The sequence below is a fragment of the Bubalus bubalis genome, chromosome 1, assembly GCF_019923935.1.
Source record: "Bubalus bubalis isolate 160015118507 breed Murrah chromosome 1, NDDB_SH_1, whole genome shotgun sequence".
In the NCBI taxonomy this organism is placed as follows: Eukaryota; Metazoa; Chordata; class Mammalia; order Artiodactyla; family Bovidae; genus Bubalus; species Bubalus bubalis.
This window is the reverse complement of record NC_059157.1, coordinates 130,158,447-130,230,535: the sequence shown is the minus strand read 5'-3', so window position 1 is coordinate 130,230,535 and position 72,089 is coordinate 130,158,447. Positions and strand designations below refer to the sequence as shown.

Sequence of the window (72,089 nt, the reverse complement as noted above, 5' to 3'; positions counted from 1 at the left end):
TATTTTTTAACAACACAAGTATCTTCTATGTCCCTACTGCCTGGTTTTCCACCATTCATCTTCCGGATGTATGTCTTCTTTCTTTTGTCCAGAGTGAGAAACTGTTTCTAGTCTCTGTACCCAGAGGTACTTCACATTGTCAGATATGCACAATCAATCTTGCACTTAAACCTTTGTGAAGAAACGCAACAGATGGATAATGGGAACATGGTTGCCATTCGGGCTCTGGTCCATTCATGAGTGGCCTCCACAGCCATGACTCTAGTAGTAAAGGAGGAAAATTATAAAGCTAATTTCGAAGGCTCTCTGACAGTTCCACGCCTGCTGTTTCTGTTTTCCTCCCCATTTGATCGAAACAGTTGGCATGAAGGGGTCGGCGTGGAGGAATGGTATTTCTTCCTTATAATAAAATTAAACAAGACACTCAGCAGGTTTTCAACTGCTCAGGGATTTATCCAAATTAAGTGACTAGTTCCAGTTGAACAACTAGGGCTTCCATGTCACAAAACAGCTCTTGGCTATACCTAGAGTTCACTTTGTCTAGGCTACATGCTCGCACATTAGTGGAATACCACTTACTCCTCATTGAAACTTTGGGTTCCTTCTGTATTAGAACCTTCCCTGACCTTTGCTGAACATCACAAAGAAACCAAATGCTAACCTCTGTTTGTCTCAAATTTTCTCCTATTAATGCTTGGTCCAAGTCTACATTTCCAGCCAGTCTTTCATTTAAAAACACAATCTCATTCAAAACCTGCCTGGTAACTTTATCACTGGGGTAACTGTTACCCATGAGGCAGGGCTGACCTGGGTCCTTGTAGCACTTGACATCATCTTTTGGACGGGTTACAGAGCCTTTTGAGGGAGTTGTTAGAAGCAGGCTCACCCTGCAATGCAGAACCGGTCACAGAAGAAAATTAGTGCATTTATCTGTCAGCATTAGACTAGATTTTCAATCCAGTTCACTAGTCACAGGGTCTGGTTTTCTCTTCCTCTGGGAGATGAAACCGATATGCTGGTAGGTAGTAAAGGTGTCAGTTATAAATTGAACCGTTGGAGCACGCACACACAAAAAATAGACGAGAAGACTTTAAGGCCATAAATTTAGTTCAAGGCAAAGAATTTCCCTAAAAATAGTCCAGCTTGTTAAAACACTGTAGGAAGAATGTATGTCAGGTAGCCGTTGGTGTTATCAGAATCAGTTCACATATTCTTTTATAAGGAACCAGTGTTTGCAATTCTTGCTCTACTGTGCTATTCATTTTAATTGCTTAAGGGGGAAAAAAATCTTGCTGATTCTAGTGATAAACAAGTAAATAACTTGACTGTTCCCTCTTCACTGTCTCATGCATGTGTGAGGCTGCAGCAAATCTAAGTTGCGAAAAGAAGGGACAGGTTTGGCAGACACCATCAAGCTTTGCCTCGTGCCCCACTTACTGTTTACCTACCATTTAACTAAGTGAGGCTCCACCTCCGACTCGGAAGATGCGTGTGGCCCTTTTCTGAACTCAGTGAGTGATTTTGTCCTAAACTGGTTGTTTCCTAACCTCAATTCTACAGTAAAAGAATCCAGGTGGAAACCCCAAAGTCCAACCTACTAATGACCCATCACTGAGATACAGCATAAACTAGAACTTAAAGCAAAAACAGTTAGTGTCGCATGACTCCCATACTGTCTACCAACAGGGCCCAGGCGCCCACTCAGTTCAATAAATACTGAGTGTCTCTTGACCCTGAAGTACTGCACTGAGTTGTGTGGATTACAGATCCAACCCCTTGACTCAGAGAGCTCATAATTTAGGCTGAGAGGTCATATCCAACAACTCACCACAGAATAAACCAGAGTCAAATAAGAATTCAGTGGGGGCAAGCATCATGCCATATCATGTGAGGTACAAGAGAAAGAATTGATACAATGCCGTGGGAGGTGCATAGTTTAATTCATTTATTATTTAAAACCTTTATATATATGAACTACTATGTGTCAGGTATCAATACCATTCTAGACATCAAAGATTTTTTTTTTTTTAATCTTGTCTTCATGGAGTTATTTCTTCTTTAGAATAACAAATAGCTATACTCTATATCCAGGCTCTTTCCTTGTCACTACATTATGTCTTCTCAGAGGATGGCCTCATCTTAGTCATCTTTGTGTCACTAGAAAAGCACCTGATAGAGAGTGGGTGCTCACTCAATGCATGTGGTTTAAAGGAAAGGATGAATATTAAATTGTGATAAAATGTGCGATAGCTTTTCTAAAAGGCTCTATATGTTTCTGGATGATGGGAAAGATGTTGAAAACAGAGATGTGAAAAATGTCTCCTAAGTTTTCAACCAGGCACATGATGGATAGGGGTGCTGTAAACAGATGTAGAGAATACAGAAGAGAACTAATCTGGGGAAAGGGAAAGGTGATAATGCTAAACTGGATATGGGACAAGTTGCATTGGAGTTACCAGCTGCAAGACTCAGTTGATGTCTCATGGGCACTTTAAAGAACTGGTTGGGAGTTCAGGAAAGAACTTGGAGCTAATTCATCTGTATGTTGAGAACATGCAGATTATGAGGAGCATCAAGGACTAAACATAATTTAATAAGAGCACCTACTATCTTTGAAGAACTGTAAGATTACACATTTGCTTAAGGAAATAATTCTTACACTCAAAATATTTAAAGTCTAGCAGAAGGCACAGATCCACTAACGCCTAAGTGTGTTGAAGACTAGTATGTAAGAGCTGGTGGAGGATGAAAAACCAACATAAAGCAATAGCATAAAGCAGCTAACCATGGGGGCTCTGGACTCAGACTGTCTGGGCTTGAATCTGGGAGTCTGGCACTTATGATATTATGCCCTTTGGTAAATTATATAATGTCCCTAGATTATTTGTTAAATGTAAAACAGTAGTATCTCCTTTTAGGATTCATATGAGGATTATATAAAATAACATAAAAAGTAATTACTTAGTAGAGATTAATTGCTCAACTATTAGTTATTAGGGGGAAGCAACATTATTAATGGGTGATTCAGTTTTCAATCTTCCCTTTTCATATGTCCTCAAGTAAGATTAAGACTTGCTTTCCACATTATTCAGAGATAAAAAGATAGTGATGTCATAACTGAAGAAATAAATACCAGTCACATCAGAGAAATTTATGATATCAGCTGTATTTTTGCAAATTGGTTCTGATTTCGGATTCAAAATTTAATGAAGAGGGCTTTCCTGGTGGCTCAGTGGTAAAGAATCTGCCTGCCAATGGCAGGCATTCAATCTCTCCATCTGGGAAGATCCCACATGCCACAGAGCAAGTAAGCAAACCAGTATGCCACAACTCTGAGCCTATGCCCTACAGCTTGGGAGCCACAAGAGAAGCAAGAACAAGAACCATGATGAGAAGCCTGCGCTGCAACGAAAACTCAGTTCAGCCAAAATAAATAAATAAAACTGTTTTTAAAAATTCAGTAAACAAAAACATCCAAGACATTTCAAAATTTGGTATGAACGCACGAGAGTCCCAAACCATTAGCAACTGGAAAAAGCAAAACAAATAACACAAAGCACATGAAACTACAATATTGTTGCCACAAAACAAACAGCCCTAACAATCACTACAAAGGACTACAAACATCAAAACATAATTTTAACTTGGTGATAGGTGTGCATGCCACCCCATGACCTCTGTGTTTTATATCACTTTCTGCTTTGAACTTTGGTTGAACCTTATCCCTCTACTATGTGTAAATTCAATATTTATTAAACAAACCAAGTCAAATCACTGGAGACAATAGCAAAATTTTCTTGCTATTTTCCTAACTATTTTTTTCCAGCTGGAGGGAGCACTGAAAGGTCTTTGGCACAGAGGACAAGGCCTGGAATTCTTGTAAGTGAATGTGTATGTGCAAAATGATGAACTTGGCCGAAGTATTCTCATTTCAATGGGCTACCACATACAGGAAAAGGAAAGTATACACATTTGTTAACAAGCACATTCTCCCATGTTATAGAGAGCTTTTGAAACAGGATCAAGCTCTAACAAAAGAATGTCTAGTTTTCATGAGATGCCTTGGGAATTCTAGTTCCATTCCAAGTGGTGCCTAAACAGCCTCACCTCTCACAAGGAGCTGCCAAGGATCTGGTGAGCACCTCCTTGTTGAGTCTGAGCTGACACGCAAGCGAGTAAGACTCTTCTGTCTGGTAACCACTAAATCAGCCAACTTAGCCAAACTGGTTCTGAGGATAGTTACAGCTAAGAGAAAGAAGGAAATGCAGGCATTACTGAAGGAGAGGAGATACTGTTTCCCAGGAGTGAATCAAATTGTGTAGGAGGAGGCATGGGATTCTAGAACACGGAGGAACCCTTAAACTCTAGGGGGATTTTTGAGGAGACAGTTTGTCTTTTTCTTGTTTTCAATTAAAGTTTTCATTTGAATGGCTTTCTGAATCAAGAGATTAAGAGTTAAAAGAGGTGGAAAATTCTTGTAAGAGAAATTCCTTCTAGCGTTCTTTTCCAGGGATCAATCTACAGTTCCCTTCTTCCTCCCATATCTAACTGATCAATGAAGCCAAAGACTTAGTTTGTTGGTAAACTACAAGCTGAACGTTCTGCTACATGCTTGACAAGATACAAAAAAATAAAGTGAGCTTTTCACATCATTACACTAGGCAACAATTCCATTAAAAATAAAAATTATTTGAGCATAAAATTTTTAAAATCTCTAGTCTTCCTTTGAGAATGAGCAGTAGGGACAGTCTTATATTTCCTTTCCGCAGCAAGTCAGAGTTTAGATCGTGTGGCCAGACTTCCACAGAGGCTTGCTGGGAATGAAATAATGGTCAAACTCCTTTGTTTAATGTAGTTGCTTCTTCCATGAAGACTTCCAGGATGCTGTTGGAATTTTCCTTCTGTCAATATGGCTCCAACTAATTGTTGACCTATTCTGTTATCTCACTTGGTTTGCCCGATGTCATTTACCCACAATCTAGTATATGTCAACTCTTTGACAAGTGCTTGAGGTACAAGGCACAGTAAGAATTCAGACTAGTCCTCAAGAGGCTGAAAACATAAGCAGTCTCTACAGCATTTGCTGCTTTTCTTCCCAGCTCAGAAAATAATTCAGACTCAAATTTGGCATGAAAAATGAAATCCCTAACAGAGATCCAGACTTTCAATTATATAGTGAAAAAGAAAAGTGAAAATGAAGTCGCTCAGTCATGTCCAACTCTTTGTGACCCCATGGACTGTAACCTGCCAGGCTCCTCTGTCCATGGGATTTTCAAGGCAAGAGTACTAGAGTGGGTTGCCATTTCCTTCTCCAGGGGATCTTCCCAACCCAGGGATCGAACCCGGGTCTCCCTCATTGCAGGCAGACGCCTTACTGTCTGAGCCCCCAGGGAAGCTGGTGGTTATATAGTTTAACTGTATACAATTATATAGTATAACTCGCTTATCACTGACTCATTTGGTTTAATGTTATTTCGTTTGTATATGTATTTACTTTTGTGAAATTGCATTTGATTATTTACTCATGGAGACAAAGATGAATTCTAGGAGATTTTCACTATTTGGACAGTTGTGTGTGTGTGCACATGTGTGTATTTTTTTATTTTGTTAGCGTGCCCCTATAGGCAATTTGTTTCTTAATAAACAATGCATGATGATGATAAAAATGCAGATGAAAAACCACTCCTTGAGAAGGCTGTGCTGCAATATTCTTGCTTATATCTTTCTGGTAGAATTTGAGATAACTTAGGAGTGAAATTACCCTTAAGAAAACGAGTTGCTACAGCAGAATGAGAATTATGTTTCTTCCAAATCATTTCCAATTAAACATCTTCAGGTCTAAGATCACTACCTGTACAAGGATATCAGAGTGATGCTATTTGGCTTCTTCTGGTAATGAATTACATCAGCATCCCTAGATTTCTTTCCTTCCATTTTCTTTGCTCAGAAAATCCTATTATTATTTTCTTTCCATATTGTGTTTTCCCTGCAAATATAGAACACATTGTACTTAGATAAAAATTGAGATCGTCTCAGTCACATCACATACTAGCTATTGATATGTGCATTTGGGAAGCCATTTACCATTCCGTGACTCAGTTTCCCAACCTGAGAAATGAAGAGAGTATATTATTTCTGTCTATCTTGCAAGACTGCTGGGGTAAACCACTGAGTGTTACACATATATAATGCCACCTTATTATTATTATAGTTAAGCTTTAAAGATTATTTTCTAGAGAACACAGTATGTTAAGAAGCAAGCAATACACAGAATGAAAAGTAGCATACTTAAAGTCTCTTTTAAATTTTTTCTGCTTCTACATATACCCACACTATTATTTGGAGTTGCAGAAGTAATGATAATTAATAACAGTAATCAGTTTTTGAGCTCTTCTTATGAAGGAGACACAGTACTAAGTTCTTTGCATAGATTATTTCATTTAAGTTTTACCCTTAACCAACTTCATAGCACTATTAGTATCTATTTTACAGAGATGAAAACCATGACTTGGAGTGATTGAATCCTGTGTTCATGGACACACAGTGGATGTCAGCCCCGACAATCTGAGTCTTAGTTCAGAGTCCAGAGTCTTAAGCACATTTTTAGGTGGTGAGGAAACTGAAAGTCCAAGTTCTACCCTGAATCTGAAGTCGAGTTTCCCAAATGTACAGTACCGAGATCCTAAGGGAGGAGTTAGAGCTTACATCTTTAGGTCTCGTTTAATTGTTGGTGCATAAGAGTGCGTGGAAAGGACATAAACATAAGGGGTGCTCAGACCAGCACAAACTTCAGAAGGGACATGCAACAGTGGCCAAGCACAGAAGCAATGCATCAGCTGAGTCCTGGTGGCAGACGAGCTACCAAGTTCCAACATCATGAAGAGTGCAATAATCAGCAAGCTGTGGTTCTGATTTGCTCTTCAGAGCAAATCAAGCTGCTCTGAAAGACACTATTAAATTAAAGTAACTATGAAATTTAGAGAAAACTATGTAACAGTTCAGGACCTTTAGCAATAATCTCTGCTGCTACCCTCAAAATTGCATATGCTGTACATCGTGTTAAAGAAGGATGAGTGAGCGTGTGTTGGAGTGGGTTGATCTCCTCTCCCTGGATGCTCTCCACACCTGGGCACTTAACTGGCCTGTGTCTTCTCAGGACTGGACTCCACTGTGCCCTGACCCCCCAGGCAGGTGGTTCCAGGGGCTCCCCCATTGTACTGGGGATTCACTTGCTTTTTCTCACTTCTGTATGGAACACAACAAAATTCACCTTTGAAGATGAGCATATATCTACCCTGAAAGCAGCACCCAGGGGATCGTTGACTTTCTTAGAACCACTATAGCTTCAAATAAAGCCACTCTAAATCCACACTTTCCTTCAGCAATAAAGACACCTCTGAACCTCCTCACTTTGACCGGGGATTAAGACTCAATGCTGAGTTCAGGCTGGCACTAACGAGCCCACAAACATCCTCAGAACAGAACTGAGGAAGACACAGGTGAAACAAATCAAACAGAACAATCAGGGGTGAATTTTCAGTGTGGCCCAGATGGAGATTTCCTGGCGGGATTTCCATTAACGTGAATGGGAGTCGTACCACTAAATCCTTACACACTGTGCGGAAAATGTGCCTCTAAGTGCTCGGCAGCATTATGCCTGATGGAACAAAAACACAAACTACCCAGACCAGGCAAAGTGCTCCTGGGGTCAAGGTACCAAGATTCGTGGCAGAAGGTGTCTCAAGTCCTAACTGTCCAGGGTGAGACAAAATGGACCCCCCACTCGGCTGGATACTGGGCACTGGAGATAGGAGGGCCCTCCACCACCTGCCCGGCAATGCTTCTCACTCTCCTTGATACAGACTGTGTTTGTGAGTTGATCTAGTGTTCCACACAAATGGCCTGTGTTTGCTAAAATGGTTTCCCTCCTGCTCTGATTACCTGAAATTTCAGTAAACCGAAGCATTGCATCAGGCCCACTGGAACCAGAAACTTAGAGGACGATAGTGCATGATTCGTTTTGATGTGGTTTTATGGCCTCCGCAAAGTAAACGTTGCAAAGGACTCTTACCCTAGGATCAAAGAAAATAGTCAAGAAATCACTTCGCTGCCTGCTTTCACAGAGCAATTTCCTTTCCATATCATCTACAGGATAGTTCTGAAACTCAAATCTGATCATGTTGCTTTCCTTCTCAAAAATCTTTACTGGTTCCTCTCTTCCTCTAAAATAAGGTTTAGGCTCCCCATAAACTCATTTTCCTTCCCATCTGCCACTACATCTCTCTATGTATTCTATCTTCCAAGTGTATTTCTTTATTTGCCATTCCTCTAAACAAAGCCACCTCTGGTTAAACTTTCTTCTTTCGTCCAGGCTTCCCTGGTAGCTCAGGTGGTAAAGAATGTGCCTGCAATGTGGGAGACCTGGGTTCGATCCCTGGGTTGAGAAGATCCCCTGGAGGAGGGCATGGCAACTCACTCCAGTATTCTTGCCTGGAGAATCGCCATGGATGGAGGAGCCTGATGGGCTACAGTCCATGGAGTTGCAAAGTCACCACTGAGTGACTAACACTTTCACTTTCACTTTTTCTGTTGATCAGAATAGTAATCCTTGTCCTCTGTCTACTTATCCTTCAAAGTCAAGGTCATATATGTCATTTTCTCTATTAAATATTTCTCATAGCAAAGAGTTTCTCCACCACGGTATCACTAAAACTGCATTATAGAATTCATTGATTTCTGCTTTTAGGCACCTTAATTTCTAATATATTTTGTTCTCAATTTTTCTGTTTCTTTAACTATATTGCAAATGCCACTGAAGAGTTCTCCAAATCTTTGTATCTCTCATAATACCTTGCTTATAGTCGTATATTAATAAACATCTAAGTGCTTACATTTGGAGGTAAGGTCCCATTATTCCTTCTTGCCTCAACACCAAATTTTCATCTCCTATTGGCCATGGTGATGAAGACAGCAAATACACTGAAGTCATTACCAACACTTCTCTAACTGTTTTTCCATATGAACATTTATGTGTTTCAAGACACTCTCTTGGTAGCTCGGACATAAATGGGATACAGGCCTTACTTGCCCTGGAGCAACTCACAGTCTACTTGGATAAGGAGCCACCAAGAAGGGATGTTAAGGAGCATCCAATTGTGTAATGAGGTTGGTTATCATCGTGTCCACCAATGTAGAAGTGCTGTGATGAGGGGAATGTGACATGTAAGGAGCTCTCTTCTGAGTAAGCAGGTGCCTGAGAAAATGAGTGGCAGCACAGGGCTGTGGCACATTCACCTGCCAGGAGACCTGATGGGGTACAGCTATGAATGAGGCAAAGTATGCCTCATAGTTTAGGCCAGCTCCCCTTCTCCCCTACACTCAACTTCCTGAAACCCACCACCTGCCTCTCTCCCTTTTTCTCAATCTCGCTCCAGTGTGCAAGGTGATTAGTCTGTTAATCTTTGATAAACTTATCAAGGAAAGGTGCAGCCAGCTTAAGTTCTCCCTAGAATAGGTTAAAAGAAGAAGCATGGCTCCACAGAAGAGTACAGGCTTTGGGACTTGGCATCCTTCAATTTGGGGCTTCAGCGTTTCTTATCTGTGTGAACTAGCGCAAGTTATTTAAATCCTCAGAACTTCATTTTCCTCCTTGGGCAGGTTCCTTGAACTCTGCTACTGCTGCTGCTGCTAAGTCGCTTCAGTCGTGTCCGACTCTGTGCGACCCCAGAGACGGCAGCCCACCAGGCTCCCCCGTCCCTGGAATTCTCCAGGCAAGAACATTGGAGTGGGTTGCCATTTCCTTCTCCAATGCATGAAAGTGAAAAGTGAAAGTGAAGTCACTCAGTCGTGTCCGACTCTTAGCGACCCCATGGACTGCAGCCTACCAGGCTCCTCCATCCATGGGATTTTCCAGGCAAGAGTACTGGAGTGGGGTGCCGTTGCCGTCTCCTCCTTGAACTCTACTGACCCTCAGTTGCTTCTTAATTTTACACCAATATATTACTACTTACCTGGCAGGGCTATTTTAAGGATTAGAAATATTGTATTAAAAAGTACTTGGGCAACACATAGTAGACACTCGAAGCATGGGGGTTATCAATAGATTCCTTAAAGGGCTTTCTTGTAGAGATACAATAACTTGTTCAAACACTTGTCTTGCTGGTGGTGGAAATTCAAGGCATGCTACCAAGCAAATAGTGGAAACGCTTAAGAGCTGAGAGTCATGAGCTCTTACAGGGTCCTGCAAGCTCCTGTGTGGTGGCCATCCGTCCAACCCACTGGTCATGGGATAAAAGGGACGTTGTGAGTTCTCAGTTCTGTCAATGGTATTAAGCATGGGGATCTGGGCAAGCTGCTAATCTTCTTGCCTCAATTTCCTCCTGCTTATTATGTATCCTGAGATCACCTCCCTTGACTGGGTGATTTTGACTAATGTACAATCGAGCTTCCAGCCCCTGGGTTATGTATATAAAAGCCAAAGGTATTACAATTCATTTCAAGGCTCCTGTATCTGCCGGGAGACTCAAAGAAGTGGTGTTCCTTCCCTCTGTCACCCACTCTCCTTGTAATATTTAGTTTCTTTGAGTTGCTTCATCAGAAGAAATACTGAGTTCTCCATTTCCCTGGCTCACTTTCCCACTGACGAGGGTGATGTTAACATCGAATCCTGAATCACGGCTAGATCAATATTATAGCAGCTGTGAGAGAAGGACGCTAGCCCTAGAACACAAACACACTTTCTTTTCCAAGAAAGACTGTAGTTCCCCTAGTGTTAACTTCCCCTTGTTCCCCTCCATGCCCCCCACCCCCGCCCCTCCTGCCACCAGCACGACCCAGATCACATTAGAGTCCCAGAGCACAGGGAACAGTTCTCGTCTATCCGTCACCAAGGAGGCAGACGGGACAGGGGGAACAACAAGTCATTTGTACCTGATGAGGAGGACACTCCTGGGAAACAAACAGATGAGCCACCCCATGAATCTGAGCCTTTCTCCGAGGTAAACAGAACTGCATGAGAAACCACCAATTATCTCCAGCATCGCCCTTGCCTCTCTCACTGCCCTTCTGGCAGCCGGGTGGGGGACGTGAAACTGTAGCTTAGACCAATATCTGATTCTGAGAAAGTTAACCCTCGCAAAGGTGATTTTCTTTTCCCTTCGTCTCTTGGGGTTGAATAACCATCCATTTCTCTTAGCTTTTGTCACTTGTATTCTAATTTGAGAAGTATATGTTCATAGCAAAGTGACAGGACAATTTTCAGAGTTTGACCTAGTGTTTGGGTAGGGAGTGTCAATTATTAAATTTCCAAATTAGTGCAGAGTGCAGTGGAAGTAGAATATATACTTCAAAACATTTTTAAGATACTTCTAAACAATACCAAAACAAAACAAACAACTACTTTCATGAAGTATTGCAAAGCAGTTGGAATATTGTCTCCCTCTCCCAAAAGCATTCTATGACATTCGGTGAGGAATCAGATTAAGTTACCACAAACCTCTGTAGTTTGTTGTGAATAATTTTATTACCTCCTAATTCCACAGATTGTAATGGTGAATATTAAGTAATACTGATGATGACTGAAGAACTGCATTTGCAGGTCAGGCACCCTGCCCTAATGGTTAGAAAACATACACTGGGCAGTGTTGTGTTATAGAAAAATGATATCCATGATATCGTAAAACAAAAGTCAGAAGGTAAGTGAAATGATAGGTGAGGATTCGTAGACAGACTTTTTAAAAAGGCAAAGTTGGTATACCAATGTAGCATAAAGCTCAATTTCTGACATTTTAAAATATGTTGTTTAGTCACTAAGTCGTGTCCCACTTTTTTGCAACTCTATGGACTGTAATCCACGAGGCTCCTCTGTCCATGGGATTTCCCAGGCAAGAATACTGGAGTGAGTTGCCATTTCCTTCTCCAGGGGATCTTCCCAACCCGGGGATCGAATCTGGGTCTCTTGCATTGCAGGCAGATTCTTCATGTCTGAACCACCAAGAAAGCCTTTAAAATATGTATTCTTTTCAAAAATATGAGATCCATGCTTGAATTTTGCAGAACTTGGGAAACTATAACACAATTCAAGGGACTATTTTTATCCTCCATTGCACTACTGTTCACCCATACCATTGGAAAATCATAAGTGATAAAAATTTTTTATTCAATGTCAACCTGAATTACTGGTCTAAAAATTACTGATGTACCCCAAAAGCATAACACAGAGTCCATCCCTTTATGCCCACTCTCCCAAAGCCAAACAGATGACGTGTTTTTCTTCATTAGGGCTTGTCATCTGGTTTTCCCTATCTCAGGAAAGAAGATGATGATGGAAAGGTTAGGGCATATGAGTCCAGTTAATACAAAAAAGGGCAAATCCCTTAGGACAACCACAGGGAAAGATGAAAAATAGACATCAGCCAGCCACTTCTTATGGAAGAAGGTGAACTGCTCCTGTTTGTCTTTCTTTTTAAAATGTCTCCTTTATATGTGAATGTATCTGAAATTGATATTTCCACATGTGTGCATGCTAAGTTGCTTCAGTCCTGTCCCACTCTTTGCAACCTATGCACTGTAGCCCATGAAGATCCTCTGTCCATGGGATTCTTCAAGCAAGAACACTGGAGTGGGTTGCCATTTCCTTCTCCAGGGGATCTTCCTGACTCAGGGATCAAACCTGCATCTTTCATGTCTCCTGCATTGGCAGGCAGGTTCTTTTTTGTCTTTGAAAGGCCATGAATAATTACATGATACCTCCAATCACCTGTCAGATATTAAGACCAACAAAATGAGAAAGAAAGGGAGAATGAACTAACAGTTATTAGGCATCTACTTTATGTGAGGTCCTGAGCTTGGTATATATCATTTTACCTAATTTGCCTAACATTTCTTTAAGTGAAGCATTGTTTTACGCAAGGAAACTGAGGCACAGGAAAGTTAAGTAACTTGTGTTCTCAGGTTTCTCTGTTTTTAAAAGTTTTAGAAAACTCAGGGAAATTAGAAACCTTAATGAAAAGGCATCTTTAGGATTTTTGCATTCCTGATGATCCTTCCAACCAATGATTTGAAAGCTCATCTTGGGGTCTGTCAGAAAATCGAATGTAAGTTCTTCTTAAGCTTTCAAAAACATGAGTGTCAGGAGTTCTAAAGAGGACTTCACTGGGTTGGAGCATTTTCAATATACACAGAACAGGATGACATGAGAAAGTGAATCATCTACACCTTCTTAGCTGTGTCTAGTGTCAAGATGAGAAACATTCAGGGAAATGAATACGACAACCAATTTTATAAGGTTCTTCCCATGGAGACACTGCAGAAAGAATGAGAGAAAAATCACCACTGAAGAACAAAGAAGAATTGGTGTCAGAAGAAAAATTTCAGACCTGGAGTCAAGAAAATTGGGCTCAAGCCCAAACTGCCTTGTGATCTCAAGCAAATCACTCTACTTCCATGAGCCTCAGTTTTGTCATCTATGAGAAAGGGAATTGGTTCTGGGAGGTCACTGCCAAGGTTCCTTCCAATTCCAACATAGTATTACCTCTTGGCAGAAAGTGAAGCAGAACTAAAGAGTCTCTTGATGAGGGTGAAAGAGGAGAGTGAAAAAGCTGGCTTAAAAATCAACATTCAGAAAATTAAGATCATGGCATATGGTCCCATCACTTCACAGTAAATAGATGGGGAAAAAGTGGAAACAGTGACAGATTTTCTTTTCTTGGACTCCAAAATCACTGTGGATGGTAACTGCAGCCATGAAATTAAAAGATGCTTGCTCCTTGGAAGGAAAGCTGCGGCAGACCTAGACAGCATATTAAGAAGCAGAGACATCACTTTGCCAACAAAGGTCCATATAGTTAAAGCTATGGTTTTTCCAATAGTCATGTATGGATGTGAGAGTTGGACTATAAAGAAGGCTGAGCACTGAAGAATTGGTTCTTTTGAATTGTGATGCTAGAGAAGACTCTTGAGAGTCCCCTGGACAGCAAGGATATCAAACCAGTTCATCCTAAGGAAACTGACCCTGAATATTCATTGGAAGGACTGATGCTGAAGCTCCAATATGTTGATCACCTGATGTGAAGAGCCAACTCATTGGAAAAGACTTTTATGCTAGAAAAAAAAACTGAGGGCAGGAGGGGAAGGGGACAACTGAGGATGAGATGGTTGGATGGCCTCCCCAACTCAATGGACATGAGTGTAAGCAAACTTTGGGAGACAGTGACAGGGAAGCCTGGTGTGCTGAAGTCCTTGGGGTTACATAGAATCAGACAAGACTTAGCAACTGAACAGAAACAACAACAATTACCCCTGGAGAGGTAAAAATCATTTCCTGTTAGTTATTTCTGCCACAATGATTTAGGGCAGCTGTTCTCAATATTTAGGGTACATCAGAATCACCTGGAGGACATTTTCAACCTTAGATTGCTGGGCCCTGCCCCCAGAATTTCTGAAACAGTAGGTCCGTGTGTGGCCTCAGAATTTACATATCCAGTCTCTTCTCAGGATATGTTGATGCTACCAGTCCAGGCACCACACTTTGAGAACCGCTGGCTGAAGAATTTAAAGGTTTTCAATGAACTAAACATACGTGTAAAGCACTTCATATGTATCAAGATCAATTCACTTTAGTAGGCTTCTAACTGCACTTTTAGGTTAACATAAAATGTTCTAAAACATATGAGACTGGATGACAGACCTGGGGAGACTCCTCTGACTGGGAAGAGACATGTTTTCCTATGTCCTAGAAAGGTATCCTACGAAAGGTAGGTAGCTATCTTTCTCTTGCACATATCTTTCTGGACCTATACTATTATTCTGAGATTGTTAAAAACAGACAAAATTATATTCTCGCAGAGGTCAGATGGACGTCTTCAGACAGTTGACCGGGTCAGGTTTCCGAAATGGGGAAGACGTAAACCAAATCTTTCCTTCTCCAGGCTCTGACCTATGCCAGTGAGCCATCAGGGCTTTATTCCTGAAATCAGTGTAACACAGTGGAGTCAGACTGCCCAGTTTTTATTCCCTAATACTTAGCAGCTGCTTAACTTTTGCCTTCCCATGCCTCTTTAAATCATCTGTTAAAAATGAGAATGCTAGCCTCATAGCATCATCCTGAGATTAAATAATATATGTCAAGTGCTTAGACTGTATGGCACATATTAAGTGCTCAATAAAAAGCTCCGTTGTTATTTCACTTGTTGCCAGAGGTATAACCTTAACCTGTCTACTCACCTTTTCTTAAAAATTACACAAGCAAGAAATATTGTATTCAAGGAAGACAATTTGAAGGATGTGCTGCCCATACATTTCTCTAAATCAAGCCGTTGTTACAAAGGCTACATGCTTAGATCACACTTTGGTTTCTGGGAGGTGGCAGTTCTTTGGACAATTGCTTTGATTAAATTTTACTTTGGCCTTAGCCATGCACTGAGAGGCAGCGTGAGAAGTAATTAAGTGAAGCTTACTATCTGAGGTGGAGATGGGAAAAGTTTTTTTCATCACACCTTTCCCTTTATGAAGACCTACTGGAGGAATTTCTCCTGCACAAGGTTTTATTGTTACACCTGAGTCTAGTAAGCTCAGAGCTAAATCTATTCCTGCCTCTAGTACTAGACAGGACATAATGGCACATGTTAACCTTTGCTTTGGTTTTATTTCCATATCCATATCTTCTTTCTATCTTGATTTGCCCATTTTTTTTGTTTTATCCTTTGGAATTACATATATTTTGTAAACATTTTTAAATATACATTGGAAAGAGGGTAAAATGAATAAATAAAAATCAGAGGAGTCTACAGAGCATTATCATATTTCAATAATACAGTCTGGTGAGACAATATCCTTTTAACTTGATTTATAGTTTATCCTTAAGACAGAACATGTTTTCATTCAATACATGTTTTAATAATTATTCTTCCATACCTTTCCATAAGGAGAACTTTTGGAAGATTATAGATTTAAGGCTCTGAAATACTTAGCAGAAAGAAGATTTCATAATACAGCGCACACATCACAAAGAAAACATAAATCCCTTCCCGTCTCCGGAAAGTCGCCTATGGCTTGGTGATGCATGGCCTGTGTTCTGGCCAGCTGGGAGAGAAGGAATGACTGACTATGAGTCCTGGGACCAATGTGGGAGGGGGAGATGATCTAAGAAACCTGCATGGTAACCATTTTTATAAAGTGAAACATCCTTTTGCAATGTGAATGTAAACCATCCCCACAGACTGCCACGTGAAAACAGTTTTTAGTGTCTAGGATTTTGTACCTCAGCTTTTCTTAAAGTCAGACTCACCATTATGAATAAGTCAAATACAGAAGCCCCAGCCCTCTGGGTGATGGCAAAATTTCTTTTTGCATGGATGTTGAATCATGTCATGGTATGATTAAACACCATCAGTGAAGCAATAACCCCTCTGGGAATTATGAGGACAAACCTTTTCGTGAGCTCTCAGATTCTCCCATCTAACCTGGATACACACAGGTTCCTGTGCTGAGTAGTGCTGAGCCCCATGAAGCAGCTAAGAACTGGGCAGTCCTGTCCCCTCTTCAGGCTCAGGCCCTGGCCCTGAAGTCCAGGGTGTGACCGCTGTGGTTGGGCACCAAGTGGGTATTCACCAAGGGCCCTGCACTGGAACCAAGCAGGGGCCTGGCTCCTGAGCTGCCCTTTCTCCGAAAAGTACATTTTACTGCCTTCTGATTTTGTAGGTGGGTGGCTTCCTGGGAACTTTTCCCCCTCCTTCTTTGCTAAATTTCTCATCTTTCTGGATCAGTATCTCCATACTAGTTAGTTTTACATAAGCTTTACTTTCCAGTTCATCCACTACATTACCCTTGTTTCTCACAAAAGAGCAAGAATGACCTTTTCATTTTCAAAGGGCTCAGTCTGATTTTGAGGGAAAAAATTGGACTATCTCCAAAAGATGACTCTGATCTTTAAATTCTCATTGTGCTCTCTCTCAGATTTTTTTTAAATTAAAAAGTGCAACTAAAATGTTTATGTTTTCTAGTGATCAATCCTAGTTTCACTAATACTAACCACGTGTGTCTTGAAAATTGCAACATGAAGTGTCTAGAGCCACCTATTTTTTTCCTTTTATTGGGCTGTTACTTACATGCTGTAAAACTCAAGGTAGTTCAAAGAGTTTTGAAAACTATGAGCACCCAGGTTATCAAGCCAAGATATAGAACTTTTCCATCATCCAGAAAATTCCATCCTACCCTTTATAGTCAGCCAGTTTCCCCATGCCCACAGTTAACCACTAACATCACAGATGAATTTTGTAGGTTCTTGAACTTCAAATAAATGAGATCATAAGATATGTACACTTAAGTGAATGGTTTCTTTCACTCAGAAAAATGCCTTTAAGATGTATCCGTACTAATGTATGGATTTTTTATTTCTTTTTAATTCCTTTTAAGTCCTTTTGAAGTGCTCTATTGTATGAATATCTTGCATTTTGTTTATTCACTCTTTTGTTAACAGATACTCACTTCTAATTTGGAGTGATTCTAAGTAATGCTATTATGAACATTGTTATAATGACTTTTTTGGTGGCCATGGGCTCTCATTTTTCTTAGATGTATATGTAGGAGTGGAAAAATTAAGTTTCTATGAAATATTCTTGCTGAAAAATATTTCAATTTAGTTTAATCAGACCTATAAGCAAAACTTTCCTTTCACAGGAAACAACAGAGAATAGAAGAAAAAGTTAAACCATCACCAAAAATAGTATGACATTCTACAGGACAATTAGCCTGTAATCATGTAAAAAAAGATGTGTGTTGGTAGAGGGAGTAGACAGGTGCTATTGGTTTGGATTACAAGGAATTAAAAGAGTCATAACAGCTAAATGTAATGTTGTAGTCTTGATTGGATCCTGGTTTAGCAAATCCAGCTATAAAATATATATGTGGTAAATTGAGTATGAATTGTGTTTTAGGCACTATTAGGAAATATTTGTTAATTATATTAGTAGAGATACTGGTGTCGTGGTTATCCTAAAATATTCATAGTTTTATAAATGCATATTAAATGTTTAGAAGTGAAATGTCATGGTGTCTGAAATTTACTCCAAAAGAATCCATAAATAAAATGTATGAAGCAAATATGGCAAATGTTAAAAATTTAAATCTAAGTGATGGGTAGGTGGATGTGTATTATATGGTTCTCTCTTATTTCTCTCTGAAAATCTTCATAATAAAAAGACAAAATTATTTTTGATGAGTAATAACTTAATTTCTTATTTCTGTCCTGTTTTAATTCATAGAACATAGGTCCTTTTACTTCTTCACTACACTGCTCCAAGTTTAACTTTGGATGGCAAAATAGAGGGCCACTGGGGCTGCTGCTGCTGCTGCTAAGTTGCTTCAGTCGTGTCCGACTCTGTGCCACCCCAGAGATGGCAGCCCACCAGGCTCCCCCGTCCCTGGGATTCTCCAGGCAAGAACATTGGAGTGGGTTGCCATTTCCTTCTCCAATGCATGAAAGTGAAAAGTGAAAGTGAAGTTGCTCAGCCGTGTCCGACTCTTCGCAACCCCATGGACTGCAGCCCACCAGGCTCCTCTGTCCATGGGATTTTCCAGGCAAGAGTACTGGAGTGGGGTGCCAGCATCTTAAAGTAAGTTTGCATTTAACAAATGCACAATTTAAAATATTTTCAGCAAAACTGACAATTCCTTAGACTAGATCATTATCCAGTGTGCTGGAGCACAGACATGATGATAAATTTAGATTTCAATTCGTACAGCTAGCCCTTTGCAAAAAGCTGCAGGAATTTCAACCATTAAGATTTTTCAAGCCATCTCTATCTGTCTCTCCAACATGTTGCAACACAAAGGAAAGTTTATTTTACATGAGCAATTTCTGTTCACAGTTTTATAATTATGAGTATCAAACAGAGTTTCGCCTTCTACCACCCCAGTGATTCATAGCGTTCTTGGGGCTAAGTTAAACTTTGCTTTGTCTGGTTAAATGATTTGAAGTTTTACACAAACACATCACAACTTCTTTCTTCCTCATTTACAAATGAAGTCTCCCTTGCTCCCCTTAGAGTGGTATTAATGCAGGTCAGGCTTCTGCTGTCTTCATCATCTGATTTGCCCTCTTCTTAAATGTTTTATCACGGTTTCACTATCTTCTACTATTGATATTTTAAATTCAGAGAACCTCATGGCTAAATACAGAATAACTCTTTTCCATACAGTGCCTTCCTAATGTTTTTTGAAGAAGACTCTTACTAAGAATTAAAACAATGGGGACATGGAGTAACAGCATGGTTTCAAGTAATCATTTGTTAGGGTTCAGACCTTATGCATATGTCTCTGGTGAAGACAGCAGGGTATGGAAGAGGAATATGTAGTAGAAAGGATGAAGCCAGGATTCAAAGGACACAAACTACTACATGACTTTTTCGTTAGGGGCTGTGTGACTTTGGGCAAGCCATTTAACATTTCCAAGCCTCAGTTTCCTCATCTGCTCAGTGAGAAGTTTGGAGCAAATGATCTCCAAGAACATAAAAGCTCTAACATTTAATATTTAACAACTCAAAGTGAGCAGGTCTGTTGGATTTCTCTGAACAGCAAAAGGTCCATTAACAATCTGGGGAACTTAGGGAGCAAGACTATATCAAGTCCAATGCTATTTTGCTGAAGCACAAGTGGTAAAAATGGGATCAATGAAATTCACATTTAGATGTATCATCAGAGCTGCAGCAGCATTTCCTCCATAAGACTGCTTTTATCTCTCTTCTATTTGTATTCAGTAATACTCTTTCATTGTCCTTAATTTCCCCCAATTATTATTATTTTTTTTTTTTACTAGAAACAGACACAACAGATTAAGGATGTAAAGTTGAATAGCACAGAGCATTAGTCAAAACAGACTTTTGAAATGGCACACAATAGTCCCCCAAGGTGGTTTGTTTTATCCCCTTTCAGAGCTGGGCTTCTCCCTCACTCCACCTTTCCTGTCTTAGTCAGGTTTTGTACAGGCCAACTCCCCTGCCTTGGACCAGGTAAGTTCAGCTGGAGGTGAAGCCCTCGTGAGACGATGGGAACAGAAGGGTCCACCCAGCCATGTGATAGGCTCCTTTGTAGTATCATTTAGAGGCCACGGTTTTCACCCCAGCAGATATTCATAGGTTCCTTCATTAAAAACTGAGATTCAACTACATTACAAAACATATTGGCAGGATGCTGGAAATTGCTATAAATAATTTATCAGTTCATCCATTCTGATTTATTCCAAATACTATCTTTGTTATTTTTAGCACAAAAGAAATCATATCTAACTATTGATTTCAGTAGAGATGGAGTAAAAATGGGACCAAGTATAGCACTTAACCAAATGAAAAGAAAATATGTTAATTATCTTTGTATCACTATGTTGATGAATTATAGACAATATATGATAGAGCTCAGTGCTGTGGGCCATATACTTAACAGGAAAATGTCATTTGAATTAGGAGAAAGCAGACCAATGAAGCCCTGAGGATGAGAAAATGTTTTCCCTGTCCCAAGGCTGTACTGGCTAAAATAGATGATCCCTAAATTATCTCATTCAATTCAACCAATATGAAGCGAGTCCCTCTTATGAAGTGAGTATAATATAAAATAAGTGAGTCGAGGTCTTCTGCATATAGACTTCTCAGTCTGGAAGGCATGGCTGAAGAAATTGGTTGCTTGGAATATGAATTGCATAGTCCCATGAGGATGTTATAACCAATGTAAGAAAGGTTAGATCACAGCAAAACCTCTCAGTCTAGAATTCTCAGAGCTCTTTGGAAGCCACACATTACAAACAACTTCGTTTCCATAGGAAAGGGGATTCCTTGTTTCAGCTCAGGACAAAAGCATGACGCACTGCTGTTGCTGTACCCCGTCTATGAACTCCATTCTCTCGGCTTGATGGAGTTTCTTCCCAGGAAGTTCCTCACTGTCTCCTACAAAGAGATCATCAATGGCCTGTCCAGAATTTGTGGTGGTATACAGCTGAAGTCCTTGTCCTAGGACCCTTGCCAAATATGAACTGTTCATGAGTAGGTGTTTATAAGTCAGGGACTTTCTTTACACACTATTTCATATTGAATAATGATGTTCAGAGCGTAAATTGAATTAGAAATGTTTTGACTGTTAATGTATAGTCATGTTACAAATGCTCCAGAGCACAGCTTTATGAAGATGTTCTGGTTTTCTGTTCTTCGAACTATATCTCTCAAAATCCTACTCAAGAGGATAGAATAGGTCATTCTGGGGACAGTTGGGAGGGATTGAAAGATAAAGAGTGCTTCTAGAATGTCATAAAATGTGACAGGGAGATAGGAAGGGTGCCAAGCTGAAACTGCTGAAGAAATTTACCACCTAGTAATACAACTGACTGACATTAAGGGCAACTCTGAGGGTTTGTGTAGGTACAATTCTTTAGTACCAGTCATCATAATAACTAACATTGCCACAGTGCTCACAAGCTAATGAAATACTAGCACATTTGTTATCTCATTTAATCCTCATAATAGCCCAGTGAAGTGACTTCTTCTTATTATTCTCAGTTGACAGATGAAAAATTGAGGCTTAGAAAGACTAAGCAATTTGTCCCAGATTTTCCCAAGAAGGAAGGAAAGCTAAGATCCAAACCCAGGTTTTCTAAGTTTAAATCCCATTTACATGCACTGCCTCAGTGTTCATTCATGGACATTTACCCCACAGTCTTCATCAAGGGTCTTCTGCTGAGGGCATATCACTGTCCTAGATCTTTGGGTAGAGATGTATAAAGAAGAATATCCTTGGGGAATTTTTTTTAACTTTTTATTTTCAAAAATTACAGATTCGTGGGAAGTTGCAAAAAAAGAAAAAACATAGCCCAGGGAACTTTTGCTCAAATTGACAAAATAAAGCTCACCCATCCGTGTCTAGGGGACTTCCCAGGTGGCTCAATGGTAAAGAATCTGCCTGCCAATACAAGAGAAGTGAGCTCAATCCCTGGGTCAGGAAGAACCCCTGGAGTAGAAAATGGCAACCCACTCCAGTATCCTTGCTGGGAAATTTCATGGAGAGGAGCCTGGAGGGTTGCAGTCTACGGGGTCACATAGAGTTGGACATGGCTGAGCAACTGAGCACATACACACGTACATGTCTTAAGGTGTCTTAAGGTACAGTGCAGAATGTGTTCTTGTTCTATGTTAATCAAGGAACTCTGGGAGATTTTATTGGGGGTGGTCACAGTTGGGTAAACAGGCAAGTCTTCTGGGAAGAAGTGGCATTTGGAATGGCTTAGCAAAGATGTATGATTTTTACAAGCTGCCAAGACCCAGATGTGGGAAGTGAAAAGCATTCCAGAGGCAGACACTAACTAGGGCAAAGGTGCAGAGATGGGAAAGTTGAGAGCAGGTTTGGAAAAACAACAAATGTCCAAGGGGGAGGAAAAATTTTATTTTTTTTAATAAGTTCAAGTTCCAGGCTATTCTCTATGGTGCATTCTGTTTAAAGGTCAACATGAATGGAGAGACATGGACTTAGCTCCTTTTTTTGGACATCCACAGGATGGGCTCAGAACTGTCAGGGTGAAGAAAGTCATAGCTTTTTATTTCTCTGGTGCAATAATCCAAAAAAACTTTTTATTTGTAGAGTGACAAAGGCATTCTCAAAGTTTTCCTGAGAAAAGTAATGCAGTAAGACCAAATAGATACTTAGAAAACTAAGAGAAAATGGGACTCCAGAAGGGTGGGTTTCCATTTCCTAATTCAAACAGGTGTATTTTTTCTCTTTTGACTTATCTCAACCTTGTTGTAAACATTTAAATTTTTATAATAATTTATACAATTCAGCAAGATAAAGTAAAAGTAAGAAATTTGAGCAAAGGGTATTATGAGGACTATATAGATTTTTTTTCTGTTGCTTAGAATTCTAAGAGCAGTTACATGACACATTTCTCTCTAGTCTCGATATCCATTTTTTGTTCTTTGTTTGAAAAACTTGGTTTGTTTTTTTGCTTTCATGTATTAAATATATACTGGATCTTGTAGCTGGCAGTGTTTCCCTCTTTTCATTGGCTGCTAGAAATTGTAAAGCCAAATTTGTGCCTCACGTTTTAGAAACACATAAAATTTTCATAGCTCATATTTGTGCATCTTCTGGCTCTGTAGTCATGACAAACATTTCTCTCCCTGATTAATCTAAACTTAAGAAATACAGAAATGGTTCTAACTTACTTTTGAAGTTTTTCCCTTAAGAAAATTTGTAAGAGTGTTTTCAAGAAGGACAAATATAATTTCATTAAAAAAATAGAATTTGGATTTTTCCTCTATGAAAAGCTGTGCATGAATCAGAAAATGGCAAATTTCATTGTGTCCCTTTATAAAAAGAATCAATCTTTTGAATATTCAACATTTCCCCACCCACAGCTTTACCCCACCCCCAAATAAACTTCAATAAGTATTTGAGAAACATGTTAATAATAAAGCCAGTCTTTTCAGGCATTTTTACACATGCAGCATCCCCACTGGGTTGACTGTCTTTAATAAAATATATTTAATATGTGTGTTATATAATATTGGTGCTTAATAAATATGTATTAGTTGAATTTAGTGGGCTTCCCTGATGGCTCAGTGGTGAATCTGCCTGCAATGCAGGAGATGCCAGTTAGATCCCTGGGTCAGGAAGATCCCCTGGAGAAGAGAACAGCTACCCACTCCAGTATTCTTGCTTGGGAAATCCCATGGACAGAGGAGCCTGGCGGGCTACTGTTCATGTGGTTGCAAAAGAGTCCCACACTACTCAGTAACAACAACAGTTGTATTTAATATGTGTGTCCACTTACATTGACTTCTCGCTTTCATGCATTGGAGAAGGAAATGGCAGCCCACTCCACTGTTCTTGCCTGGAGGATCCCAGGGATGGAGGAGCCTGGTGGGCTGCCAGAGTCTATGAGGTCGCACAGAGTCAGACACAACTGAAGTGACTTAACAACAATAACAACTTACATTGAAGCCTCCCAAAGAAAGGATTTTTGTATTGCAAACAAATTACAAATATTTATTGATAACCACTTTTACTGTCATCCTTACCTGTAATGTGGCTATAGCTGAACCTAGTTACACAGCAGAAGCAGAAACTTTCTTTTAACCCAGTGAACATTATAGCCTTGATAAGTTTCAGTCCCCCCTTCCTGATACTTGTTTGCTGTAATCATTGCCGTTTCTAATGGGCCCTTCATAATAAAGTATTCATTGATCTTCCATCAGGGAAAGAGAGAACAGGGTCACAGACACAGCTCTCCTGGTTGCTCTGCCACCCTAACTATTTCAGAGTGGGGAGGAGAGGGAGCTGGCACCCACAAAAGGCTTCAGCCCAGCCACTTTCCTTCACCTGTTCAGCAGGTGGGCCCCAGGTGAGCACCAGACTCCTAGGTTCGGCAGAGTCACTCTGCTCCTTTGTTTGATCACCAGTTGCTTTCTCTGCATGTTTATTTTTCTGGTTTGGTTTCCTGTCCTGTTCATTAGTCAGTTAGCTCTTCCTTGTTTGTTCTGTGTCTCCTGTGTGTTTCTGCAGGCTACCTCCCTCCTAAGCGCCGGAAGGCTAATGTCTTTTGTTCCTTGTAACTTGCTCTACAGGGGTGGCAGGGAGCTGCTACACACAGGTTTGATGTACAAGGGAGAAGGTTAAAGGCTCACCTGTGGAGGACCATCAGTTTGTTGGAACAGCCAAACCCCTGAAAAAGGAGTCATTCTCAATTTTTCCCTTGATGAGATGCTTTTAAAGTTTCACTGTCTCTTTTTGAAATTGTGTTTAATTCGAACAGGCCCAAGGCTAATCAAGCCAGAAAATCTAGTTCACAAAGGAATCCTGATTATTATGGACTTCTACTAATTGGAATTTTTTTAGTATTTGGAATCATTCAGATGCACTAAGCTAGAAAGCACCTTGTATAATCTGAGGATAAAGCAAATTTATCATTTTGAATATAAAATATGGCTATCAGAGCACTCAGGTAAAACTGATTTTAAGTCCATAGTATCCCAAACCTCTGGAGTCATAGGAAAATACTAATTCTGGAGATTTTAATGTAGTAGGTCTGCGGTGGGAACAAGGGAGCTATATTTTTGTGAATGGCCCTCGGATGATTCTTACTATCAGATAAATTTTGGAAACCTTGCTCTAGAAGCATCAACCAACAATTTCTATAAAAATTACAAACTAGTATTCTCTGTTGAGAAAACCAACTTCCTCCTGCCCCAACATTTATTAATTAGGAAATATCAAGGACCTTATTATAGTTATTGGTTATATCTGAAAGTAACAATTTAGTCCCTGCGGCAATCATTTCTTCCAACACATCAGTGTGCGAAAGACTGAGATAGGCACTGAGGATTATTCATAAACAAGTCAGATATAGTTTTCACCCTTGAAGAGTTAATAATCTAATGATAAAACTGCTTGTATTTATTCAATAACTGTGAAGAATTTTTGAATAAAATATTATCAACTATCTACTCATTAAACCAATACAAACAGAGTTTCCATTCAGTGCCAGGCCCTGGACAAGGTGCTGGCATTTTGTGTAAATTAAAACATCTCCCTGTCCTCAAGGAGCAAGTGTGAAGAAAATCAAGTAAGGTGACAAGTGATGATATAGATTTCACCTGCTATGAAAGAGGCCAAGTCCAGAGTGCTGTGAGCACATTGAGACAGAAAGGGTCCCTGACCTAGTGAGAGGTAGCAGTGTGTGGAGGGTGTTGGGGTGTATGGAGGCTAATCAGGACCTAATGGATAAATAGACATCATCAAGGTGAGACTGGCAGGGAAGAGTTTTTCTAGCAATAAGGCATGATATGTGCAAAGGCACAAAGTGAGAGACCATGCACCGAGTCGTGTCATATAGTTGAATAAGACAAGAGCCACGGTATTCCTCCTGCTTAGGAATGTTGATATACAACCTCATTCTAGTATTCAGATATTAGCCTACTGGGGAGGGGCCCAAAACAAACAGTTGTGAGTGCACCTGTACTCCAGGATTTAATTCCATATTGGAATTCTCTTGTAAAGCATCTTATTTTGAGTAAGAAGTTAGATCTAATGTAATCAGATGAATTCAGGAGTAATGGGGAGATGGCAGCGGGGCAGGAGGTGACAGAGAAAGAAAGAGAGGAAGGGAATGTCACATACTTTCACATCCCAGAGTTCAAATCATTTTACTATACTTCTGTGATTTAAATACAGGACTAAGAGTAACTTCCCCACAATCATCAATAATATTATAACATTATATTTCTACACCTGCCTATTTGTTGCTAAACAAAGTTGTCTTTTATGTTTAACGATTTCTGCATAAACATGCTTTCCTAATAAAACCAGTATCACTTTGGCTTCATACATGTCCATCCTTTCTCAATCTTTTCCCTTTAAATCATTCATGATTTTAGTTGGAACAAAAGAAAATAAATACATTTGGGGTTTGTAAATGACTCTAATACAATTTTAATACATAGTCCAAAAAATTACAGAAGAATCCTATTATTTAAATAATTGCTTTTACTGTTTTATAACATATTGAGGTAATACAGTTTTTCAAGATTGGGGTAAGAGTGTCTATGAATCAAATGTTTTAACATAGGAAGAGTTTGGAATTATTAACTTGTAATTATTAAGCATAATTTATAGCTATAATATATACCTAGAGATATCTGTCCAGAGTTGCCCTGTTCTCATTAGCCATGTATAATATACTATAAATCACTCTTCAGAAATTAACCAGACACTCAGGTTTCTCCCAAAAAGCTGCCTGAGGCAAACAATTAGAATGATGTATTTTTTCCCAAAGTCAATCAATCCATGTTGTAAACAACATCTTATTGTTTCCTTTATACAGACAGAATATCTGCTACAATAAATTTGTAACAGAAGAATAGTAGGAATACATCACTTTGGTCTCTCTTTTTAATCAGGAAATCAATCAAACATTTATGAAAACACTGAAATCAAGAAACAAGATCAACAAATATTTACTGAACCCAGTAACTTTTAAGAAGGCCCCTATCCTCAGGGGCCTTATCAATTAGTACCTGCTTTCATTGCAATCAATGCATCGAGAAGTTCATAAGACATGTAAGATGCAACCCTATTTTTTAAAAGCAAATAATCCGGTTGGGAAGATCAAACCAACAAACATGGGACTATAATCAAGAAAAATAAGCTGGGTACTGTGCAGCTTTGGGATGCTCTGGAGGGGACTATCACTCTTGGTGCGTTGTAAAAAATAAGTTTAGAAACATAGGGTGTGGAGTTGGCTTATAGAATATCTTAAAAGTTAAAAAGATATGCTTATTAGCAATAGGGAGCCACTGTGGCCTCCTGAGTAAGGAATGAGACAATGTAATAATACTAAAGAAAGATTTTGATAACTTTATTTCTTCCCTCCTCTCACTAATTTGGGAGCTAAGTAATAGTATAAATTGCGTATCTCAAAAATTGTCACTGATCTAACTAATGGACTGTGAAATGTAAAACATTGTCCCTGCTTCCTGCCTTCAAATAGTGCAGGATTTTACACCTTAGAGTCGTTTACCGATGGTGAAAACAATGGTCATGGGATTAAAGTCTAAATAAAATAGGCATGTGGTGATTTTAGACCTCACACAGATAAACTTTAATCTACTGAAGATGGCTGTAGCTAGCAATAGCAGCCCCCAATAAGAAACCTGCTTGTTTCTGTAATCAACTTGTGTTTTAAAAAGACGTTGATAAATACATAAATGTACATCAACCCTTTCTAATTCCAGTGCCCTTGGCAGGCATCACTAATCGATCACAGAGTTTTCCTTGCTGTGTTCTGATAAGCCTTATAATATTTCTCAAAATCTCTATAGGGATTTATTACCACTTACAGCTGGGCTTGGAGATACAAACTGTTACCCTGCACTAGCAGGCAACTCTGCCTAAGATAATGCCAATAAATTCACCTCATTAGCTGTGCCCACCTACTACAACACCATTTTTTAAAAGCCACAACATCATTATGTCCTTTGGTTTGTTGTTTAACACTAGAAAAAAGAGCTGGGTGGTTCTCAAAATGTTCTTCTATTTAAAAGCAGTCTAATATATAGCCAAAGTGATTATCCAGTGCAGTTCATAGTTCAAGTAAACAAGCAAAAGAAATCCAAATGCACCTCATTGGAGAATTCTGGAATGGAGTCTGAGTGACAAGGAGACCAAAGCCAAGACCTATTTTCTCCCATCCACACAGCTTCTGCTGAATAGAAATTAGAAAAGCATAAAATGCTTCTATGATCAAGAGGATGTTCTGAAGATGACGATAATAGTCCAGACTTATTGAGTGTTTTACCATATACTAATTACTCACCTAATGAAGCACAAGCTGGAATCAAGATTGCAGGGAGAAATAGCAATATATACAGATGACACCACCTTTATGACAGAAAGTGAAGAGGAACTAAACAGCCTCTTGATGAAAGTGAAAGAGGAGAGTGAAAAAGCTGGCTTAAAACTCAACATCCAAAAAACTAAGATCATGGCATCTGTTCCCATCACTTCATGGGAAATAGATGAGGAAAGAGTAGGAACAGTGACAGACTTTATTTTCTTGGGCTCCAAAATCACTGCAGATGGTGAATGCAGCCATGAAATTAAAAGACATTTGCTCCTTGGAAGAAAAGCTATGACAAATCTAGACAGCATATTAAAAAGCAGAGACATTACTTTTCCAACAAAGTTCCTTCTAGTCAAAGCTATGGTTTTTTCCAGTAGTCACGTATGGATGTGAGAGTTGAACCATAAAGAAAGTTGAGTGCTGAAGAATAGATGCTTTTGAACTGTGGTGTTGGAGAAGACTCTTGAAAGTCCCCTGGACTGCAAGGAGATCAAACCAGTCAATCCTAAAGGAAATCAGTCCTGAATATTCACTGGACGGACTGATGCTAAAGCTGAAACTCCAATACATTGGCCACCTGATGTGAAGAGCTGACTCATTAAAAATGACCCTGATGCTCGGAAAGATTGAAGGCAGGAGGAGAAGGGGATGACAAATGAGATGGTTGGATGGCATCACTGACTCAATGGACACGAGTTTAAGCAAGCTCCAAGAGATGGCAAAGGACAGGGAAGCCGGGTGTGCTTCAGGCCATGGGGTCACAAAGACTCAGACAGGACTGAGTGACTGACCTGAACTGAGTTTTTATCTCAACATTATCTCATGTCATCTTCAAGGCATTTCTGAGCTAGATAAGTCTTTAAGCCTGCCCTACCTCCAGTCTTCCCTGATCTATTAAGTCAATAAATTCTCCCACTGTTTTAAACAGTGTAAGTTTTCTGTTATTTGAAACATAAAAACCTAATTTATACAGTCTACCATTTTAGATTTTATACACCTTTCTTTTCCTTAGCTCTGATCTCCGTGTCTCCATGATGTTGTTTTCTTATTCCTTCTCCAGCACTGCTTTAAGCATTATGTAAGTCGGAGATAAATGTCTCAAGTTCTTGCTACTCGTTTACCCTCCCTACACAACTGCTACTAAGTCCCTTACTACTCCTCTTCTTTGCCTGCCACTTTCTCTTCCCACTAGAACTGAGCCACCAGATATACAAGTACTTTTACCTCCTGGCAAAAAGAGCTATTAAAGACCCTTAGGCTGATTTAAAGAAGTCCATTTCTTTACATGCCTTCATGAATCACAGCCTTGTCATGGCAAAGAGGCTTGCATAACTCAGTAAAGCTATGAGCCATGCCACACAGGGCCATCCAAGGTGGATGGGTCATAGTAGAGAGCTCTAACAAAGTATGGTCCACTGGAGGAGGGAATGGCAAACTACTCCAGTATTCTTGCCGTGAGAACCCCATAGCAGTATGAAAAGGCAAAAAGATATGACACCAGAAGATAAGGCCCCCAAGTAGGAAGGTGTCCAATATGCTACTGGGGAAGAGCAAAGGGCAATTTCCAATAACTCCAGAGAAAGAATGAAGCAGCTGGGCCAAAGTGGGAATGATGCTCAGCTGTGGATGTGTTTAGTGGTGAAAGTGAAGTCCAGTGCTGTAAAGGACAATATTGCATAGGAACCTGGAATGTTAGGTCCATGAATCAAGGTAAATCGGACATGGTCAAGCAGGGGATAACAAGAGTGAACATCAACATCTTTCAGAATCAGTGAACTAAAATGAACTGGGATGGGCAAATTTAGTTCAGATGACCATTATGTCTACTACTGTGGGCAAGAATCCCTTAGAAGGAATGGAGTAGCCCTCATAGTCAATAAAAGAGACTGAAATGCAGTACTTGGGTACAGTCTCAAAAATGACAGAATGATCTTGGTTCATTTCCAAGGCAAAAGCATTCAATACAACAGTAATCCAAGTCTATGCCCTAACCACTGATGCTGAAGAAACTGAAGTTGACCAGTTCTATAAAGACCTACAAGATCTTCCAGAACTAACACCAAAAAAGACACCCTTTTCATCATAGGGGACTGGAATGCAAAAGTAGGAGTAACAAGCAAGTTTGGCCTTGAAGTACAAAATAAAGGAGGGCAAAGCTTAACAGAGTTAAGAGAGGCTAACAATGTCAAGAAAACACATTGATCATAGCAAACAGCCTTTTCCAGCAACACGAAAGATGACTCTACATGTGGACATCACCAAATGGTCAATACTGAAATCAGATTGATTACATTTGTCACAGCTGAAGATGGAGAAACTCTATGCAGTCAGTAAAAACAAGACCTGCTATTGACTGTGATCATGGGATCCTTATAGCAAAATTCAGGCTTAAATTGAAGAAAGTAGGGAAAACCGCTAGGCCATTTAGGTATGACCTAAATCAAATTCCTTATGATTAAACAGTGAAGGTGACGAGTAGATTCAAGGGATCTGATCCTGCAGACAGAGTCCCTGAAGAACTATGGACAGAGGTCAATAACGTTGTACAGGAGGTATTGATCAAAACCATCCCAAAGAAAAACAATGCAAGAAGGCAAAGTGGTTGTCTGAGGAGGCTTTACAAATAGTTGAGGAAATAAAAGAAGCAAAGAGCAATAGAGAAAGGGGAAGATATACCCAAATGAACACAGAGTTCCAGAGAATGGCAAGGAGAGATAAGAAGGCCTTCTTCAATGAGCAATGCAAAGTAAGGAAAACAATAGAATGGGAAAGAGTAGAGACCTCTTCTAGAAAATTAGAGATATCAAAAGAACATTTCATGCAGGAATGGGCATGATAAAGGACAGAAGTGGTAAGGACCTAACCAAGGCAGAAGAGATTAAGAAAAGGTGGCAAGAATACAGAGAAAAACTATTCAAAAAAGGTCTTAATGACTTGGTGTGGTCATTAACTTAGAGTCAGACACCCTGGAGTGTGAAGTCAACTGGGCCTTGGAAAGCATTATTAAAAATGAAGCTAGTGGAGGTGATGGAATTCCACCTGAGCTATTTCAAATCCTGAAGATGAGGCTGTAAAGTGCTGCATTCAATATGCCAGTGAATTTGGAAAAGTCAGCAGTGGCCACAGGACTGGAAAAGATCAGTTTGCATTCCAATCCCAAAGAAGGACAGTGCCAAAGAATGTTCAAACTATCAGACAATTGAGCTCATTTCACACGCTAGCAAGATCATGCTCAAAATCCTTCAAGCTAGGCTTCAGCAGTATGTGAACCAAGAACTTCCAGATGTACAAACTGGGTTTAGAAAAGGTAGAAGAACCAGAGATAAAATTGCCAACATTCATTGGATCATAGAGAAAGCAAGGGAATTCCAGAAAAAATATCTACTTCTGCTTCACTGACTACGGTAAAGCCTTTGACTGTGTGGATCACAACAAATTGGAAAATTATTAAAGAGATGGGAATACCAGACCACCTCATCTGTCTCCTTAGAAACCTGTACGGGACAAGAAGCAACAGTTAGAACCTTACATGGAACAACTGACTGGTTCAAAATTGGGAAAGGAATATGACAAAGCTGTAAATTATCACACTGTTCATTTAATTTATATGCACAGTGAGTGAGTGAAAGCTGCTCAGTTCAGTACAGTTCAGTTGTTTAGTCGTGTCTAACTCTTTGCGACCCCGTGAATCGTACCACGCCAGGCCTCCCTGTCCATCACCAACTCCTGAAGTTCACCCAGACTCACGTCCATCGAGTCAGTGATGCCATCCAGCCATGTCATCCTCTGTCGTCCCCTTCTCCTCCTGCCCCCAATCCCTCCCGGCATCAGAGTCTTTTCCAATGAGTCAACTCTTCTCACGAGGTGGCCAAAGTACTGGAGTTTCAGCTTTAGATCATTCCTTTCAAAGAAATCCCAGGGCTGATCTCCTTCAGAATGGACTGTTTGGATCTCCTTGCAGTCCAAGGGACTCTCAAGAGTCTTTTCCAATACCACAGTTCAAAAGCATCAATTCTTCGGCACTCAGCCTTCTTCACAGTCCAACTCTCACATCCATACATGACCACAGGAAAAACCATAGCCTTGACTAGACGGACCTTTGTTGGCAAAGTAATGTCTCTGCTTTTGAATATGCTATCTATGTTGGTCATAACTTTCCTTCCAAGGAGTAAGCGTCTTTTAATTTCATGGCTGCCGTCACCATCTGCAGTGATTTTGGAGCCCCCAAAAATAAAGTGTCTCACTGTTTCCCCATCTATTTGCCATGAAGTGATGGGACCAGATGCCATGATCTTCGTTTTCTGAATGTTGAGCTTTAAGCCAACTTTTTCACTCTCCACTTTCACCTTCATCAAGAGGCTTTTGAGTTCCTCTTCACTTTCTGCCATAAGGGTGGTGTCATCTGCATATCTGAGGTTATTGATATTTCTCCCGGCAATCTTGATTCCAGCTTGTGTTTCTTCCAGTCCAGCGTTTCTCATGATGTACTCTGCATGTAAGTTAAATAAGCAGGGTGACAATATACAGCCTTGACGTACTCCTTTTCCTAGTTGGAACCAGTCTGTTGTTCCATGTCCAGTTCTAACTGTTGCTTCCTGACCTGCATACACATTTCTCAAGAGGCAGATCAGGTGGTCTGGTATTCCCATCTCCTTCAGAATTTCCCACAGTTTATTGTGATCCACACAGTCAAAGGCTTTGGCATAGTCAATAAAGCAGAAATAGATGTTTTTCTGGAACTCTCTTGCTTTTTCCATGATCCAGCGGATGTTGGCAACTTGATCTCTGGTTCCTCTGCCTTTTCTAAAACCAGCTTGAACATCAGGAAGTTCACGGTTCACATATTGCTGAGGCCTGGCTTGGAGAATTTTGAGCATTACTTTACTAGCATGTGAGATGAATTGCAGTTGTGCAGTAGTTTGAGCATTCTTTGGCATTGCCTTTCTTTGGGATTGGAATGAAAACGGACCTTTTCCAGTCCTGTGGCCACTGCTGAGTTTTCCAACTTTGCTGGCATATTGAGTGCAGCACTTTCACAGCATCATCTTTCAGGATTTTGTGTCCAACTCTTTGAGAGCCCATGGACTATACAGTCCATGGAATTCTCCAGGCCAGAATACTGGAGTGGGTAGCTGTTCCCTTCTCCAAGGGATCTTCCCAACCCAGGGATCAAACTCAGGTCTCCCGCATTGTGCGCAGACTTTTTTTTTTTTTTTTTACACGAGCTGAGCTACCAGGGAAGCCCATGTGCAGAGTACATCATGTGAAATGCCAGGCTGGATGACTCAGCTGGAATCAAGATTTTTGGGAGATATATCAACAACCTCAGATATCCAGATGATTTCATTCTAATGGCAGAAAGTGGAGAGGAACTAAATAGCCTCTTGATGAAGATGAAAGAGGAGAGTAAAAAACTGGCTTAAAACTCAACATTCAAAAAACTAAGATCTTGGCATTTGGCCCCATCACTTCATGGCAAATAGAAGAGGGAAAATTAGACGCAAAGACAGATTTCATTTTCTTGGACTACAAAATCACCGTGAATGGCGACTCCAGCCATGAAATTAAAAGATGTATGCTTTTTGGAAGGAAAGCTATGACCAACCTAGACAGCATATTAAAAAGCAGAGACATTACTTTGCCAACAAAGGTCTGTATAGTCAAAGCTATGGTTTTTCCAGTGGTCACATATGGATGTGAGAGTTGGACCATGAAGAAGGCTGAGCACCCGCGAATTGATGTTTTTGAACTGTGGTGCTGGAGAAGACTCTTGAGAGTCCCTTGGACAGCAAGGAGACTTGTCAACCCAGTCAACACTAAAGGAATTCAGCCCTGAATATTTATTAGAAGGACTGATGCTGAAGCTGAAGCTCCAATACTTTGGCCACCTGATGTGAAGAGCCAACTCATTGGAAAAGACTCTGATGGTGGGAAAGATTGAGTGCAGGAGAAGAAGGGGACAACAGAGGATGAGTTGGTTAGGTAGCATCATCAACTCAATGGACATGAATTTGAACAAACTTCAGGAGATAGTGAAGGACAGGGAGGCCTGGCATTCTGCAGTCCATAGGGTAGCAAAGAATCGGACACAACTTAATGACTGACCAACAACATAGCTTTATAAGAAACTGCCTTTTGAAAGGCTTGATGGGTGCATTAGCTTCCTCTCAATACCCTCTGTGCACTTTTATTCTGGCTGCTCTAGATATAATTTTAGGTGCATTTCAAAAGCATTTAGATATTCTTCATCCTTTGGTTCTTTCATTCACTATCTGTTCATATTTTGTCTCGTCACAGTAGAACAAGATGAAGATGCAGAGGAAACCACAGTGGACTTCCAGCAGGTTAGATAGCCTCTTGTAGGAATTCAGAGGCAATAAACTAGATGAGACTACCAAAGAAAAGCCCTGGGCTGCCAATGCATCTGTGCAAAAAATAACAACTGTGGGGTTCTGTGCTCTGAAGACAGACAGCAGAAAAATCCACATTCGTTTTTTCCCCCCCTTCATGTATAGAGATGAGAGCATGTGAAATTAAACAGTTAATAGTAGAAACTGAATCCAGGAGGTATGCAAGACAGGAAGAAAAAAAGTTAAACAGAATACCAAACATTTTTTGCCACAGCTTTGAAAATATAGATGGAAGAGCCTTTACAAAAAACTTCCTTCTAATTACTTCAGGGGCCAAAGTGGGATTGAAACAAGTAAAGACTACAGAATATTTTCATCAATCTCTTGTTTCCAAAGGAAAGACCAAAGAAATCAACTGTTCACCTAGAGAAGTGTTATCACCAAACTTATTTGTTTGTCTGTTTATTTAGGTGTTGCTGTCTGCTTTATCACTTATATAATGTTAACATTCTTTCAAAATGGGCAGATGGACCTCATTCAAGTTCTGACAGTAGCTCTTTGTTAGTGGTACAAATGGCTTCAGAGGTATTTAATTACCATTAGTAGTCATTCGTTTGCTCCTAGCTGGTGACATTTGGAATAGTAAGCAGGCAGCATTCTTTGTGTCCAGTGAGTTCATAGAAAGTTAAACCTACTTTTGACAACAGACTCAAGCTTAGCTACCATTAACTCCTCTTCAGTTACTGGATGATGTGTTTGAACAGTATGAATGATTAATGAAGGCTAAATGGTTCAGTTTCTATCTTAAAACCTTTTTGTTAACTTCTAGGGAGCTGAGTGACTGCGAGGTGAGTTCAGCTCAAGCAAGTATTCATGCAATCTGTTGCTTGTACTTTGGGGGGAAAAAACCCATTAATTTATCAACTATTTATTTTTAAGAGATATAATAAATTAGAAACTTTAATCCTGATGCCTTTTCCCTTTCACAGATCAATACCAGGGACCGTGCTTTTTTGCCAGCTTGGCATCAGAAAGCAAAGTTTGCTTGTATGTCGAAGTGTATGATTGCTTGCTCTCAAGGAAACCAAGATAAGATGTCATCAACCGGTAGCAATCCATCACAAAGCTCCTCAAAGCAGCCTATGAATTTTCCTGCAACAAATTCCAGGATTGTTCCTAGGGAAAGGGCACCAGATTATTCATTAAGTTGAGAAAACCCTTATGTCTGGCTGCTTGTTAGCAATGGGTAGATGTGTAAAGATGTGCAGGGCATTTGCTGGTTGATATGTAAGAGGCATCCCTACTGTTAACTCCTCCAGAAATATCTTATGCAAAAGAGATTATAGAAGAGGCCAGGTAAGGCTGAAAGCTAGAAAGAGGCAGAGATTGAGACTGTGTACAGGGACTGAAAAAGTGAAGATAACAACTGACTCCAAGAAAGGAAAGCACCCAGGACAAAGAAGCAAGATTTGTGAGGAGATAAGGCAGTCTGGGGACATAGCATAAGCATATCTTTACTTCTATACCTTTAAGCAGATCTTTAAATTTTATTTCAGGGGTTCCTTTGGCTCTGCCTTAAATTTCCTCTTCTTCACTTTGATAACTTTATAACACTTATGGCATCACTTACAATTTACTCGATCACCCAAACAACTCAGAACTTGAGATTCATTAGTAAGTGATACAGATGCATCTATCCAATGACCTTTGATAAAAAAAAAGATCTTTTATCTCTTGTTTGATGGTCTATTGGGCATGTATTCCTTTACCAGCTTCCAAATGAAATACCTTGGGGTATTTTAAATTAATTAGATATCATTTCTTTAGGGGATGTGCTTTGTCCATCATTTTTATCCACTATATAAAGAGAAGAAAGTGAAGTAAATTTGAACCAGTATTTTCCAAAGAGAATTCACAGGCCTACTTCATTCATTTATTGAGCCAACAACCATTTTATTGGGCACTTATTAATCTGCTAGACAATGTGCCAGGCATTTGGGCTACAGACATGTTTGATATCCAGCTTTTCCCACAAGGATCTCGCTATTTGGAGAAACAGACATGTAAGGGTAACAGCAATGGAAAAGGTGCTGTGGGAGAACAGAGGAAGGATTCTCTCTCTTTTTTTTTTTTTAAGCCAGCCTGGAATGTGGATTTCAGGTTTAGAGAACGCTTCCGAGAGAAAGCAATATTGAACTGGGTCATATAGTATAATCCACCCTAAGCTGTGTATCACAGCTTCTGGGACTCCCTGGGTTGCACCCATTTACTTAGAAATCAGCCTTTCCTGGAGGACCTAGAGTCCCCTGTTGTGTAGCTGACGTGGGAAAGGGTCATGAAAGGAAACCAGGAACCACCATCATGCATTATTAACATCTGCAAGCTTTGCTCAAGATTGATACCAGGTCTTCTGCATTGAAGGCAGACGCTTTACCCTCTGGACCACCAGGGAAGCCCAACAGTCATGCCCAGGACCCCAAGAAACCCTATTCTGATATCAGGTTATCTTTAAATACCAAGCATAATAGCAGTGGAAACTAGTAACAGATACATGAGTAGGATAAAATGCAAGACAGGAAGGAAGGAGAGAGGGAGGGAGGGGAGAATGAAAGACTGAAGTAAAAAAAAAAAATCAATTTGGATGGAGTGAAGTGAAAGTGAAAACCACCCGGATGATCAAAAATATCAATCTTGAGCAAAGCTTGTAGATGTTAATAATGCTTGACACTGCTCAGGGCATGCAGACAGCATCCAGGAACAGCACATTGTAAATGTGTGGTCAGTTAGAAAGAGGATTCTGCAGAACCAGCAAATCATATAAATTCTGATGAAGGCATGATTAGCCTTCAGTGTGGGAATCTTCACCCCGAGTGGATTTGTGGCCGACTGGGACAGCTCATAAGGTAAGCTGGAGGGGAGGAATTCCCTGGGGTCAATCCTCTTAAACCGAGCCCTACACAACAACTAAAAGGGATGTCTAGATACCACCCAGACCCTGTTCTTGTCTCCAGGCAGACTCTTCACAGGTCATTCTGGGCCAAGAAATCCCACCCTGTTCACCATCACCCAGGGAAGGAGGCAGCCAAGCGCCTGCATGTAGTCGGCTGTGTTAAACAGCACTTTCTGGCTTCCTGTTGCATCACTGAGCTGAATGGAGCAAGTCATCTTAATTCTGGCTCCTCTCAGGCTCATTTGGCTCAAATGGCCAGTCACAAAGGCTGCTGATTGGAATGTATCAAGTTTGGGGGTAGATGGGGGTGGGAGAGTGGTGATGTCAAACAGCAATGGGCTTCCCCCCTACACCCCAACAGCCACTAACTGCCAATGTAGGCAGGCAGGAGGGAAAAGAACAAGATGGGCTAAATTCGTGAAGTGGCGGGGAGTGGGGAGGGTGTGGGGGCCACCCAGAAAGCCAAAAAAGACACACCCATCCCAGCACATTGATGACCTCTGGACAATTCTGCTTTTGGCAGACGCCTTTGTCTCAATGGCTTCTTCTATCAGAGACCTCAGCATCAGCTCTTAAAACAACAGATGATGTCACCAGAAAGGAGAAACCCCTTTAAAATCAAAGGAGGGCTAAATGTGGATGCAAAAGTTTACCCAATACTATTCACTTTAGCTTGAGGCCAGATGATGAAAAGGAAAAAAATTCTGGTAGGAACAAGTGAATGAGTGATAACTGGAATGGGTCAGTGCTCAGAAATCCTACGCGTGAAACAGGTGATGAGCCTCAGGAAAGAAGAGCTCTATGATCTGGGCAAGCACACCATGGAATGTGCAGACAGGAAGGGATAGTAAGACGTGTTTCTGGTTTGGCCAATTTTTACTCCTTTCTACAAGGTTGGACTCATTCCAAAAGGATGCTACCTTCTGTTAAGAGAACTAAAGGACCAAAGAGAATACATTCATCAGAGGCTATCCCAAACAAAGGACTCCCTCTGCCCTAAGTCCCTTAAGCTTCTCAGAAGAAAGGTGTCATTAGAGGTGAAACCTGCAGTTGGTATTAAGCCCTTGGCCCAGCACAGTCTCTGTAAACACACTCACCACTTTCCTGTCTGACTGGCCTCTGCTATTTTCTTTGAGAGCCTTATTTCCTCATGTGCTTTGGACAATTTCAGCTTGCCTAAAATCTCTCTTAGACAGCAATGTTTTTATTTCATTTGTAATTCAATCTCAGTTTTGTTGAAAGGACATAGAATTTGGATCTGGGAAGAGATTTTGGCCTGCAAAACTAAAAGTAGACTAAGCAAAAAGGAAAATATACGATTCCACATAACAAGAAGGCTGGAGCGAGGGCCATCTTAGATCGTGTATCCAGCAATTCAAATGCACAGTTATCGACCCAGGTACTTCACGGCTTTCCTCCCTCTTAATGTCAGCAGGTCAGTTGTAGTCCTCTTGATTACAAATTACAACAGTTTCCAAGGGCCAAAGTCTCTCTTCTGTGGCCCCATTTTTATAAGCAAGAAGAATATTCCCAGAAGCCTCCAGGGCAGACAGGTCCTCATGTTCCATTGACCAGGGATGGGTCACTGTAAACCATAGATCAATCACTGGCAAGAGGTCACTAGACACGTCAAGATTTACTGTGCGGGGCTGGTAAGGAGTCCAGGTGCTATGGATACACAGAGTTGCTTAATACCTTTGACTTGTGAACAAAGAATGGCCATGGATATTGAGTGGGACATCGACAATGTCCACCATGATATCTGAAGTCACACAGTACTGGGTTTGAATCCAGGCTCACCATTTACAAACACAGACAACATCACCTCTTGAAATCTTATTATCCTCACTTAGAAAATAGGGTTGAAAATATCTTCTGCAAGGTGGTTGGTGAGGGTTAAACTAGACCATGTTTGTGATACAGTGCTGAGCATAGCACAGAATAGTCATTTAATACCTGTTGTGTCTTCCTTTTTACCTTATTTTTGGAAAGCTTTCAGCATATATGTTTCCATGAAAACAAGAGGACTTTCTCATCACTGCATGTCTGTGTGGTCTGTCACTCATTCTCCTGCCTCTTGTGATTTCTGGTTTCACAACACTATTAGTACTGCTTTTAAGAGTGTCATTATTACTGGTTATTAATACTACTATTGCGATAATTGATAAATGTGTAGTACAAAGTGATATTCGCCCAAGGTTCATATCTGCTGTCCTATTTGACCCTGATAATGTAGTCAATTGGGGATGCTCCAATTAAAGGTAATGAACCAATTTATTTCTTTGTAATTTGTTATGTTTAATAACTAAGAGCCTTCCATGCACTTTTTCCAGTGAATATACCCACACATTAATCTTGATCAGTTGCCAGCAAGTGTTTAATGAGGCCTTTGTTGGCATGGTTTAAGATGTTCCTTTGCTCTATTTACCATTTGTAGAGAACCTTAAGAAAGGAAAATTCATATATTTTGTCACTAGATAAGTTTCCTACTGCCCTGAGAAAGAGATAACTATTCTGTTTGCATAACAGAACACAAAAAGGGCTAATGAGGATGCATTGGTTTAGATTATTATTAAAACACACATTTACTTTCAAAAATTGAAGAGAATCTCTAATCTGTGAGAGTTGTAACTACTCTTAGGTAAGTGCTACAGAAAATATTCTGCATTAGAGCAGAGCTTATGATCTCTCTTTTTAACTTTCTTTACTATTTCTAAGCATTTTTTTGCTACCCAAAGAGAACATTCATTAGTTCTTAATCTGCCAATCATTTTTTGAGCATCTACTATGTGCTACATTGTGCTAAGTGAAGTGGAAAACACAAAAGTCAAGAAAGACCTGGTCCTGGTTCATGAATGCGACAGTCCAGGTGGTGAGAGAGACACATGCAATCAGCTTACAGATTCAGGGCAGTAACATGTAGTGGACGGAGGCCAGGAGTGGCTTCCAACACTGTCACAGCTGTAGTGACCCTAGTCAAACTACTTGCCTTCTATGGGCCTCAGTTTCCCTCTTTTGTAAAATGAGCAGTTTGAACCAGAGAATGCCTTGTCGTCATTGTGGTTCAGTCACCAAGTGGTGTCCGACTCTCTGCAACCCCATGGACGGCAGCTCACCAGGCCTCCCTACCCCTCACCATCTTTCAGAATTTGCCCAAGTTCATGTCCATTCATACTGCATAGGAACCTGGAATGTCAGATCCAATGAGTCAAGGTAAATTGAATGTGGTCAAATGGAGAATGCCTAAAGCTGGGCAAACTCTAAAATTCTGTGGTTTTTCTCTTGAGGTGTTCTAAAACTCACAAAAAACTAGTCAGCAAAGGTTTGCCGGGCTGAGCTAGACTTGAAGTGGTTTTGAAGGATGGAGAAGGTGGGCATGTGTGGAGGGAATCTGAGAGAGGGAAAGAGAAAACATTCAGGGCAGCAGAATTGGGAGGAACAAGTAATGGTTTTGCGGTCCTTGTGTTTCCTGGCTGGAATGAAGGAATGTGGTGGATGTTCACTGTAGGGAACTCAGCTGGACCATAAGCATGGAGCCAGTTAGCCTTGATGTTGCCACTCTACAGAAGGTGTCTCCCTCTCATCTCCTTTTTTATTTTCATCCATTTTCTCTTCAGCCTTTTCTTTCTCTCATATGTCTTCCTCTTTTACTTCCTTTCTTATCTTAATATTTTTTCTCCAACTCCTCTTTTCTTCTCCATGCTTTCTTCCTTTTATTGGAATGATGTTATTAGTTTTTACAAAGCACTTTGTCCTACATGATACTTAATCAGAAAATAATGTAAAAAAAAGAAAAAGAAAGCATATCATTCTAAAAATTCTGGGGATTCAGACTCTGGAGCTAGAGAACCCAGGTTTGAGTCCTGGATTATGCCATTTACCAGCTATATGGTCTTGAATTTGCTAGGCTTCCCGGGTGGCTCAGTGGTAAAGACTCTTCATGCCAATGTAGGAGACACAGGAGATGTGGGTTCAATCCCTGGGTTGGGAAGATCCCCTGGATAGGAAATGGCAACCCACTCCAGTATTCTTGACTGCGAAGTTCCACGGTCAGAGGAGCCTGGTAAGCTGCAATCCATGGGGTCACAGAGTCGGACCTGACTGAGTGCACACACAAAATGGCCTTGGATAAGTCCCTAACTCCCTGTTCTTTAATCTCCTATCTTGCAAAATGAGGATAATAATGAAACCTAACTCATAGAGTTGTTACAATAATCAAATGAATAACTAAAGCACTTACAACAGTGGAGGGCACCCGGGAAGTCCTATGTATCTTAATTATTATTTGGAAAAGACTGATCAGGTCATTTTCCGTTCTGCCTGTGAGAGTCATACGGGGAATGTTTTTCTAAGCTTTTGTCCCTAACATCCATATTGTGACCTATTGACAAATTTTACTTGAGAAAGTTGGAACACCATCTGAGCTAATCATTTAAATGTGCTAACTAAAATTTCAAGAACGTTTTGAAGTCTTCTGAGTAAGGCCACGGCCTGAAGTTGCAGCCATTTTAATTAGTTTCACCTTCTCTGCCCCATGATCCAGAAATCTCTAATTGCACCCTGGCAGCCTCCTGCTCCCTGTCACAGATCTGACTTTACCTGCTACTATTTAAATTTTATGAATCATGCTCCCTCTGTTTGAACTCCTGAAACCTCTGAAACTAAGTGAATAATTATCAGGATGCAATTGTCACAGTTTCTAAAAGATGCTGTAAAAAGATTTTTTCTTTTCGTATGAACCTTTTTTCCCCAGTTGTCTCCAATTTACAGTCATGATCATGAAGAAAATGTCAGCTATTCCTCCAATGAACAGAGAAGATTCTCAGAATCAAGAAGGTTGACACTCAGTAAGGAAACCCCTCCTCCTTCAAAAGGTGGTAGGAATGTGCCATGGCAACCCCTTCTGGGCACTAAAAATAATGCTTGCCTCAGTGCTCTCCTACATACAGTGACTCAGTGGGAGTCTCTGGCATGAAAGTCAATGGGAAGATATCTAGTACTAGGAGTCCCCAGTAACACAGTGAGGCTGTTCCTCAATGCAAAAGCATCATACTCTTAGGTGATGGGCTCTTTCCAGTTGGGCAAATATTAAGGTCTAATCCTACAGGCTATAGAGCCATTAGACTTAATAGTAAAAAAAAAATTCAGGACACATGTATCCAAACGACCATTTTACAACAGGAACAGATCAGTCTTAATCATTTGTAATTTTATCTTCCATTTATATACCCTTACACTGCATCCTTACTTTCAAAATTTTTCCTTCTAATATCTATATTCAAAAATATAAGAAGCCCTTCTTATGTATTAGGCTTTCTCACTTCCTTTCTCTATAGCATCAGCTCCTCCTCTTCTTCCTACTCTTCAAATATTGATGTTTCCCAAGGAGTTTCATCCTCAATGCACTGTTCTCCTCAGTCTTAAAGCTCTCCTGTGAAAGATCTCATCCATGCTATTGGGGCTTTACCCACTACATTTTCAAGACTTCCTGAAACTGATACTCTTAAGTTCTATACTCACATTAACAGCTGTCTTTTAAACATCATCTCTTCCACATCCCACAAGTAAATATTTCCAAAAGATGACCTGCTACCTTCTCCCTGACACCTGCTCTTTTCCTCATAATCCTGAAGTTGATTGATGTCTTTAATTTCTACCTAGAAATTCAAGTTACAAATTTTGTGGCAATCCCTGCTCTGCCTACTGCCTTGGTAAGCACCAAATCCCATCAAACTCCTAGATGTCTCTTGAAGACAGCACGGCCCCTGACCCTCACACCCCTGAGCTTCCAAGGGGCAGTGCATTCTTTGTCTGTTCACCCCTGCCTATTACTTTATTACTCAACTCTCTCTAACTTCCCAGGGAGATGTAATGGATTCCACATAGCTATGTGTGTGTATTCATATCAGCACTTTTAAATCTCTCACTTTTAATATGAATAATTTATTCAAATATCCATTTCTCTCTCTAAGGTTGGAAACTTCTTGAGGACTGAGATCACATCTCAGTCATCTTTGTATCCAAAGTGCTATGCAGAGAGCCTGGAACACAGCAAGTTCCCATTAAATATTAGCTGCATAAATGGAGGAATGAATGAATGAATGGACAAAGGGATGGATGGTTTCTACTGCCTCTTTAGTAGGAATGGAATTAACAATATAGTTTTAACCTTATGACTAAGACTGGATTCTTTCTGTTACTGATGAAAAGAGATCCAACTCAAGCTAGCTTAAGCAAATACTTGGTTCACATGGTTGAGAAATTTGGGGATGAACAAAAGGCACAGAGACTGAAGGAGACTCAAAAGGTCTCACCAGCTGATTTTCCTTCACATGTATGCATGCTCACACTAACTCTCTTCTCTCTTCATCTCTTGTCTCTGTTGTTTTTTTTTTTTCCTTCTCTTTCTCTTAATTATTGGCCTCATCTTTCCTACAGCTGATAAGCATTCTTACACAACTGGAGCCAGGGAGGCCAGCCTCAGGATTGCATACCCTAATGATCTCAGGAGAAAAGATTGAGCTCCCTTTCCTAGAATTTATCTATAAAATCCCAGTGAAGAATTCTAGTAGACCATTCAATGTGACCAGCTCAGATAGACCAGGCCTGGACCAGTTTCTTACCTGTTAAGCCTGGAGAGGCGGAGGTCGTGTCCTTTGATTAGTAGGCCCACAGGACCACACACAATGAGGGCAAGACGACTCCTCAAAGTATAGTAATACAATTTTGTAAAGGAGGAATGGATGCTAGGAGGCAAAAGAAATAGACTTCTACCACACCTTGAAGCTTCTTTATGCATGTCAGCTGTAACTTGGCACACTGAAAACTGTGATGAAGATATCTAATTTTTAAAAGATAGCATTTAAATATACTTGCCAAATAAATTATACAAATAAAAGTAAGAAAAAAATTTAAGTGTTAGAGAACCTTTGTACATTTGAATCCAGTCCTTTGTTTTAGAATACATCTAATGTCAAGTGTCAAAACGAAGAGAATTTGTCCTGAATTTTCTTCTCTTCATCAGAAATTAAGTTGACCCAGGAATTTCACCAGAGGTCTCCATCCCTGTGAATATCAGACTTGTTTTCCCACATGGCATGTTACTAGAAACATCTGAAATCAAAGTTTCTTCAGAGTTCTCTCTCATGCTTGGTGATTTAAAAATCTCACCTTCAAATGAATTTTCTTGACTTACTTCTCCCCTACTACCTACTTGGTAGCCCTTCCATTTGTCTATTGTTGGCAGAACAGCGTAAGGTCTACTTGCCAAAACAATGTTTTTTGAAGACCCAGATTCTTGCCATTTCAAGGTGAAGAGTCCCAGGATCAAAATGGAACCACAACTTGTACTTGACAACATCCAACCAAACGTATCAGCAGAGGACAAAGATATTTTGCTCTGAAATCAGGTCTTCGTCAAGACCACAGAGCACAAGCACATCCTGCAGTCTACATCTGCAGCATCTGTGACCTGGAAACCAGCCCCAGGCAGGCAGGGAGACTGACCCTTGCCACTGTTCCTGTTCCTTGATACGTCCTTGATCTCCCCTGACATTTCTTGAAAATGGATTATACTTTCTGTTCTTGAAATGTTTATACTTAAATCACATCTTCTAATTTAGCCCCTAAGTTACTTCAGAGCAGGAAACATGCAATGTCTTTTTGTGTCTTGCACAGTGTTCATGGATCTTTAGGAAAATACTTACTGAATGAGCTGAAATCTTTTTACGTCCTTTCAATTCTGTCAGCCCACATAAGACAGGTTAAGAGCAAAACTGTTGGGGAACTTATTCAGTCCATGTTCTTTATTCCAGAATCCTTGATCCCAGCTGACACATTCAGAGGTATAGTGGACAGTTCTCTGGAGCTCATCCACAGCATTGAATGCTTTTACTTTGAGATCCCGACCTTCTAACAGTAACAGAGCTTGGATGGTGACCTAACTGTTGGGAAGATATTCCTTTGGAATGATGGGTAAGTGACAACCAATCATCATTGCAAATTCTCTGCATAATCACTCTTATGAAAAATGAGTTGTCTATATTAAACTTCTGGAATATGGGCTGAGGTGTCTCACGTAATTGTAGTTAGCCACTGGCTGGTCAACTGTGCAGGTAAAGAGTATATTTGGCTATACTTCAGTGAGGTGATAAAAGGCAATGCTTATTTTCAAACTTTTTATCAATTATATCTTATCAATTCCTTTCTCAAGAAGATATCAATAAGATTCTTCAGTTTAGACATCCTAAATTTGGTCCAATTTACCTTAAATTGGACATTTTTAATATATAAGCTTTCAGAAATAATTAGAATTCACATGTTTTCCTCCTAATCAGAATTTTTTTAATTACACTATATAATTACAATGTACTGCGAGAAACTGTTGAGTGGCTAACCTTGTTGCATTGAAATGTTTTTGCTGTAAACAAGTCTATCCTTTAATGGAATATTTGTCAGTGCGTGCATTCATAGTAGCACTCTCAAGGCATGTACTCAGAAGTTAGGAAATAATTATATTTCTAAACATAATCTTTTCTAATCATACCATTTTGTTTTACTTAAAAATAACCTGGGGGTTTCTAAGACAGGCATGATTATCTTTGATCTCAGCTCTGAGGTATCATCTTTATAGAAAACGATCTGGAGTGGAAGAAACAAACAAACTCATAGGTTGACTTTCCTTTTCCTTTCCCTGAAAATCCTCAATCTAATTACAAATAAATACGCAAGCAAGGAACTGTCTAAATTTAGCCTCTAACTTGTTAAAGAAGATAAGACAGAAAACACCGAATTTATAGTAATTTAATGCCTCATCCATGCAGTTTTAACACATAGTGATGTTCACCTATATGTAGACACAACTCAGTTCAGTTCCACAAAGTTTAATTGAGCTCCCTAAATTATTCCAAGAATGCTGCTGAGTTTGGGGGGGCACCAGGGTGAAGATCAGAAGGTTCTTGACTCACAGAGCTTACTATTTGGGAGAGGCAAAAACCAAATAAGTTAATTCCAATACAACGACATAAGTTATGCCCACGTTGATGCAGGAACACAGAAGAGGTGGGGGTGTTCTTAGGGGTGCTTCTGCCATATACAGCACCTGGGCTGAGGCTTGAAGAAGTACTTTGCAGGTGGGAAAGGTGACAGGGCAAAAGAAACAACAAAAACATTCGGTCCAATGTTGCAGGGAGCAGCCTGGTGTTTCTCCAACAAAATATCTTAAATTGGGGTGGGGCAGGGAATAAAGCCAGTGGGCGGCAAGTCCCTAGGGATTTGTGTGCCACAGTTGAATAAGAATCTTGGATTGTTCTGAATAAGAACCAGTATCTGGCAAGGATCTGGTCTTCCAGGATGTGAGAGCCATGGTGCCGATCCCAAGCTAAAGTGTTGCGTGCACCTTAAGAACTCCCTTTAATCCCTCCTTCAGCACTCAGAATCCTATTCCACCCTGTGTATAATTCTCAATCTGTGCCTGAAGCCATGGTCTTTCTTGCCACCATAGTATTTAAGGAAAGTTTTTGAACACCTGCCACATTTCCGTAAATGCAGAAAAAAATGATAAGCAGATCCTGGCCTCAAGAAACTCACAGGCAAGTATTTATCCTGGGTCCCATCCCTTCAGGACTCTGAGGGCACTCCAAGGGGGCAGTTAGCCAAGATGGCAAACAAAGCCACTCAGTGTTAAGGGGAGAAGACTATGTTCTTGGTCCTCCTTCCCTTTGCAAATAACATGCATACATTGTGTTGGGGGCCTTCCTAAAAACACTGCCCCAAATGCAAGTTTCTAATTATTTATGTTTTCATATTAACTTCTTTCTTCAGAAGCTTTCAGAGTGTTTTGGTTCATTTTATATTGGTGACATTGGTTCATTTTATATTAAGATACAATGAGGTAGCTGCTGCTGCTGCTAAGTCGCTTCAGTCGTGTCTGACTCTGTGCGACCCCATAGACGGCAGCCCACTAGGCTACTCTGTCCCTGGGGTTCTCCAGGAAAGAATACTGGAGTGGGTTGCCATTTCCTTCTCCAATGCATGAAAGTGAAAAGAGGTAAAGAGAGATACCAAGATGTAAGCTTTTGGCAAAATGAAAATTGCTGTTCTGTAAGCTCTTTACATCAGCTGGAAGGGAAGAATGGCACTGGCACCAAAAAGTGGTGGATATGGTTTGTTAATGAAAACTGGCATTATCTGCAAACAGCTTCTGAGCATCTTTCAGATTTAAGGTACTGAGGATCCAAAGAATTTGGGTAAGTCTTGTCTGCCCTCAGTGGGCTGACCATGCCACTGGGAGACGGGTCAGCCTGAGGGCAGGAGCTTGGGATATTAGATGGAGAAGAGGAAGCATGGGAGAAGGAGCGGTGTGAAAAGGCTTAGATAACAAGAGGGTTTTGAGAATAGTGAGCAGCAACAGCTGGTGTGAGAGACGTAGTGGGATGATGAGGATACTGTGTCACCCAGAGGATGCGTCCACCCACCCTGTTGTCTATAGTGTAAAGCCTGAGACCTCGCAGGAACCAGCCATGGCCAAACAAGTGTGAGCCTTCAGGAGGGGAAAACTCTGCCAGTTCTGGCAATAGCGGCCTGCTCTGACTGGTTTGTTCTGCTGCGAGAAGGGGCTTATGGCTCCAGTGCTGATGGGCAGCTCCTCACCAAGAGGCTGTGGTCTGAGCCAAGGTCCAAGATTGGCCATTAAAGCTCCTGCTAGTTGGAGGCCTGGTCTCCAGGGCATGACAAACTCTCACAACTCAACCCAAGTACTGCAAACTTATATTAGCTATGGTTGGGGCAATCTTATAATTCATCAAGCAAGCCTGAAAACCTCCGAAAGGAAAAGAGGGTGCCATTAATAACTCATACAAACTACAGACTTAAATGGGAACTTTCTTGGCTTGGGGTATAGATTTGCCCTAGCTGTCGACTCTGAAAATTCCTGATGAGTAGCTAGGCATGCTGCCTGCTGTACCTTTCTGTCTAATACTCCTTAATAATTCCAAGAATTGTTATATGCTGAGATGTAGAATCCAAGTTTTGCATCTAGAGAGAACCCAAACTGAGGCTTATTCTATTATTTTATCAATCCAAGATATTATAGAATTACTAACCATCCTTACATAAGCAAATCCCAGCTGCAACTCACCACAAACCATGGCACACTGAGCTATCCACGTGAGAAGCCGCTGTAGCATGGGGCAGTGTTCCTTTGTAACCTACGAACTGGGGCTCCTACAGGCCACCTGCTGTTTTCTTTGTCCTCTGTGTTTTCTCTGCCCCTCATATCTGCCAGCTGGCAGTCACATAGGTTTTTCCTGGGTGCCCTAGTTCCAATTAAACCAGATGATTATTATCTATATCTTTTGGGATCCCTTCCCAAAATAAATTTCTTATATACTGTGGCCTGTGATTCAAGTCAGAGAAGCTCAAATACATTCTTCAAGTTTGATAAAAATCTTCCTAGCCATTTTCATCTGATGTGATGATCAATAAACAGAATGCCATTTCATATAATTTACAGAGATTATTGGGAAGTAGAAAAAAGGACTCTTCCCAGGATCACTGATTTGTGAAGAAAATGTCTGCTTTAGGGGCAGAACTCAAGTATTACAAAATTAAAACTTTAAATAGAAGTCAGGCCCCCTTTTATATGAGAGACGACCTAGTGTGATAGAAAACCTTAGATTCTGAAAACTGAAAGATCTGAGTTGACCTAGCTATGTGACCTTGAAAACATTTTTACTTATGAAAGGGACTACCAACTTATTTTATAATTACTCAAAAGAAGTTCTTTACTGAAAAATATGACTTGAAGTCACACAATTTAAATTTATGACATTGCTTCAATTGCCAAAGTTTGTTCAGATGAGCTAATCAGAGGATTAGTGAGCCATCTTCACTGTGACATGAGTTACCATAAACTTTCTCTTGTTATGGAGCTAGACATTTACCGTCACCCAACTCAACAAAAATAAAGAGTATTCTTAAACTCAGTGCGCCATGTCACTTCCTGCATGATGGAACCCATTTGTGGACAAGGCAGATACAATGGGGACTGTTAGAGAAATAGAGGGATGAAAGGCACACATTGTTTTCCCGTCTATGGCAGCAACTGAATAATGCCATTTTCTTATAGGTAGGAACAGGTTTGCTTTCAGAGCATTTCTATTTTCCTTGGATCCAGGACTTGTCAGCGAGGACACAGTAAAACCCAAGGATAAGACTCAATCAGCAATAACTCAACACTCATAGGAAAGGTGGTTTTCAAAGACAATTAGGAAGCTATTTGTAATTTGAGCTTCTAAAATCACCTAGGGAAGTTCACAATTCACCGAGTTGGAGAAAAACATGAGTGTCTCCCTTTGTGACCAGGATGCATAACGCAAGGGAAGGCCCCACAGAGGGAGGGCCTCTTTCATGATACTTTTGTTTGGCCCTTATGTTTAAGACCCAGGATGGTTTCAATAAAAAGGACTCCAGAGAAGGTTTGTAGTTTATAAGATTAGCACTCACAGAGTAGATGTCTACACATGTGGAATGATTTCAGAACAACCCTCTAGTCTTCCCAAAAAACCTCCCCTGATGTTCTAGTTCCAAATTTCTAGAGGGTCAAGGCCTTTTACTTGATTCTAACTAGTAAAGTTTGTTACTACCTATCCTGACTTATTACAATTTAATTTATACTAAATTTTATTTAAGTATTTTAGAATTAACATAGGCTTCTCACCAACAGTATTTGTTCTTCACAAAATTCTAAGAAATGATTGGTAGAATGATATTATTATTACATAAAATTATCATTGTAGATAATGTAGATTAGTTCTTTTGACAGGCTTGGGATAGATCAATGGTGGAACTGGAATTGGGGCCGGGGAGGGGAGGGGGAGGGGAACCACAGAAAAGATTCAAAGTAACAATAGATGTGACTTTCAACCCAGCAACTATACTTCCAGAAATGTATCCCACAGGAGTACCTATCTGGATGGATCAGATCAGATCAGATCAGTCGCTCAGTCGTGTCCGACTCTTTGTGACCCCATGAATCGCAGCACACCAAGCCTCCCTATTCATCACCAACTCCCGGATATGCAAATAATGATACTCACTTTCTGGGATCACACAAAAAAAAATGGAAACAAACCAAGAGTCAATTAAAAATAAATTGTGGAGCATCCACAAAGTAGGAACTGTAGGCTACTATGTAAAGATGTTAAGAATAAACTGCTCATCAGCATGATCTCATTTTTTTTTTAAATAAAAAATGAGGAGTTAGCTAGATAAATAATAGATCTTTACATATACCAGGAGAATTTCAGAAAGTTATTCTATGGTTACCAAGGGAAGAGGCCTAACAGAGTAGGACATACCAGTACACATTTTTGAAATTTTTATATAGGTAAAAATTTTACTTCTTTAAAAAAATAGTAAGTTTATTTTTAAGCATGTGCAGTTTTATATGGAAGGAAAAAGGAAAATAAAAAAGAAATCATAGAGTGCTAGCATGAATCAGAAATCAGAAGATGTCTTCATAAGACATCTTATCTAATCTTTATTAGCTACTCTATAAGCAGGGTTTTTCTTTATTTTGTGAATGAGAAGTGTAGGCCCCAAAAGGCTAATTTGTATGGTCACAAGCTATAAGAATAGATTTAACTCAACTTTCTGAGACCCCCTTCCTCCAAGTTCTCATGTATGCATTTTACTAAATTATTTCCACGGATATGATGACATACAAAGGTAATGAGAATAATGCCAAAAGCAAGCAAAAAGATTCTAGCTTCTGGAATTGGAACCTGAAACCTAAGACTTGCCCCATAGGGTGAGCCCCGTGACAGGTAAGGCCACCCCTTGACCTCAGATGCTAGCAAGTAATAACTGTGCTGGTGTACTTGTCCTTATAATTGGTTTTGCAAATACGCTCCTAGGATTTTTGCATGAAAAAATAAGTAAATAAAGATGAATCAGAATGGAGCAGATCCAAAGAACAAAATGGTAAAAAAAAAAGGATTAAAGAGAGGCAACAATGAGCATGAGCTTTGTCATATTTCAAAAATCTTCTGTTGTTCCTTTAAGGATTCTAAAATAAAAGCAAATATTTTTCCTTCTTTCAAGGCTAAGGGGTAAAATGGAAAACTAATTTAATGTTGCCTTTGTATTACCTTCAAAATAAAATTAAAGTCACTCTTTTATAGAAATGGTTTGCCTTACCAAGGTTAAGAAACCATTGAACAAAATCTTATGAAATTATTCACTTCTCTGTGATTTTTTTCTCTTTTGTTCTTCTACAGTTGAGAAAGCTTATTGACTTGTAAGTGACTCTTCATGCTAATATGCACAATATTTATACATCTATAAGTAATACCCACTTGCCCAGTGGCATTCCACACAGAAAAAATAGAATTTTATGTATCATTAAGCAGTTTCCAAGGTGCCAGCAATTTCATGCAAAGCATTAGGGTAATGACTAGTAGCACTACCTGCTAAATAGTAGAGTGTTTGGAAAATTTTAAACTACTACACTGGATACACCTGGACTTCATGATTGAGCTAAACTTTCCCTCTCCCATCCATATGGGTTCAGCACATACGAGCAACTCACAGCCTCTTCAGGATAATTTTCTGTGGCACTAGTGGTAAAGAATCTGCTTGCCAATGCAGGAGATGTAAGAGACACAGATTCAATCCCTGGGTCAGGAAGATCCCCTGGAGGAGTAAATGACAACCCACTGCAGTATTCTTGCCTGGGAAATCCCACGGACAGAGGAACCTGGCGGGCTACAGTCAATGGTATCGCAAACAGTCAGACATGACTGAGCATCTGACCGTGTCTGAGCACTCGTCTAGGGAAGAGGGTTTGGGAAAGGGAGTGGAGGTCAGAGGTTCCAGCAGTCCTGGTGGTTGTCAGCAGAGAGACCAGCGTGACCAGAGCTGGCTGCATGTTCGCAGGACTCATTGCAAAATGAAAACATGTGGGCTCTTGCTTGAAAAGCAAGAAAAATGTGTAACTAAAGGTATTAAAACAGGGACTTCTCTGGTGGTCCAGTGGTTTAGACTCTGTACTCCCAATGCAGGGGCTGTGGGTTTGATCCCTGGTTGGAGAACTAAGATGCCACATGCAGCGTGGTGGGGGGAAAAAGGTATTTTAAAAAAGTGTTTTTCTTTTTTCTCTGTGGTTTCTTTCTCTTAACTTCTAATGGTGTTTTTTATTTGCTATTTAATGTTTTCTAAGCAGAGGATGATATAAAAATTTAAATTATTGACATGAATTTTAACACTCATCTTTTTCTTATACAATGTGAGTTTTATTAAAGAGCATTTAACTCAAATGCAGATTCAAATACAGACTCTTTGAAATTACACAATTCATTTTTCATAATACATACAAGCATATGTATTTTGTTCTTGGCATAACAGTGGAAACATTCCACAGTTCAGTTCAATCACTCAGTCGTGTCCGACTCTTTGCGACCCGATGAACCGCAGCACGGCATGCCTCCCTGTCCATCACCAACTCCCGGAGTTCACCCAAACCCATGTCCATCCAGTTCGTGATGCGATCCAACCATCTCATCATCTGTCAACTCCTTCTCCTCCTGCCCTCAATCTTTCCCAGCATCACAGTCTTTTCAAATGAGTCAACTCTTTGCATCAGGTGGCCAAAGTATTGGAGTTTCAGCTTCAGCATCAGTCCTTCCAATGAACAACCAGGACTGATCTCCTTTAGGATGTACTGGTTGGATCTCCTTGCAGTCCAAGGGACTCTCAACAACACAATTCAAAAGCATCAATTCTTCACCACTCAGCTTTCTTTATAGTCCTCTCACGTCCATACATGACCACTGGAAAAACCATAGCCTTGACTAGACGGACCTTTGTTGGCAAAGTAATGTCTCTGCTTTTGAATATGCTATCTAGGTTGGTCATAACTTTCCTTCCAAGGAGTAAGCGTCTTTTAATTTCATGGCTGCAGTCACCATATGCAGTGATTTTGGAGCCCAGAAAAATAAAGTCTGACACTGTTTCCACTGTTTCCCCATCTATTTCCCATGAAGTGATGGGACCAGATGCTATGATCTTCGTTTTCTGAATGTTGAGCTTTAAGCCAACTTTTTCACTCTCCTCTTTCACTTTCATCAAGAGGCTCTTTAGTTCCTCTTCACTTTCTGCCATAAGGGTGGTTTCATCTGCATATCTGAGGTTATTGATATTTCTCCTGGCAATCTTGATTCCAGCTTGTGCTTCTTCCAGCCCAGCGTTTCTCATGATGTACTCTGCATATAAGTTAAATAAGCAGGGTGACAATATACAACCTTGACGTACTCCTTTTCCTATTTGGAACCAGTCTGTTGTTCCATGTCCAGTTCTAACTGTTGCTCCCTGACCTGTATATAGGTTTCTCAAGAGGCAGGTCAGGTGGTCTGGTATTCTCATCTCTTTCAGAACTTCCACAGTTTATTGTGATCCACACAGTCAAAGGCTTTGACATAGTCAATAAAGCAGAAATAGATGTTTTTCTGGAACTCTCTTGCTTTTTCCATGATCCAGCAGATATTGGCAACTTGATCTCTGGTTCCTCTGCCTTTTCTAAAACCAGCTTGAACATCAGGAAGTTCACGGTTCACATATTGCTGAAGCCTGGCTTGGAGAATTTTGAGCATTACTTTACTAGCATGTGAGATGAATGCAGTTGTGCAGTAGTTTGAGCATTCTTTGGCATTGCCTTTCTTTGGGATTGGAATGAAAACTGACCTTTTCCAGTCCTGTGGCCACTGCTGAGTTTTCCAAATTTGCTGGCATATTGAGGGCAGCTCTTTCACAGCATCATCTTTCAGGATTTGAAATAGCTCAACTGGAATTCCATCACCTCCACTAGCTTTATTCGTAGTGAAGCTTCCTAAGGCCCACTTGACTTCACATTCCAGGATGTCTGGCTCTAGGTGAGTGATCACACCATCATGATTATCTGGGTCATGAAGATCTTTTTTGTACAGTTCTTCTGTGTATTCTTGCCACCTCTTCTTAATATTTTCTGCTTCTGTTAGGTCCATACTATTTCTGTCCTTTACTGAGCCCATCTTTTCATGAAATGTTCCCTTGGTATCTTGAAGAGATCTCTAGTCTTTCCCATACTAAGGTTTTCCTCTATTTCTTTGCACTGATCACTGAGGAAGGCTTTCTTATCTCTCCTCGCTATTCTTTGGAACTCTGCATTCAAATGGGTATATCTTTCCTTTTCTCCTTTGCTTTCGCTTCCCTTCTTTTACAGCTATTTGTAAGGCCTCCTCAGACAGCCATTTTGCTTTTTTACATGTCTTTTTCTTGGAGACGGTCTTGATTCCTGTCTCCTGTACAGCGTCACAAACTTCCATCCATAGTTCATCAGGCACTCTGTCTATCAGATCTAGTCCCTTAAATCTATTTCTCACTTCCACTGTATAGTCATAAGGGATTTGATTCAGGTCATACCTGAATGGTCTAGTGGTTTTCTCCACTTTCTTCAATTTCAGTCTGAATTTGGCAATAAGAAGTTCATGATCCGAGCCACAGTCAGCTCCCGGTCTTGTTTTTGCTGACAGTATAGAGCTTCTCCATCTTTGGCTGCAAAGAATATAATCAATATGATTTCGGTGTCAACCATCTGGTGATGTCCATGTGTAGAGTCTTGTCTTGTGTTGTTGGAAGAGGGTGTTTGTTATGACCAGTGGGTTCTCTTGGCAAAACTATTAGCCTGCTTCATTCTGTACTCCAAGGTCAAATTTGCCTGTTACTCCAGGTGTTTCTTGACTTCCTACTTTTGCATTCCAGTCCCCTATAATGAAAAGGGCATCTTTTTTGGGTGTTAATTCTATGAAGATCTTGTAGATCTTCATAGAACTAACTGTTCAACTTCAGCTTCTTCAGCATTACTGGTCGGGGCATAGACTTCGATTACTTTGATATTGAATAGTTTGCCTTGGAAACGAACAGAGATCATTCTGTCATTTTTGAGATTGCATCCAAGTACTGCATTCGGACTCTTTTGTTGACCGTGATGGCTACTCCATTTCTTCTAAGGGATTCCTGCCCACAGTAGTAGATATAATGGTCATCTGAGTTAAATTCACCCATTCCAGTCCACCTTAGTTCACTGATTCCTAGAATGTTGATGTTCACTCTTGCCATCTCCTGTTGGACCACTTCCAATTTGCCTTGATTCATGGACCTAACATTCCAGGTTCCTATGCAATATTGCTCTTTACAGCATTGAACCCTGCTTCCATCACCAGTCCCATTCACAACTGGTTGTTCTTTTGCTTTGGCTCCATCCCTTCATTCTTGCTGGAGTTTTTTCTCCACTGATCTCCAGTAACATATTGGGCACCTACCGACCTGGGGAGTTCATCTTTCAGTGTCCTATGTTTTTGCCTTTTCATAATGTTCATGGGGTTCTTAAGGCAAGAAAACTGAAGTGGTTTTCCATTTCCTTCTCCAGTGGACCACATTCTGTCAGACCTCTCCACCATGGCCCAGCCATCTTGGGTGGCCCTATATAGGATGGCTCATAGTTTCACTGAGTTAGACAAGGCTGTTGTCTGTGTGATCAGATTGGCTAGTTGTGTGTCATTAATTCTTAGAGAAATGCAAATAAAAACTGCCACCTCATACTGCTCAGAATGGCCTTCATTAAAAAGTCTGAAAATAATAAATTCTGGGGATGGTGTAGAAAAAAGGGAACCCTCCTACACTGTTGGTAGGAATGTAAATTGGTACAGCCACTATGAAAAACAGTAAGGAGTTTCCTCAAAACAGCTAAAAAGAGAATTATCATATGACCCAGCAAGCCTACTCTTGGATATACAAGAGAAAATCATAATTCAAACAGATACATGCACCCTTATGTTCATAGCAGCATTAATTACAATAGCCAAGACATAGAAACAACCAAAAATTCCTCAACAAATGAATGTGTAGAGTACATATAGAAGATGTAGTACATATATACAATGGAATACTACTCAGCCATGAAAAGAATGAAATAATGCCAGTTGCAGCTACATGGATGGTCCTAGAGACCATCATAATGGGGCCATGAGGCTAATACTATTTGATGAATAATTTCTAAGCAAAACTGTTTTTCTCTTCTCCCTCAGTTTCTGGGAACTAAACTCAGCGTTTTTGGTTACTGATTAATGTGTGCAGGACTTCATGCTCTTTTGCTTGTTCCACTTATCTTAACCCCAGTCACAAGACTTTTCTTCATGCTTGCTTCTTTCCAGAATGGTTGATTTCAAGACGCTAGTTGGCTACCCACTTCATTTATTGGCAAATCAATAGATTTCTTTTTCCTTTCTTCTCAATATCTTGTTCTCATTATTCTCATCAGCATCAGGGACAAGGACAGAATTTTCAGTAACAATGTGTTTAGCACAGGGAACTCCACTCCATGTACTGTGGTGACCTACTGTTGGCACTTTATCATCAGGAAAACGGGGTGCTCATGTGCTGCTGATCCACACGTGAAACATTGCACAAAACTAAGTAAATGTTTTTATTTCACTTCTCGCTATATGCACATTGCATCAATACTTTGGCTTAGTGATAAGTAACGGAAGACTGAACTATGAGTTGCCCTGTATTTCCCTTTTCCTCTATGTCATCATTTCAGCCTATGCGGGTGGCTAATACGAGGAAGTATTAATAACAGACGTTAAGTTAGAATTTCATGGATTTCTTGGGCTTTCATGTTTAGAACATTACTGCTTTGTTTTAGCATTAGAAGCAAGTTCTGTACTCAATTTGAGTCTCACTGAAGTCCCACACATTGTGGGTCTACCAAAACTGTGCTTGTTGGGCATTGTGGATACTGTATGAGAATGAAGAAGAAATGAATGGTGACACTCAGATTGTGTGTATTTCCTTTGTGCAAGCTCATGCCCCATAGCCCCAGTGGACATACAGAAAACCCAGGTTCAAAGATAAAATGATTAAAAATTTAAAGATAGCAACAGGAAAGTAGACCCTTCTGAGTGGGGGTCCCTGTGTGACTGCACAGGTCACATGTCCGTGAACCTACCCAGTTTCTGGATCAACATCCAGAGATGTTAGCTCTGCAAAGGGAAAGACAGGGGCTGTGGGGAGGGAGAGTTAGAGAAGGGAAAATCCCCACATCCCAGAAGAACTGGATAATAATATAGCAAAAAATAATTCTGGTCCACCCCCAGCCTAGACAAATTAAGATGGTCAAATTGGCCAATATTTTGCCAGAGCATTCAAATGCTTTCTGGTCTTTCACAAAATAATAGTTTGTTGTCAATGCTATTTTCAGCCAATATACATTTAAATATAGTTTCCAAGCACAGGAAAATTTTCCAGTGCTTTACAATATAATCAGTGGCAGCAACTCTCTTCTATACTGGGTTGCCAGCTACACTGTGCTAAAATGTCAAATGCATAAACAAGACCCTCAGCATTTATATGAGGGATACACCCCAAGTCTCTAATATCCCTAACTAGAGAAAATGAAATGATCCTGGATGTTCCATAAATTATGTTCTGTGTGTATCTTCACACTACAAATTTATTGCCTTTTCTATTTTCACTAAGTCTATTTCTCATTCACTGGGTATTGCTGCATATTCTTAAAGAGGTACTACATTAAATAGTGAGTAGAAAAAACTGATTTATATTCACAATCAAGATGCATTAATCATGTGATTAAATTTCGTGCCTCAGAAAAATTGTAAATGACTACATACCCTAGGCTGACTAAAATGTGCTATGTGCTAAGTCGCTTCAGTTGTGTCCAACTCTTTGCAATTCCAGGGACTGTAGCCCTCCAGGCTCCTCTGTCCATGGGATTCTCTATACTGGAATACTGGAGTGGGTTTTCATCTCCTCCTCTAGGGGATCTTCCTGACCCAGGGATCAAACCCACATCTCTTACGTCTATCTACACTGGCAGGCAGGTTCTTTACCACTATAGCCACCGGGGAAGCTAACTAAAATGGCAATTGTTAAATCTTCAGATGCCGAGGACATACTTTTCTATGGCCATCAGACCTAAAATGTTTATAAACTCTTCCTAAGCAGCTTGCAAAAAGTAAAGAATATTTGTCACTGATAGGATTTGAGGCTTTTATAATAATTTTTGTAGGATCTACATTCTTTTTAAGTATGAGGCCTTTGATTCTGCAGAAATCCTAACTGATGCCTATAAGCTATTTTTTTTTAATTCTTTAAACTTTCATACTATTAATTTTTAACTGAGGTAAAGAAAAGCCCAAATAATAGAGCTATCAGTAAAATCACTGTTATGAACACTGTAAACATCATAGTGACGCTCTCTATTGATTTGCTTATTCCTTAGTTGAGCAACTGTTTTCCTAGCACTGTGGTACATGTGAGGAATGCACAATGACTAAGAGAGATGCGATGTGTGCTTTAAGGAGCTTAGGGATCGGTGAGGAAGATAAACCTTAAGCAATATACTGCCAGCAGAAGTACTTACCTCTGTGTGTCTGCATATGAATGTGAACGCATGGGCACATGTTGCATCAGATAGGTGAGGAATGGTAGGTAAAATTAAGGGGTACAAGTGGTGTCAGGGAAGGCCTAGAGGGAAAAGAAGGAGTCACAGGATGGGTCGGGAATCAAGAGTTGGAGATTTTTTCAGGCCAAGGTAACAGTGTGTGTAAAGCTATAGGTAGAAGGCCTTTTAAGGCACACTAAGAATGTTGGACTTCATTGCAGGCCATGGGAGCTCAGAAAGTCATCTCAGAGGAGGTGGTACCATAAACATACTAGGTCTTGCAAAATGGGGACATAACAAGTATATATTTGTAGTTCAACATAATGAATTGGGCCAAAGCTCACAAAGCCAGGAGTCTATCCTAGAAGAGCTTCCAAAACCTGTGTTCCTTGACGTCTTTCTAAACTAGAGCAAATATCAACTGCTTGTTCTTAAGAGAGCACTTTATGCCACATATTAAGTTTAATTACCTGAGACCTATAAAAACATTTAGACTGAGGAAAAAAAAACTTAATCAGATTACTTTACTAATATATTGTGAGTTATAAGCTACAGATGTAAAGTGAAACAGCAAATTGGCTTAATTAATATTCTCCCAGATAATAGACATTAAAATTAACTGAATAAAGGCCAAACAACAAGCCATAATTCTTAGGATCTAATCTCCTAGGAGAAGGTTGCACTAAAAGAAAGATCTGGGAAGAGTCACTGGGATGTCAAATGTCTGCATCTTGGCTCCTTGGGGTATAATGCCATCTTCAATAGGGTTTGTTAAGTTCTTTCACTTTAGAGTCTTTTTCAGTATACCTGTTATTTAGTTATTATTCTCAACCAGGTTCTGATGGATGTTAATGTAAGGAAGGTGGGCATCAGCTCTCTCAGTTAAAATCAGTAGGATCTTTCAGTTATAATACCACTCAAATTTGGAGAAGGAAATAGCAACCCACTGCATTATTCTTGCCTGGAGAACCTGCGAACAGAGGAGCCTGGAGGGCTACAGTCTATAGGATCTCAAGGAGTCAGATACGACTGAAGCAACTTAGCACTCATGAGGGCACCACGCTATTTAGCTCCAAATTAGCCTCTATATGCTCTGCTGGTGTTGCTTTTGACTATTTAAGCATATCTTTCTCATAACTGCTATAAGTCTGGACAATGCCCAGAATGACATACATGGATTAATTTAAGAGACCCTGCCCAACCACTGCAGCCACTTCTGAATAATGTAGTCTGCTTACAGTTGCTTCTTGATCACATGACCATGCAAAGCGCAGAACTGGATCAGGTTCACTATTTCCAGGCCCAGGTGAAAGTATAACAGTAAAGTACTGTAGTAACCACAGCAGCGGGTCTTCAGAAATCATTTCCAGCAAAAACTTTGATACTGATTTTAGCTAATTAAAATGTCATAGTTTAAATTTTAGTTTATAATTGAAAAAATTGGTAAATGAATTCTTTTATTGGACTCCAACAAATTAATTGACTATTTAACAATAGATTCTGAAATAAAATTTGATTTGTGAATTCTTTATTTCACACCAGGATGGTAAGCATAGTCAACATTTTGTTAAGATTTCAATAGAAAGTATGTTTAAATGCTGTCTTTATGATGATCAGTCTGAAAAAGACAATTCAAGCTTTGCTAATCGTTCTTACTTGCTACAGGGTTTAGCCTTTTAAAAGAGTCAGAAAAAAAAGTCTATCTACTTTATTATCTGTTATGATTTCTACTGAACTCTTTTGCAAGATTTTATTAGTCCAATCTCAGGAGATGCTCTCAGAATAACATTTTCATGAAAACAGAGTTCCTTGGTCAAATACTAATAAGTCAGGGAAAGACTATTAATGAAGTTATGTCAGTCTTTGGATAGTCACAACGGATAGTAGCATGGCAAAACCACTGAGAAGCCCTATAGTGAAGAAATTTATGTCATTCCATTTCACCCATCAGTTCAGTTCAGTTCAGTCGCTCAGTCATGTCTGACTCTTTGCGACCCCATGAATCGCACACGCCAGGCCTCCCTGTCCATGACCAACTCCAAACTCACGTCCATCGAGTTGGTGATGCCATCCAGCCATCTCATCCTCTGTTGTCCCCTTCTCCTCCTGCCCCCAATCCCTCCCAGCATCCGAGTCTTTTCCAATGAGTCAACTCTTTGCATGAGGTGGCCAAAGTAGTGGAGTTTCAGCTTTAGCATCATTCCTTCCAAAGAAATCCCAGGACTGATCTCCTTCAGAATGGACTGGTTGGATCTCCTTGCAGTCCAAGGGACTCTCAAGAGTCTTCTCCAACACCACAGTTCAAAAGCATCAATTCTTTGGTGCTCAGCTTCTTCACAGTCCAACTCTCATATCCATACATGACCACAGGAAAAACCATAGCCTTGACTAGACGGACCTTTGTTGGCAAAGTAATGTCTCTGCTTTTGAATATGCTATCTAGGTTGGTCATAACTTTCCTTCCAAGGAGTAAGCGTCTTTTAATTTCATGGCTGCCGTCACCATCTGCAGTGATTTTGGAGCCCCCAAAAATAAAGTCTGACACTGTTTCCACTGTTTCTCCATCTATTTGCCATGAAGTGATGGGACCAGATGCCATGATCTTAGTTTTCTGAATATTGAGCTTTAAGCCAACTTTTTCACTCTCCTCTTTCACTTTGATCAAGAGGCTTTTTAGTTCCTCTTCACTTTCTGCCATAAGGGTGGTGTCATCTGCATATATGAGGTTATTGATATTTCTCCCGGCAGTCTTGATTCTTGTGTTTCTTCCAGCCCAGCGTTTCTCATGATGTACTCTGCATATAAGTTAAATAAGCAGGGTGACAATATACAACCTTAACGTACTCCTTTTCCTATTTGGAACCAGTCTGTTGTTCAATGTCCAGTTCTAACTGCTCTTTCCTGATCTGCATATAGGTTTCTCAAGAGGCAGGTCAGGTGGTCTGGTATTCCCATCTCTTTCAGCATTTTCCACAGTTTATTGTGATCCATAGATGCCCCAAAACCCTGTGACCACAAAACCCTATTTTCAAATACCAGCTGTTAGCATCCTGTGGAACAGTGGTCCATGGAATGTCCTTTGGAAAGGATGTGTCTGAGCAAGGAGACATCCAACAAAGCCAAGATACTTTCTGTCAGCTTTAAATATCACACTCCAATTGCACCCATTCAATGACCTAAATATTAAGTCATTCTAAAGGTATACATTCTTAACATTCACTACGGTTCTAGTTACTGAATATAAGAACTATTATCAACACTGCATCTACCATTAGGAGCTTCTAGTATTCTTGGAAAGTAGAGATCTATCTTCTTGAAGGAAGTTACACAGAAAGGTCACATGTGATTATGTAAAAATTAGTGAGGCAGAAATAAGCCCTATGGGAGTTGAAAAGGGGAGGGCAACAGAATGCACATTATCCACTTTTAGAGACAATGGCAAAACATACACATGCTTTGTTCCCTTCTGCCTGTCATTTCTTTCTTCCTTTCCCAGAGACACTGAGAATACAAAATGTGTTATTTGTTCTATGCCCACAGCTTGGCAGGCTGGGATCCCTCCATTGTAAGCCAAAATACATTCAGTGTCAGAGTTTATTGTCAAGAAGTCACAGATCTTAGAGGCAGGGTAGAAGGAAACTCATGCCCTCTTCTAAGCCTGGTGCTCCCTTACCAGCCCCTCCAAAGTCTCCTTGTTTCCATCCTGGCCCCCTTACTCACAGTTTCCAGACAGAAGCCAAAATCATTCTTTTCAGATGTATATTTGACCAGGTCTTTTTCCAATTGCTTCCCATCACTGGCTATCAAACCGTGGTGACAACCTCCAGATACCTCCCCTCTGTGCCTCTGACCACTCTCCTGGCCCCCTGAACTCCAGCCTCAAGGGATCTCCATGCCCTTCCCTCCTCAGAGCCTCTGTACTTGCTGTCCCTTTTCCCATGGAATTTCCCCTCATGTCTCATGTCTTTGCTTATCTGCTATCTCCTCTGAGAGGCTGCTCAGGCCTTCATCTAAGATAGCAGCATCATCTCCCACCTCACTCCCACTGCATCCTTCATTCCCTTCACCCTTTTCACTTTGTTCTTCAATAGACTTATTGCTATTTTTATTCATTTATTTATTTTTGGCTGCACCCCATGGCATGAGGGACCTTAGTTTTCCCACCACGGATCAAACAGTGTGGACCCTCTGCACTGGAAGGCAGAATCTTAACCAGTGGACCACCAGGGAAATCCCAGCTTATTGCTATCTTTTTAAATATTTATATATCTACTTGTTTACCTCTTTATGTGCAAGGGCATTATTCTGTATTTATGCTTTTGCAGGGCATATTTTCAGTTCAGTTCAGTCGCCCAGTCATGTCTGACTCTTTGCGACCCCATGAATCGCACACACCAGGCCTCCCTGTCCATCACCATCTCCTGGAATTCACTCAGACTCACGTCCATCGAGTCAGTGATGCCATCCAGCCATCTCATCCTCTGTTGTCCCCTTCTCCTCCTGCCCCCAATCCCTCCCAGCATCAGAGTCTTTTCCAATGAGTCAACTCTTCACATGAGGTGGCCAAACTACTGGAGTTTCAGCTTTAGCATCATTCCTTCCAAAGAAATCCCAGGACTGATCTCTTTCAGAATGGACTGGTTGGATCTCCTTGCAGTCCAAGGGACTCTCAAGAGTCTTCTCCAACACCACAGTTCAAAAGCATCAATTCTTCAGTGCTCAGCTTTCTTCACAGTCCAACTCTCACATCCATACATGACCACTGGAAAAACCACAGCCTTGACCAGACGGACCTTTATTGGCAAAGTAATGTCTCTGCTTTTGAATATGCTATCTAGGTTGGTCATAACTTTCCTTCCAAGGAGTAAGCGTCTTTTAATTTCATGGTTACAATCACCATCTGCAGTGATTTTGGAGCCCCCAAAAATAAAGTCTGACACTGTTTCCACTGTTTCCCCATCTATTTGCCATGAAGTGATGGGACCGGATGCCATGATCTTAGTTTTCTGAATGTTGAGCTTTAAGCCAACTTTTTCACTCTCCACTTTCACTTTCATCAAGAGGTATATTTTAAGCACCCCATAAAAGTTTATTGAATGAATGAGTCAATCACTGAATGATTGGATGATAAATTTGCATAAGAATAAACCTGCAGAGTACAATAAATTTACAGTAGAATTTGTGTTAAAGAATAGCTAAGTGAATTAGAAAATATACACTTTCTCATCAAAATCCAGCAGTTGACTAAGTTTTGTGGTGGCATGAAAACTTCAAGAACTTGTTCTGGAGAGAGTCTGGCAATTTATAGTTGGATGGCCTTGCATCAGTTACTCAGTCTCTATGTGTCTCAGGTTTTTGTTTGTTTTTTTTTTTTTTTTCTGTAAAAAAGGAACAGCAATAACTACCTTGCAGTTTATTGTGAGGATTAAATGAGATAATGTCTATGAAACCCATATGCCAAGTACTTTTCACAATGGATCATAAGTACTATTAATTTCCAGAAGCCTGTTTTATAGTTTCCTTAAACAGAAAGATATCTTTTACTAGTTCTTAGTGAAAATCCTTTGGCCTGCTAGCACATGAGAAAAATAATCAGCTATTCATGAAAGGCACGGTAATTACCATCCAAATAAATATTTTAGATTATTGTTTTAAACTATCTAGACAAAAAATCCTCAACATTCTGAACATGTAAATATATGACACATCCCTTTTCCATGGATGTTTTTGACTTCTTGGAGATTTCTTAGTTTTCTAGGAGAAAGCTATATGAAGAGTTGGGTTGTTCTTGATAACTTTGATTTTTAAATAGTTTAAGACCGAAGAACTTGAAAAATAGTACAGTTTCCATGTAACCGTCATTGCACTTCCATCAATGATTATATCTTCATAACCATAGTGTAGTCTCAAAAATGAAGAAATTAACATTAATGTGTCTGAGTTATGGTGCAATTCCATTACCTCAGATACAAATCTAATTTGAATTCACATGAAGGATTTTTTAAACTTAGGGTTAGGAGCTAATTAGGATCATATCTTGGCTCCATTAATCAAGCAAATGAGATATACATATTAGTGTATGAAAACCATAAATTATAAAATTTCTTTCATTTTCAAAGAATTTCAGAATTTAAAAAGCTCTAAGTTCCAGCCTACCTAGAAGTCTGGTATACTAGTCTGTAAAAGCAAAACACAAAAGCCCTTCACAATTTCAAAGGGATGTAGACAAGAGAATCCTTGATTTTAATCTCTAAGGTCAAAGCCTTTCTTCCCTTGAAAAATGAATTCCTCCTTTTCTATCAGTTCTGGATATTGCTATTCATTAGTATTAGAGGGGAAATAAAGCTGAAAGCGGGCCCAGAGTTGAAGAAGCATTTCAACTCCAGCTAGATGATTATTATGGGAGAACTGTACAGGATACCCCAAATATGGATGGAGGGAAGCCATTCCTTGTGCCTAGGGAGGGCCTGCCTGTTTCAGGTGAAGCGTTGTCACAAGTGCTCCCTCAGCCTGTGCAGATGCAGAATCCACCTCCCTCCAGCTGGACACACACACGGGAACACATCCCAGCTGTCCTTCACCCAGACTGAATTCCCCTTGATCCATAGCCTCCCTGCCCATGATCTCTGCTTTTGGAAAGGCTGCATTAGAGCAACAAGACATCTCCCAGATCTGAATGTGAGCAAATTAGCAGCAAGTTAAATTAGTCAATTTGATGCAGCAGAAAGAGGTACAAAATTTTTTGAAAGGAAAAAAAATTTTTTAATTAAAAACACAAAATGAACTATAGGTGAAGCACTGACATGTTTTTGTTTATTAACTAAATGCTTCCTGCTTTTCTCTTTTGTATAATACTACAGAGGATGAGATGGCTGGATGGCATCGCCGACTCGATGGACGTGAGTTTGAGTGAACTCCGGGAGTTGGTGATGGACAGGGAGGCCTGGCGTGCTGCAATTCATGGGGCCGCAAAGAGTCGGACATGACTGAGCGACTGAACTGGACTGAACTGAACCCCTCAGGGTAGTCCTCTTGGAATATCAAAACGTGGCTTGAAATATGCCAGGATTGAGATACCACTCTGTAATTAGAGTGTCTGGGGACTGAGAGCATAGTTTTTTGTTTCAGTCTACCATGGCTGAAACTTTAGTTGTTTATAAGATTTTTCCAAAGTGTGATAATCTTTTTCCAGAGAATAAAATAGATTGAACATGGGAAATTATGTCCAAGTATTTCTTTCTTTCCTTAACACATACAATAGACAAAGAAAGAGCACAGATTTTGGAATCAAAAGACATGGGTTTAGTCCTAGACCCATAATTTACCAAATGTATAAGCTTGGGCAAATCTTACCCTGTTTCCTCATCCATAAAATGGGTGATATGATAATAACAGGATTTTATAAATAGCTGGGGTTGTTTGGAGAATCAAATAAGATTAGATATGTGAAAATCCTTTGCAAATGAAAGAGTGCTACAGGTATGCTGCTGTTGCTATGTCACCTGGAAGAAATATCTGGTCAAAAATCCTATTTAAATCCATCAGTGTATTTTTATAGCAGAATTTTGATTTAATAGATAATATTCTCTTTTTCCTCCTTTTTATATAGAAAATGGATGGAAGTCATTTTTTCTTCATAAAGTTCTACTTAAATCTTAATAGTTTCTCTTCCTGAAGTTCACGATATCTATAGTGTTATTTTTATCTTCATGAATATTCTTTATAAAACTATTCCCCGAATCTTACCATTGTGGAAAATCTGGAGGGAAAACCTAAAGCCATCCTGCAAGAGAGTTTTCATAAGTCTTCATGGTAATGAGAAAAATAACCACAACTTGGTGAGCTAAATTAATTAAATTTACATGACTGTCATTTATCCTGAGATTATGTCCTTCTTACATTATTTAGTGTAAAAATCCTCTTTCTCTTGTGAAATGATGGTGATAGTGGATGGCAACTGTTTTGTTTGTTTTCAATGTCCTTACTCTGCAAAATAAAAAGTTGGCTACCCTACGTCAGGCCCCAATTATTTTTTGAAATTGGACTGGCCCCTGACATGCCAGTCTCTGGGAACCCTTGGCCTAGAAGGTTAATTGGAGATGGCAGGGATGGCGGTGGGGAAGCCAGTTCAGCTGCTTGTGTTTTGCTCCCTTCCTCAGAGCCTGCGGGGTCCACTGCCCCACATCCGGGCTGTCGCCAGTCCCTGGCTGTGTATCTATGCCCCAGCCCCCCTGACTCCTCATCCCTGTCCGCTTCACTCTTGCAGCCCCTCCTAGCTGGCGTCATCCTTCCAGACACAGCTCCCTAAGTTTGCCATGTGCAGTGACCCTGTGTTGACCCCGAGCCATGATACAAACTATGGGATTGTAATGAATCTCTAATTACCCACAGTACCTCCATGAATCGTCAGCCCTGCTGCTTAGCTATATTCCTCACCAATTTGGTCATTACCAAGCGTTCAGAATGCAGCCAAAGCCTGTGCCCGGAAGCTGGGAGCCCCACAGTCTCTGCCAAATGAGGCTGGCTCTGCAGGCTTCTGGGAATGACAGGATGATTTCCTCCCTTGTTATGAATCAGAGAGGGTGTTTGCACATGAATCATTTGGCTCTACATGGGGACCTTGTCCTGACTTTTATTTATTCCAGCAGGTCAGACTGAGCGAATGCTCAGGAACTTGGGGAGACGTTTAATCTCATGTGATAATTCCAAAACTCCACATCTTATGTTCAAGCCTAAAAGAGATATTGTCTATACTTAATAAAGTGACAGCAGCAAGTCTTGCTTGATTTTCCTGCAGAAAATGTCATATCTTAGTTGTGGGGCAAATAGCTTCATAATAAGACAGTAATAGTAGCTCCTCCGTGTATGTGCCAGGCATTGTGCTAGAGGTTTATATATTTTATGTCTAATAACAAGAACAAAAAACAAACAAACAACAACAAAGACATTTTACAAACAAGGAAACTGAGGCTAGAGTGTTTAAGTAAAGGTTAAGTTTCCAAGTCATATGTTCTTTAGGAGCATCTAATAGTTGGAACTGAAGAGAAATGACTAGTCTTAAAAGGGTAGATGGGCTTCCCTGGTGGCTCAGATGGTAAAGAAGCTGCTTGCAATACAAAAGACCTGGGTTTGATCCCTGGGTTGAGAAGATACCCTGGAGGAAGGCATAGCAACCCACTCTAGTATTCTTGCCTAGAGAATCCCACAGAGGAGCCTGGCAGGCTACAGTCCATGGAGTTGAAAAGAGTCAGACATGACTGAGCGACTAAGCACAAAGGGTAGATGGATTTTTGATTCACTATTAGATTCCATATGAAGAATTACTCCTATTTTTCAAAATAACTCATAGAACTTCTTTTTTTAAGATTAAATGATAAAATCAGCAGGAAAATAAAACTTGAGAAAAATTAGCAAAACACTTGAGAAATTGTTGTACTAACTCAAGAAATCAACTCAAAATATCCATGGCACAAATGTTAAATATTCTCTTCAGTATTTAAATTTCCTTTTGCCTGTGTCAGGTACTGGGAAAATAAAGATGAGTTAGATAGTTCCTGCCTTCAAGAGGCTCAGAGATCGTTATGGTTGATGTTCTTATTTCCTACTTAATATAGTGTTAAATGTCATATTTATTTTATTTATTTATTTGTTTTTGGTTGCGCCTCACAGTTTGCTAGGTCTTAGTTCCTTGACCAAGGATGGGACCCGTGCTCACAGCAGCGAAATCATGCAGTCTTAACCACTGGACTGCCAGGAAATTCCCTTTTATTTTTTTAATTAATTAATTAATTTTTTAACATTATATTCATAAAGTACCATAATCAAAAAAGCTTTAGAGTAAGTCACTAATATTTCTCTGGCTTTCTAAATGCAAAACTTGTCATAGCATAAATGACATCATACTGTTCAACTTGTGTGGGTGGAGAATGTTTATTCACAGTTGATAACCCAGGTTATGTCCAATAACCTGTGCGAAAAAAAATGTTCAAGAAATAAGTGTTTGTGTTTGGGGGTTGTATCTTAAAAAAATGGAAATGAATAAGCCATTGGAAATGGTTGTAGACAACATTCCTGAGGCCAGCCTGTTTTCCTAGCTTCAGGAGATGTTTTTAATACACTGTGCCTTACAGTCCAATTAATTTCTTGAATTTGCATTTTTGTTGTACAGGGAAGCTTTGTGGTCAAGATAGTAGTAATACTCTGTTCTTAGGGGCTACAGAATGTAACTTTCATTTTGGGGAGCATTTTCTTAATTTAAACCCATTGTTTCTAAACCCAGAGTCTCTGACTCATGCTATCTCTCACCTCGCCAATAAGCCAACAGAAGTTTTGAGCTAGTAGGAAATTTGCAGATAGCTAACATTCTAACTTTACAGGTAAAGAAAATGACATACAGAGGATTGAAGTGGTTTTAAAGACGCACTGGCATACTGTACTCAGGATAAGCAGTCTGCATTACCCTATTTTTGAAGGTTTGTTCTGGCTGTGGTATTTCCCATATGTCTCCACAAACTTGACTACAGTCTCATCTATTGAAAGGAAAACTATTTTTTCAGGAAGTCTCTTAGTATTTTGACAATATGGATCCAAACAAAAGGCTAATTTAGGACATGTCTTCATAGATTGAATACAGAGTCCCTAAAATTTGCGAAGTATTACAATTAATAATAATGCCATTTACTGAGTATATTTTATGTCATATATTTTATATATACATATATGCCTTTTTATGCCATGTATCACTCATCTAGAGTGTATTATGAATTCCATTTTACAAAATAAACAAGTAATGTGCCGAGAGTCTCCACAACTTGTAAATAAAATCAGCCTTTTCCACTTGCCTCTAAAGCTCACACTCCTCTATCACCCCAATATATGAACACAAGTGCCAAAATCAGAAGGGGAAGAGTAGTCTCACCCCATTTTCACTGTATCATGAGTTTAAGATTGGGAGGAAGTTTAGTCAAAACATCCTTAATCAAGTCTCTACAGGGAAGGAGATTCACCATGGACCATGGTTGGTCTCCTCTGTCTCATCACAGTCACTGAGTCACCCAGGAGTGGATGGTACCACGGTACTCCACTGGTCACCCAGAGCCAATCTTCCACTGCCACTGGCTCCATGCTGGGAACTGGGGGTGCTGGTCACTATTCCTGCTCCCACCTCCATCTCCAGAGCAATCTTTGCAAAGCTGTTTCCCAGGCCACCAAAGCCTCTTCAGGCTGCTGTGGCCATATTATCCCATGGCCATCATTTTACTCCAAGGCCAAACTTGCCTGTTATTCCAGGTATCTCTTGACTTCCTACTTTTGCATTCTAGTCCCCTATGATGAAAAGGACATCTTTTTTTTTGGTGTTAGTTCTAGGAGGTCTTGTAGGTCTTAAGTAGAGACATCACTTTGCTAACAAAGATTAGCATAGTCAAAGCTATGGTTTTTCCAGAGTCATGTAAGGATGTGAGAGTTGGACTACAAAGAAAGCTGAGTGCTGAAGAATTGATGCTTTCTAACTGTGGTGCTGGAGAAGACTCTTGAGAGTCCCTTGGACAGGAAGGAGATCAAATCAGTCAATCCTAAAGGGAATCAGCCCTGAATATTCATTAGAAGGACTGATGATGAAGCTGAACATCCAATACTTTGGCCATCTGATGTGAAGAGCCGACTCACTGGAAAAGACCCTGATGCTGGGAAAGATTGAAGGCAGGAGGAGAAGGGGGTGACAGAGGATGAGTTGGTTGGGTGGCATCACTGATTCAATGGACATGAGTTTGAGCAAACTCAGGGAGATAGTAAAGGACAGGGAAGCCTAGAATGCTACAGTTCATATGGTTGCAAAGAGTCATACATGACTTAGCTACTGAACAACAACAACAACCAGTTCTAGAAGGAAGAAACACCTCCAGTCTCACATCCAGATCAGCCTCAAGGAATAAGGAGTAAGTACTTAGTAGGGGGACATTTCTAGGCAATTATTTGCTTTAGCAAGATTCTTGACTGCTATTATTTCATTTCTACTTGACAGCTGGAACCTAACTACAGAAAGCACTTATAAAATTCACACATACAGCAAAGAGAGCTAAAGAGGATTGGCTGTTCCATTTTTAGTCCCTCCAGCACTGACATGGAGGTGAAGGAAAGAGACAATGGGCCTTACTACAACTCTGCTGGAAAAACCAAAGAATACAACTACATTGTTAAATAAGTCAGGTAACTGTCTCAAACAAGGCAGCTGACAAGAATGAGCCAACAGAATAGACATGCGTGAATTTGGTCCTAGTCACACAGTTGTGTGCAAAGTTCTATAAGACTTCTGAGGATTCTCCTGTGTCGTCCAGTACCTTGCACTCATCCATAAATACCTTTAAAAGGAGAAATGGACAAATCTCCATATGTAGAGGAGATCTAATTGTGATAATAATAGTAGTGATAACCAAAACTTGCACAAAATGTGCCTGCTTAAAAACTTTCCCAGACAATATTGTGGTGTGCTTAAGCTTTTGGCCTCTGGAGTCAGATTTCCCATTCTGGAATCCCAGCTCCATCATTTCCAATTGTGTGACTGTGGATGCATTCCTAAACCTCTTGAAGCTGTTTAAGTTTCTCCTGTAACATCAGGATAATAATAATACCTATTTCATGAAGTAATTGTGAGGATTAAATGAATTTACATGTGAAATACTTTGGAAAGTGAATAGCTAGTGTGCAGTAAATGTTGTTCTTACAGGTTTTGTGTTTTGTTTCAAATAACCTTTTATCAAAGCTAATACATAGTGGAGCCAAGACTTGAACAAGAGGGAAAATAGACACTTTTCACTGAATGTTTACTTTTTTTAACAAGACTATGAAGTCTCCGGTGTGCTGGTGTTAGTCTGAGTGTGAACATGGAAGTCACTCTGCAAAGCCAGGAGATTATGGTTG

At 40.1% G+C, this 72,089-nt stretch overlaps 1 long non-coding RNA gene across 1 annotated transcript; it reads left to right on the top strand.

Moving 5' to 3' along the window:
* The first annotated feature begins 18,553 nt into the window (after positions 1-18,553).
* On the top strand, positions 18,554-66,090 carry LOC123334382. Its single transcript, XR_006552126.1, has 3 exons — positions 18,554-18,611; positions 45,487-45,646; positions 66,032-66,090. It is a non-coding gene; the product is annotated as an uncharacterized LOC123334382 (long non-coding RNA).
* The last annotated feature ends 5,999 nt before the right edge of the window (positions 66,091-72,089 follow it).